We start from the raw sequence: 69,657 nt of genomic DNA on the forward strand, positions 1-69,657 counted from the left end.
AGATGAGGACATTGCACCCCACCTCTGCCTGATACTTGAGCATCTGCTTCCCGCCGCCACCGGTTGTCTCCAGAAAGCTCAATCTATACGAGGCTTCTGTGTGAACTGGGTCAAACTGCTTCCTGTGCAGATGACTGGTTCATGCAAACGAAAGATATAAGTTCCAACAACATGCAGAGGAAATACTGCGGCGTAGGTTAAGGTGAATGCTGCTGAATAATCCTGGCCAGCACTGCATGTGTCCCTGAATCACACACTGAGGTTGCAGCAGTAAAGAACGTCCACCATTGTACAATTGAGCCATGTTTTACCAGTAATGTCTCTGACACCAAAGCCCTGCTGAGGTTAAACAGCCGGGTCGAAGCGCCAGCCAGTCGAAATTGAAGACGCCTCCCGGGTGAGAGGTGAAACATTTTTCGAGTATCTACAACCAAATTCCAGTCGCCCTCAATTCAACCCAACGCTCGATAAGGGATTGTATTAACTTTTCTACTTAAATATCCCGTTAATGCTTAATTGATCTTCTTGGAACCGCAGCTTTTAGACTTTGACCTCATGCTGTACTCACACGTATAATTATATCCAACCAGGGAGGTGGCAGTGAACCCGTGAATCATCTTTCTGTTGTCAAACTTAAACTTGTTTCCTCTATCTTAGTTATAAGCCCCTTTGTTTAACACTTGAGATTGATCCAGAATTGAAAATTACAATAATAAATGATAATTATGGTTCAGCAAGAGGAATAACAGTTCAAAATTATACCAAAAGCAATATCATGCTTCATATTATGTCACAATGGGAGGAGAGGGGTTTTCCTTTTCACGTTTCCAAAGCAGAGTCCCTTGAATTTACTGTTTTTCTTCTCTACTGTTATTTATTAGTATGCAATATATGCACTTTGTTTAAAATTGAATGAAGAGGTCCTTTCTGCTGTAGTCCTGTGCAATGCTCCTGTGAAAAAAGGTAATATATAAAAAGTCATCTTTTAGCCACAATCCAAAATCCCAGATGTATTAAACATCAGAGACCTGGTGCCTTGCCCAAGGGTTTTCAAGACGGCGTCAAATTGTTTCATCTACTTCCCATATTCCTGTTTCCTTTAAGGCAGCGTCGCTTGTGGAGAGCAAGTTAATTTAAAGTGATAAAAATACAAGGACAAGGCACAGCTGAGAAAAACAAGAAGACGCAGAGACTCTATGAAATCTCTGATTAATCAGAAATAACACAATGAAAATAAATAACAAAACAACAGAAGATGTAAAAACGTTCCCACCTCACTGAACTGAGCATTTCACTTCTCTCCAGAGATGCGTGATCATCTTCAAGAGCCGGCATCCGATCCAAAGCCGAGGCCTCCAGCAGGTTATCAGGGCCGGTTCAGTCACAGCTGTGTTTCCATCTCCATCTGCTTCACATTGTAAACCGATGATTTGCTCGAAGCACCAGAGGTTTAAACCCTCGTGACGTTTCGTGTGGTCTCTAAGAAAAACTGAAAAACAGCAAATTAGGAGGGTTTAATCTTTACAGCCCAAAAAGCTGCAGTAAAATGTTTTTGTGTTTGTGGAAGTTTAAGGTTTTAAAAAGTAGAAGAGCGAGAGCTGACACTGGAGCTAACCCCGGGGCCGGCCCTGCGCTGCAGCTCGACATGCTCGGGCTTGTACCTGCAGGGTTAGTCAAGGAGAGGGAAGCTCGAGAAAATAAAGGGTCGGCTGCGTGTTGTCGAGCAGAGATTCCCACAACAACTCTGGAGTTTCGAAACCTCCTCCAGTCTTTTTTGGCAGCGGGACACACATGTTGTAAGTATGAGCTCTTGAGAACATGTTGGATGGACTGGTGGCACTGAGCGTTTTGAATGTTTAACCCTCTGCTCTGCCTTGTTCCTCGGTAATGACTCTCTCTCTCTCTCTCTCTCTCTCTCTCTCCCTCTCTCTCTCTCTCTGATCTCGCCCACGCCACAAGGCATGTTGCTAGAATAAAGCTGGCGTATGTTCTGCGGCCGGTTTCCCTCTCATCTGCCGAGTTTGTGTGCAAGTGTTTCTGATGGGACTCCTGTGATCCGTGCACTTTGTGTTGAAAGTTTCTCCCCTACGTGTGTTTGTGTGTCGCTCTGTGAGCCGGCAGCTCGCTCTCTCTCTCTCTTCCATCCCTGAGAAAACATGAAAAAGGTCCAAAGAGGAGCGAGCATTATTTTCGGCTATGAATTATTTTTCTTCTTCTTCTCTGTGCTTCTATATGATGCAATCATAAAAGGACAAGCAAAGAGACAGCGGCTGCATTAGGTCTTTCTTCTGATGCCTTGTCCCGCACTTTTGAGGGACTCTGTGATAACACAAGGCTTAAAAGTAGAGTTGAAGGCTGCGCTGCCGAAGCCATCAGAAGTTTCTGTGGAAGAGGTTTCATCCAGCTTTGTTCAACTTTGGAACAATTGGATTCTGGTTTATGTTTTTTAAAGCAGATAATAAACTCTTTTGAGGAATCCTCATGGTTGGTTTTAATTCATCGAGGACAGTTGGCTCAGTCCTTGTTCAAAGGACTTCTACAAAATGAATGTCCTTAAACTCAAGTATCTAAAAACACACTTTCGGAATAGACTTCTCAAAATAGTATTGCTAGCAGCGTAGCGGTTGTTAGCATTAACGTTAAAAGCCACACCGACCATGTCACTACACTACATATAGCTTTTAGCAAGAGAACAAGACAAACATGAACACCAATCTATGACACTCAGTTCTCAAGAATTTGATAAGACACAGTTTCTCGCAGTTTGTGTTTGCCCTGAACTCACGTGTGTGTGTGTAAGCTCTGCTCAGATGTGTTCTATCCCTGAGACGTGTGTGTGTGTGTGTGTCCTCACACCCTCAGACCCTGCTGCTCTCAGTCAGGGCTGTCACACTCGCCTCTCACAGCTGATCTTGATGGACGGTTCTGCCCGGAGCCGTCTGTCGTTCTGATGACGGGTCGGGGGGGCGGGGGGGGTCAGTCCAGATCTGGCTCCGTGACAAGCCTTTAAAAAACGAGCCTGTTGAAACCTGGTTGAGCTAATGGAAGCACAAAGTACATTATGTGGCTTTATACCACCAACAACTTATAAATGTGTGTAATTGTCTGATTGTGGTGAAGAAATAAACAAGGAGACACAACGGTAGTGTTACTTCCTTACAGGTAAGTGGTGCTCGGCTGCACCCACATCGCTCCTCACTGCTGAGTTGGGACAAGCAGCGGGAAGAGCAGCTGTGGTTTTGTGATATTTCTTGTGACAACACCTCCACACAACCAGCGGTGCTCGGTGCTGGTTTACTGAACGTTCCAAAAATCAAACCTGAAGAAGATGAGGAGGCAGCTTTTCTATAGTTTAGCACCAAAGATTCAGAACAAGCTTCCACGAAGTGTTAGAAATAACTTTTTAACTTTTTAAAGATTCCAGCACTTCAAACCCAGAGAAATCCCCAGTTTAATTAGTTCAATTTCATTTAATCGCCCTTTTTTATTGAGACACATCCGCTTCACCCGTGGATTTCCACTTCTCTGCTGTGACTTCTGGGGCAAAACGACGTATTACGAAAGTGAAAAACACGCTGGTAACCAGTGGGCTGTTTCCTCCCTGCTCTGTTTGTACTGGTCTCTCATTCCGGAACCTGATTATTCATTGCGTAACATGAATAATGATTGTGTCTCATCATGTCGATTTTTATCAGCACTGCTTGCAAATCCCATGATTGCTTTCTCTCTCTCCTGCTCTCTATCTATAGATCTCTATCTTACTGAAGTCTAAGATAGACTTCAGTAAAGTCCATCCATCCACCCCATGCTGCTTCACATCATGAAAATACTTGCTCTGTTAATGTTTTTCAATTGTAAAGCAGCATCAGCAGCTGTTTATGCTCTAAAAGTGCATTATAACAATGTAATTAATATTTTTTGTGTTCGTTAGATGATTGCTGCCAAACACAATGCTGTAAAAAGTTAATTCCTTAAACTTTCCTTCTTATGAAATCCATCTATATGCAGCCGACTCAAAACTATAAAGAATGTGCATTCAACAGATTTCTTGGGATGAGTCACAACTTTAGAGATGACAACAACAAACGTCTCTATCTACACAGAAGCTGCAGCACCTGCATGTTTACAATGCATGTTGATATAAATGCCGTAGACATAACCTGCTCAGTATCTCTCATCCATTGCTCACATCTCTCCATCCTGAGAGCCTGTCGCTGCAGATGCCGGTTCCCTATTTATTATTTGCGTCCACGTTTAATCTCGTTCACCTGTAATTCCTCGTTTTACATTCACGTCTCAGACTTATTCTTATCTTGGTTTTTTATCTCTGCTGCTGCTACAACGACCCACTTTTACCCACTGGGACCATTAAAGTTCCATCTACTTAAGGATTCTCCAACGAGTGAAGTAATGGGAGGACGAGGCAGCCAGTTCGCTGCCATGTTGACATAAATCTAACTCGTCGGTACAATTAGATTTACAGAAATAGGACTTTCAGCTTAGTTTAGTGAAGCCAATCCCCACAGCGGCTTCAGTGAGTCCCACAGAATATGAATCGTCTCAGAGAGAAGAACAGGCGAACGTTTAAGTACATGTGACTTTGAGAAGTAACCAAAGACCTTGATAAAAAGTGATTTATTTGTCTTTAACTTTATACTTTTAACGCTAAAAGGACAAGATTTCACTATATTTTTAACTTTCCACCAACTTTTCACTTCAAATGAATAAAAATGCTAAAATGCTTTGTGGAGAAAAGAGGAGCAGGAGCATTGTGATGATCTGTTAAATGCAGACATTTTTATTTGGGAAAATAAAAGATATTGATTTGATTTACTTTACAAACAATATCTTGAAACTTAAAAAATTGAATACAATAACCAAGGAATACAAAAACAAAAATAAAGAAGTTAAATACAAATGTGCAGGTGAGCTCTCAGCTCAGTAAGCACCACACACAAATACAGAAATCATGCAGTAGAAGTATTTGTCTGTGATTGTGTGTGTGTTGTGACTGAGTGTGTATGCACGTGTCTGTACGTGTGTGCACGTGTATGTGCACGTGTACAGAAGAACCCGTCTGAAAAAAATTTGTTTTGTTGTAGGTGTCGTCGGGGGGGGAACTCACTGACGGCTGATACCTTGTGTTCCAGTTCGAGCCGATATGTGAGTTTTCATTAATTCCAATCCTCTAGATGTCACTTGTAGAAGCTGTCATGTCGTCCATCTTTATTTACAAGCGATGGATCTGATGTGATTTACAGATTAACATTTAAAAATAAGCAACAATATACTTTTTTATAATATTACACTTTTCTGACACTTGCAGGGCTCCAGTCAATGATGTCACGGTGTGGGCGGAGTCGCTGGACCAGCTTCTGGAGTGTAAAAGTAAGACTCTCTCTCTCTCTCTCTCTCTCTCTCTCTCTCTCTCTCTCTCTCTCTCTCTCTCTCTCTCTTTCTCTCTCTCTCACCCCCCCCCTCTCTCTCTATCTTGAATCACCCTCAGGATTCTTTAGGAGGACAGAGTTTAATTCTTCCTTCAGCTTCATCCAATCCGTTCTGAGATATATTTAAAGGAGAGTTGACTCTGCTCCTTTTCATTTATATCTCCAGCATCCACCTGACCACGTCCCCTGCCTCTATTTGAAAAAGACTAACGGGACAGATGGGTCCTCTTCCTCTCCTCCCGCCGCCTCTCTTCTCTCATTACTTTGCTCAAACGAATTCAGCTGATCTGTAATATTTCAGTCCCGCTGTCTCCAGCATCAAGATTAACTGTCCTCCGCGGAAGATAAATTCTCCCCTGCTCCCCCACTCGCTCCATTTCCCCCTTTGTTAGAAATGCGCCGTCACAAATGACAAATTGGTAAACAGTTGATGTGTGTGTGTGTGTGTGTGTGTGTGTGTGTGGGGGATAAATAGTCGTGCATGTGGCAGATGCAATCTGACGGCATTTAGCTTTACATCTTGTGTGATTTTTAAAGAGTCTGTGATGATTGAGGGCTCAGGTGCGCAGCCGGAGTGATTCGCCGCGCTCTCTGGACATATTTTGTTTCCTGTCAATTACTGTCAGAGCGCCGGCTGTGATTTATGTAAAACACTTTGTGTGAATAACACAGTTAGCTGTTTGGATTGTGCTCCCAGAAGACGTGCTAAGTATTTTACACCTGCCGCTGCAATCACAGCGCCGTGAACAGGCCTGTGACAAAGGTGAGGGGTGCGAGGAGGAGATAAGGAGGTGCGTGAGGAGGCGGTGCACGTCGGGACAGCCGGGGGGGGGCGGCGTGGAGGGTGGTGAAGTTAACAGGCCTCCAGACACGCGTCACAACAACCTGGTGGTTTGCTGCGTGGTCGCTTTGTTCGAGGACTTCTTTGAGCTAACGAGGGCGAGGAGGAGAGAGAATGTGAGCGGGAGAGATAACTGAATCCCATTTAACTCAGGCTCGTGGCTCTGGCGATTTAAAATACCCAGAGTAAGTATTAAGAAAAAAATAAGTCTGCAAAAGAGGTTCTGGGTTCAGCTTCTCCAGAAATAGATCTGATGGAAACTCTTAATTGCTTGACCCCGCCTCCTATCGCCACAGGTCAACTGACACTGCCAGCACATGCGCCCTGTACTTATTGGGCACAACCAGCTGTCAATCACAGGAGAGTGCACACCCAAATGGACCCGGTGCTTTATGGTCCATTCGACTCTAGATGGGACCATAATTTACAAAATAAGAATTATGCCGTGTCTAGGAAGTAAAAAGGTTTACTGACGTTATAAATCAAGTGAGAAATAGAGTGTCTGTATTTATATACACTCTTTGGATTTGCTCCAGCCCCCCCACCCCCCCCCCCCCCCCCCCCCCTCAACAGCCCCTAGAAATTAAGAGGTGAAGATGAATGGTTGATGTTTACAGTGAAGTATATATATTTTTTTATTCTCCAACCTCTTGTCTCTCTTTTTTTCTATTGTCTCATTTTGCTTTCACAGTTTGTCACGATGACTTTGACACTTTATGTGAAGCCCTTTGAATTTCCTGTGAAATGTGCATACATACAAATAAACAAATGTACTTAGAGTGGTTGGGATGACACTAAGAGTTGTTTGTAGTGTCATTACAAATCTGTCTTCTTCCCTTTCTGTCCTCGTTGTTTGTTTTGTTGCTTGCTAGACAAAAAGCGAGGATTATGTGAAAGGAACCAGGTCAATTAATCCAGAATAATTTAACCTCTGCTGAATGTTTGAAATGAAACTGCCCCGGTTTCAAGGTGTGTGTGTGTGTGTGTGTGTGTGTGTGTGTGTGTGTGTGTGTGTGTCTGTGCAGCGGGCCAGCTTGTATTTGAAGACTTCCTGCGGACAGAGTACAGCGAGGAGAACCTTTTATTTTGGCGGGCCTGTGAGCGCTACAAGAAAATAACCAGCGAGGCCGAAACGACAGAAGCTGCCAAGAGGATCTACACCGAGTTCGTGCAGGTGGACGCTCTGAGACAGGTGAGGCTCTGGAACACCCAGGGATATGAAAGAAGTCAGACCTGTGTCATTTTAAATCAACTCTCTCCCTCTATGAGCTACATCCGTGTTTACGAGCCACCTTTTGCTTTCTCTGCTCAGGCGTACACAGGTTTTCACTTTCCCTTGTTTCCGCATGCAGCACTTTCTCATATTGTTAGAAAACACATCTCCAGACAGAAACAACTCATGGGTGAAATAAAAAGTTGCTGTTTTCTGAACACAGATAAACATTGACTGTGCCACGCGAGAGGAAATCAGCGAGAACCTCTCCCTGCCGGGGCCGGCTTGCTTCGACAGGGCGCAGAGGATGATATACAGGCTGATGGAAAACGACTGTTATCCACGGTTTCTCAAATCAGACATCTACCAAGCTCTCCTGGAGCAGCAGTGAAAGCAGCTGGAGGGAATGAAGCGCTCGGATGATTGACTCTGCACTGCGCTCCTTAGAATTCAGGTTTAAACAAAGAGGCTCGTCTGTGACGGGAGGAAGAAGAGAACACAGAGACGCGGCAGCCGGCACGAGGGCCGACGGCATCTTGCAGCCAAACGTTATCGAAATGATGTATTAAGCAGCTTCTTCAAGTTCTGGCTCTGGCTCTGACTGCTTTGTGTAGCATAAGGAAAGTTCTGTAATTCAGCCAAAAGACGACATGAAGTTCTGAAAAGATGTGTTTGTTTGGAAAGACGAGTATCGGGGGTGAAAAGTGTGTAATTGATACCGTTGAATTAGTCAGACTGTGGAGTGTGGAATTTCTGAGGAGCCTGTTTTCAAAATATCGTGTCCTGGTTTTCAAGCACAAAAACGAATGAATATGAAATATTGTCGTTTGCCTAATATAAAGTATTCCTAAAAGATATGGTATTAATTTTTTTTGTAATTCACTATCATTTAACCTTTTAAATAAGATGTTCTGTTTTGATAAAGACCAAAAACTGTTATTATCTGTTACCAGCAGTGTATTAAGTCTAATTTTGTTGGATTCATATTACACAACAGAACGATAACGGCAACTGTACAGAATTTCTCGCTGCCTGCTGTTTAGCTTTTTTGTTCCAGTTTAATACTTCAATTAAAACTGTGGTGTTTTGTGGTTGTTGGACCGGAACTACAGCGGCTGTGGTTGGTTATTATGATCATTTTATGAGTATGTGTGTGTGTGTGTGTCAGTGTTGTGTCTCAATTTATGAGCAACTGATAGAAACCTCAGGAAAAATCCCACCGAAATTTCTCAACGATCAGGAATTAGATCTTCGTCTGTATTTACTAATGATCCTAATAATCACAATCCTTAATCACACATTAAAAGTAGTTCTGATGTTTTGAGTAATGATTTGTAATATTTTGAATGTTTTAGGTTCACAGCCAGGAGGGTTCGGGTTAGGATAAAGCATAGGGTAAGTTAGGGTGGGATATAATAGGTTATGACATTCGGTAGGAGGGTATGACATAGGATAGGACATACATGTTGGATAAAGTAGGATAGGACATAGGTTATAGGACATGGATAGCTTAGGATGTGATACAATAGGTAGGATAGGGTACGACATAGGGATAATAGGACATAGGGTCAGGTAAGGTAGGATAGGACATAGGGTTGGGTAAGGTAGGATAGGACATAGGGTAGGGGAAGGGATAATAGGACATAGGGTCAGGTAAGGTAGGATAGGACATAGGGTAGGATAGGACATAGGGTCAGGTAAGGTAGGATAGGACATAGGGTAGGGGAAGGGTTAATAGGACATAGGGTCAGGTAAGGTAGGATAGGACATAGGGTAGGGGAAGGGATAATAGGACATAGGGTTGGGTAAGGTAGGATACGATAGGATAAAATCGGACAGAGAAGGTCAAGAAGTTGGGAGATAAGTATAAAAGTCTGTGATTTGAAAAATGGCTGCAGACGTTGGATGAAAATAACCAGAGAGAGGGAAAGAGAGGACAAATAATAATCCAGGCAGGGAAGCAGGAGTGTTAAGAGTGGAAAGATGAGGGAAAGGAGGGAGTCAGTAATGAGAAAAGGAAGGATTTGTAGAGAGGGACAATGAGATGGAACGAGACGGGAGGTGTGTGAGGTGAGGGTATTAGCAGAGGCAGAAGGAGACGGAGAGGGAAGGAAGGAGTAACGAAGGGAATTAGGTCTGAGCACAAACATTGGAGGGAAAGGTTGAAGAGGACGGGGGGGGTTGCGAGGCAGGGAAGTGGGAGAAGATTGAAGGGAGGAAACTCAGCAGGACAGAGAGGAGGGAGGAAGGATGAACTGGGGGGGGGGGGGGGGGCAGCATGGTCCATGTAACCTGAGCAGGAGAGGCACAGATAACTCCCCACGACTTTTGGGGGGGGGGGGGGGGGAGCTGCAACCAAGTTAAATAAACCTGTTATAAATATATATCTTTGTTTCCATCAACATGTTATACTATCACGTAAAATACAGCAGCCTCAAGTAACTGTGGGTAGTTTCTGACCACTAGAGGTGCTATAGAGTGATGTTGTGGAAATCGATGAAGAAAATAAAGATGGACGACATGACAGCAAATGAAGAGTGGAGCCAAATCACCTGGATCATCCTCCTCCATGTTAGCAGATGGGACATCGACCAAACTTAAAGGTCAAAGTAACTGAGGAAAGTTATTTTTTGGTCATTTTAAGGAGTTGTTATCAGAGTTTAATTGTTTGTAAATTTGCTTTTAATGAGTTATTATGCTATAAAGATTGAACATATATAAAAAGAAATTAAAGACTAATTGGAAGCAGAACTAATTAGTTGTAGATAACAACGTTTGTAATAATTTGTGTGAATTTCATATTAATTTAAATTGTGTGCTTTAATAACCATTTTCAAGATGCTTTTGTCCAAGATTTAGTTTTTCAGGACTTGATGAAAAATGTAAATGTGATATTTTGAACGATATTTAATAAAAGACGAGATTTGACAGCGACACAGGGGAAAAAATGTGTGTTACATTTTACCAGATCAGTGAATCAGTCTTGAACCTGAACCTGCAGTCAACTTTTCTATCATTTACTGTGGATCCTCTCTGTGAAATCACTGTGTAGGTTTCACCACTAGATGGAGACGAACGCCTGGTGTTACCACCTAAAATAACATCCTCATTTAAAAAAAAGCAGAATGAATGTAAAGGACTTTTAACGACAGGTGTTCTTATTATATTACATTATAATAGGCTCGCCCAGTAAGCCATGTTCTACAGGTTTAACAGGTGTTTTAACAACTGTGACTCTAATCCCTGTAATTTAACCATTAGTCAGATAATTATCTTTAGTGGGAACACTTCAAGAATGAAATGAACACCACAGGATCTCCATATTTCTCTCCATGTTCATTCAGTCTTATTACTGGTGGAAGATTTTAAATAATCTATGACTCTATAAAAGCAGGAACCTGTGGTCAGGGCTCTGTGTGAAAGGTTCCTGCTGACGGACGTGGACCAGTGGAGGGACTGAAGTGTTGCTCATGAATCAGGGGATTCTGTCGACAGCGTAATAGGAACCTGTCAGTCCGACTTCCCCCCTGAATATCTGCCTCGGCCTCGAGGACCGAAGTCTGTTTCACTTCCACACACACACACACACACACACACACACACACACACACACACACACACACACACACTCATGGTGAAACACTGATTCTCGGCTGTTGGGGATGGTATTCTGTCAATTATTGAAATGCTTTTGATTTCTTTTTATATACCTCACATGATTTAATCTTGATCTTAGACTCCAGTGGCTTAAATGGTTAATGGACAGTATTAATACACCAGAAGTACAAGTTGCTTTAACCCATTCACACACACGTGCACACATCAGGGACACTTTGGAATCCAGGCTAGAGAAGCCAGGGATCAAACCACGCCCTGTGGCTCAGGTGGTAGAGTGGGTCAAACCGACCTGAACCTGGACTCTACCGCCCCATCTCGCCATGTTAAAGGAATCAGAATACAAAGATCCTGGATCCGCCCCCTTTCTTGTATCAGCTCCAGAGGATAAAAGGTTCCTGGCGGGCTCCGACCCCGCCCTGGCAACGGGAGCAGTCCTGCTCTAATCCTGCAAACCGCCACACAAACAGAACCGACAACATTCTCCTGAGCTGAGATGATCAAACCCCGGCCACCGTCATCAGATCTAATCTGTGAGAAACAAACAAAAGGACGACGAATCAGCAGCATGAGAAGTGAGCGAGGAGGCGAGACCTGGATGTCCTCACCTCCTCCCTCTCTCTCATCTGGTCGCTCTCTCCCACGTGTCACTCATCCAGATTTTTTCCACTCTGAAAAAACTAATTTCTGACAAGGGAGGTGGCCACACACACACACACACACACACACACTTGTTACTCTCGCTGTGTGAACCCTCAGTTCACGCTGTTTTCTCTCCTCTCACTGTGACTGCAGCACTTTTCCGTGTGTACCCCCCCCCCAACAACAGCTCCACTAGTTTAAGGAACTCATTGGTTTTGTATTACCAGTATTAACTCGGCCTCTCGACACAAAGCACATGCTGCAGCTTGTTGTTGTGTGTCAGTCGGCAGAAAGGCCCGGCCTCCGCTCACCAGTCACATCCACACTGGTCCGTTTAGATTGGATTTGATGTCAATCAGATGCACAACTACAATGCCACGGTATGTAAACACTTAACTCTGACACACGTACAAATACTTAAAATACTTGTACGCTGTGTACAGTTACCCACGCCTCTACGAATGAGGACATATCAACTGTGTTTCATTCAATGAGCACAATGTGTTTCCCCAGAAAAGCTCAGCGGCCTCAGTTTACCTTGGCGTTGCCTCACGAAGTCGACTTCCTGTCGATCGGATGTGATGTTTCTTGACTTTCCTTTATTTCGTAACGTCCGTGTCACAACAGTCTGTGTGAAAACGTGTGAAAGTCAGAGTTGTACAGTGTTCTGACGAAAGAGGGACGCTGCTGACCAACAAGGGAAATTCTGAGCTTGTGAATAATCGATATAAAATCGTACGAGACTGATGACGGGTGAGAAAATGTGTCTCCGATGAAAGACTCATTGTTAAACTGAAGAAGGTGGATTGAAAATCTGCAGTAAAGTGATATGACACATAATCGTCATCAGCTCATGAAGACAAGTTTAGACCTTTACAGTTTCACGACAACTGGAAAAAGTTTATCTTTGTGTCTAAGGTTTAAGTTCAGTGTGTGTTTGCTCTAACAAACTCTGCATGAGCTCTTTAATAAAATATAATGAAAACCAAAATCAACAAAAGGAAATAGAAAGTGCAGTGGATGAGTTCATGTGAAGTTCATCTTCGCTGTGAGAAACGAACGTTAGTCTTTTTGTATTATTTAAGGTTATGCCCCATTATGCCTAAGGTCTCTAATTTGCCTCATACCTAAATTTATATCTATTGTATATGCTATATTGAAATTAACAATCTCCACTTAATTTAGCATCTGTATGACAGCCAAAAACACAAATAATATTTTTTTTATATAATTGGAAATTAATTCAGGCAGTAAGGGCCAAATAATTTATAAGTTATTTAACCAAATAAAATACGTATACAAATTCACCTAGGTTTTGAATTCTGAAGATTACAATAAGTATTTAATAATCAGACACTTATTCGGCCGATCACCAGGCATCAATAATAATTATTGAGTTATCGTGCTTCTGGCAGTGAACATGAAAAATCTTTTAATAGAAATGAAGTATGTGTGCTCCGTCATTGACGTGTCCACTTGAAATCAAAACTAAAGTGAAACAAAGGGAGAGGAACAGGGGAAGTTTTGGAAGGAATTTAATCAGTAAATGTCCGTCACATGATCAGTTACCTTGATAAACATGTTTTCTTTGAGACGTCTGTTGTTCGACCTGATTTTCATCCACGTGTCAACGCAATGTTTTGTTCATCTCACGTGTTGATCTAGTTTTGTCGTCTTCACTCTGTCGTTCACAACATATCTTTTTACTAAACGCATTTGACCAGAACAGAGCTGGTGGAAGAGATGAACTGGGAGTGGGAGGAAATATTTACATTTTGAACAAGTTGACGTAGAAAAACACACTTTAGTTTTACTCTAACTCAAAACATGTGTAGACACTCAACTTGTTCCAGTTTTCCTGACGTTACTTTGTCGTCTTGATAAAGCTACGATGTCCAAGACATTGAGTGAATTCAGTTCATCAGTTGATTTCAGTGAAGATGAACATAACTTCTTCAACAAGGTAAAAGCCTGAAGGCCCAGATACAGTATCTGAGACCATTAGTACAGAACTGGTACACTTCAAACTGGTTTTCCTATAAGTTGTCATGATGTTAGTTTCTCCCATCATGACAATGAGGGGGGGGGGGGGTCTTTTTTGATAATATAAATTTAAAATCTCAAAATAAATGATAAAACAGTTAAATAACTTGAAAATCTCAAATTAGTATGAAATGATAAATATTAAAATATGAAATTTAAGCTGTTGCCTCAGAAGAGGGTGTCCTGCCTTTACTGCCAATCACATTGTCAACGTCATATGATAAGATATAAATACTGCAGGCAAAGTATTCTGGTGAGTATAAGTACAAAAGGAATCCCTTGATTCAAGAGTTTAGTCAACGTGTCCTCACTGCCTGTAAAAGGAAAGAAAAGCTGATTGGGGAGTTTCACTTGAAAAAAGTAACAACACAAGTTTAGTCAGCAGGATTATGCAAAAACAATCAAATGATTTTCCACAAAACTTATTAAAACACATAAAACGTTAAGGCCGATCCACAAATGGGCAGATCCAAAAATGTATTTTGTCACTATCTTTGAGGTATGGTTTTTTTTTGGGGCATTTTCACTTTCCCCTGGAGATAATACATGTTTTATGTAAAACACACACACATATTTAGGGCACTGGTAAATATGAGTGTGTGTAAGTTTGGTGCAAACTGCTCTGTCAAATGAAACCTAGTTCTCATGCAGCCTCTGTATTAGTGGTTTAAGATGCTGCAAGACAGAGCTTCCTGTGTGTGTGTGTGTGTGTGTGCACTTTTTAACACAACACTGACATAAGATGCTGGTCCGTTGCAGTTTGTGTCTCTGTGTTCTCCTTTTTCCATTTCTGTTTTCATTTTCATTGAGAAACAAAATCGAGTCCATTTATGGTAACAAACAGGACACACAGGATTTCATAATGTGCTTCAGGGACAGTGTCACTGGTGTGAACATGAACACACACACATCTATAAATAGTTCAGGTAACAATTCTACGAATCTATGAATTGACGTATGACGTGAACTGTCCGTCAATCTTTCCACGAGGACAAATCAGGACATGGTGTTCAATACAAACCCACACATTCACACACACACACACACAAAGGTGTGTTCACATACCTGAATGCAGATCAGAACCACCCACACACTGGAAGCAACACCCACATACGCTATTTAGAAAATGAGATAATGACTAGCATTCTGATCTGTGAAGTTTAAAGCTCTATTGATTTTGAAAAAAATATTCTTTAAAAAAACTGCAGCCAGTTTTATGCAACGAGGATTATGGGAAATGTGATCCTGTAATCTCCACAAACACTGAGGTGAGACGACAAACCGCAGAATCAAGTCACAACTCAACATTCAGTCAAACCCAGTCTCTGTTTTTACTACACTCCCCCTTTCTGCTCGAGCGCTGGCAAAATCAACACAAACATATTATTTATTAAAAGTTACTGATCACGTCTCTGTGAAGGTTTTTTTCATTTCATTTTTGCATCCTCTGAACTTCCCATGTCCTTGATGCAAAGCACGGGCATGGGGGGGGGGGGGGGGGGGGCAGCCACCGGGAGGAAATCTGCACCGTGTGCGTCGACTGTGGTGGAAAGTTGGAAATTACCCACTTCAGCATTTACATACCCACAAGGTTCCCACCCCACAACAACAGTGAGACCCCTGAGGGACTCCTGTAAAGCCCCACTCACACCCATATCAACAAACACAAACACACACACACACTCAGTTACACACACAGTCACAACAGTATGTTGTAGAATTCCATTTCAATCTGGGTCACCATTTACGTGCAAAAATAAGGTTTAAAGTGCTGAGATAATGTTTCTCTATTCCACATTTCTCCATTTATAAGATATTGTATTACATATTAAAGAAGTATGTTATTCTTACTAATAGGACCTAACACCTAAATAAATACTCTGGTCTCAGCTCTGATATAAAACAAACCCTGACACACCCATCCTGTTAACAAGTGCGGTCTTGATGCAATAGTAAAGATCTGTCCTGACTAATGTGTGTGGCTCATGGCTCATATCCTCAAAGGCCCAACCCTGGCTCCTTTAATCAAGTCATTAATCAGTCATTAAAATGGAACTCATTAAAACTCGATCTAAAGGCGTGTGACAAAACGTACACACGCATGTACATGACATGTAGTAAAACGTATATCATCAAGACGAGGAATCCGATTTTCCGTGAATCAGAGGAATTCAGCAGCAGTGAGTCAGTGAGTGGTCTCAACAGCAGCTGCATGTTTATCCACCAGATTTCCAGATACCTGTAGCTGCAGGTCCTCAGCGTCACAGCCATTCCACCCTGTTTCTGTCTGGAGGCAACTCCTCTCACTGATCTGAGGACACTAACGGAGATGTTAAAATGCCCAAGCTTCTGTTTTCAAAGGCTCGCTTATATGAAATCCGGGATCTGATGCAAAACGTCAAGAGACCCAGAAGGTAAGCCTGGAGAGATGATGAGTGATGAGTGATTGGAAAAACGACAGAGAGGCTCAATGTTTGCGTGTTTAACTTCATGTTTAGTTTAAGTTCGACTTGTTAAACTAAGCGTGAACTTTTATTTTGCAGGATTGATATTGTGCTTAATAGAAGGAGGCGTAAGAAGGATGTCCAGGACCTGATGGTGCAAAAAATAAGCGATGAGCCATCTTCTTTGAAACTCAGGTAGTTAATGTTGCACTTGTTTAGATATTTAAATGTATTTATATATTATTGGGTGAAAGATAACATTCTTAATCTTATGATCTTTATCTATCTACAGTTGTCCGACAGAGAATAAACTCCACCTCACTCTGGAGAAACTGTTAAGGGATAAAAGTCAGTTATGTTTAACTCCTTTCTGATGATAAAATACATTAAACCAAATGAACTTGTTCTAAATTTGAATTTGAGCGTGAACTGACCTCTGACCATCTCTAAATAATGCATAATCAAATACTTTTGAAACATCTTTCTCTTAGAGTATTTAGCAGCGTTCCAAACTTTCCTGGAGTCGGAGTTCAGTGAGGAGAACATCAAGTTCTGGCTGGCGTGTGAGGACTTCAGGTCGACCGCCTCATTGGATGATCTCCGCTGGAAAGCAGAGGAGATCTACACAGAGTTCATCCAGCCGATGGCCTGCAGAGAGGTCAGTGTATCAGTCACACCAGGACGACATCTGGACTAACAGCCGGGAGATTATACTTTATCAGGCTGGATGGAAACTGCATTTATCCAAATTGATATTACAAAACAGCATCAGGTCTGTTTTTGCAACACAGAAAGGAAACTGCAACTCATATCGGAAGGAGGAGATTAGTAAAAGTAGATCACGCAATATGGAAGACGAGAGCAAATCCTCTTCAGATCCAAATTCAATTGATGTCTCAACAAATGGAAACACAACCGCTTCACTTTTCAATCTCTTTTCTTGTCCGTGCAAAGTGTCTAAGTTTCTAAACGTCAACCTGAACCTTTTGTGCATCTTTATCTTGAATTGATTCACCATCTGGATCCAAACCTAAACCTCAGTGTATCTGAGTCCAACCGGCTCTGAGCTGTCTGATCCTGAGCTCGCTGTCCAGCCAGCTGCACATATCTCATTCATTGAAGTGGATTAATGAAGCAGGACGGATACTGAATGTGCTGTGAGACCCCAGAGTCAATACACACGTGTTTTAAAATAAAATAAACCTGTTACAAATCTGCAAGTTTCCAACGAAATCTAAAACCAGATCAGAAAAACCCAATGAGATATAACATTGGTGACTCTATGATGCAGCAGGACTGCTTGACATATCGTATTGAAGTTATCCTTCAAATTGTCTACCCTCATCGATGCTGCTAAAACCTTTATCCTGATGATCTATTGCACTTCTGTCCGTCCTGGGAGAGGGATCCTCACATGTGTCTCTCTGAGGTTTCTACGTATTTTTACTTGTTAAAAGGGTTTTTAGTAGTTTGTCCTCACTCTTGTTGAGGGTTAAGGACAGAGGATGTCATGACATGTTAAAGCCCTATGAGACGAATAGTGATTTGTGGATACGTTGGCTACACATGTTTTCTGTGTTTTTCCAGATCAACGTTGACCACTACATTAGGGAGAATATCAAAACGTCCTTGGAGAACCCGAGCATCTCCTGCTTCGACGAGGCCCAGAAACACGTTTACCTGCTGATGGAGAGAGACTCCTGCCCCAGATTCCTGAACTCTGACGCCTACCTGAGCCTAACGCGCAAATCCAGAACTATGTGGTACATTTAGCTGAGAGAGAACGCTGTTGTTTTTTTAACTGAAAAGTTCTTTCACAATGTTTGAGACGATCATGAACGTTTTCTTTCAAAGGCAGAGCATTTCTAACAAGCTCTACAACCCGGGGTCATCGACGTCCATGTCCTTTTGCAGACGGCTAGATAATAATAAACGTTATGAATGCGGAACCTTTCAAAACCCAATAACAGACGTGTTTTACGAGACACAAATGATAAAAAGACAATTTGGAGAAACACAGACACAATTTGAAGATCGCCAAACTGCTACAGCTGAGAAAAGAGTAGAATTAAATTAGAAGCCACAGTCTCCACAGTCCCCAGGGAGGTCACGTCCAGGTGAAAAAGACATGTGAAGATTTTCATCATGGAAAAACAACGAGATACTAAAGCGTTTAGGGACACCGGTGTTGATTTGCTGTAAACAAAAACACAAGGCTCCACCCCTCACTCAAATCTTCTGTACATTTCCGTGTTGTTGTAACCGCGTCCGACCCGCATCATATCCCACTGGGACCTTGGTGGGTGGAAAACAAATTTCCTGGAAATTTACCAGAGTTCATGACGATGATGGAGCACTCCCCTAAATTTGCATTTCCCAAAAAATGACCCTTCTTACAGGAAAGTGACAAAAAGTTGGATCTGTGTCAAACGTTTGGCTTTAAATAAAATAGTCAGTTCAGAAGCAGGATAAATAAGTTACGATAAAACGTTTTAAGAAAGTGAATTTCAGCTCAAAGTCCTGAGGAAAGAGCATTTTATATGTTATTGATGATCAGTATTAATGAAATGTGGGCATTAATAAAGTAATGATATACAACTACGAGGAATAAAAAGCAATGTGAGCAGAAAGAAGTATTTGTACGTAGAGGAGAGAGAAAGATGTTGGTATGTGTGAGCAGATGATTTTGAAGGATTAATCGTTATTTGATAAAACTTGTTTGTTAACCGAAAGTCTGACTGAAAGAACCATAAATGATGAGGAATGGTAAATGAGTGGTTTCTGATCAATCAATCAATCACATTTTATTTGTATAGCCCATATTTACAAATCAATATTTCTGTCATAGGGCTCAACAGTGTGCAAAACTCTCTATAAAAAAAAATAAAACAACTTTTTTACCAAATTGTCCGGATCCTCATCAAGTCTCTTCATCTTTTGTATTCTATTTCCACATCATCAGAAGTCTGAGACCAAAGTTTATATTTCTCTGATTGACTGACTAACTGCAGGCGTGGACACGGGCATGACTACAAAAAAACTGGGATAAGCCGGAGAAGAGTTTCCACCGCTCACCCAGCAAGGAGATTCTGTTTTTGGTCACATGTCTGATATATCCTCTTAATTAGGTGCAGGGATGACGCCACACACCAGCAGTAGGGTTTTACCAAAGTGGAAAAGAGTAACCCCCGAGGTAACCCTTGATCCCGCACTGCTCTGTAAATGGCCTTATTCCTCAGAAATGTGCCTTAAAAAGGAGTAGTGAGGCAGCTAATAATAACCCGGCGGCTTAGACGACAACACAGGAGTCATCAGACAACCTGATGCGTAACAGATCAGCCTGAAATGTTCTGCCTTGTTAGGGGAATAATCTTGTTACACACACACACACACACCCACACACAGACACACACAGACACACACAGACAACGATGGCAGAGATCTACTGAGAGAAGTAAATTGAAGGAGCTGGACGATGAGATCAGTGTCTTCTGCTCAAATAAAAGAATGTGAACGTGGAGAATAAGTGTCTTTTATATTTCACTTTGATAAAGTTGTGTTGCTTGTTGTGTTACTTACTAGCAGCCAGACATTCCAGGCATTCTTCAAAGAGTAAAACTATATTTAAAAGAAAAAACCCAACAGCTGCAGGGATGAGACTTAAATCTCGTTACTAAATGTTGTTGTTGACCCGCGATGGAAAACGTTCTGTAGGCTGAAAATGTCGAAAAACTAGAATTACCATTTCAGGGGACATACGATTTTAATTGAGGTCCTTGTGACCTTTGACTTTTTGAATTCTCAGCTAATCAATTCATCTTTTAGTCCATGTGACAACTGGTCAGAGAGTAAAGTAACACGCTCCAGACCGACTTGAGATCTGCTCAAAAGGCCAAGAATACGCTTCGTGAGGCCACTGTTGCAGGACTTTTGACCATTAATTATAATCAGGTAATCAGTGAGTTTCTGCCACTTTTGAAATGATTTTCTCGAGGTGTTAACGCATTAACAAGGAAAATTAGTTTTTAAATTCTAATCATTGCGTCAAATTGATGAAAACAATCAATATTCCCGGATAAATCATCTTCACAAGAACAAGAAGTCACTTTGACATTTGACCATCAACCTTCAAATACCAAATTCTAATCAGTTTATCATTTAGTTCAAATGAAAATCTGTATAAAATGGAGGAATTCCCTTTTGGTGGTCGTGCGATACTTTGTTCACAAGAGCATGTTAGACGTGTGGAGAATGCAAATGAAACTTTTCTCTTTTCTGTTTGCTAACATAAAACATTTATCCGATATCTCAAAAAAGTCCCAGAGAATGTATTCAAATTGCTGATCAGTGATATATAAATGTGATTTTGGGGCCTTCTGGTGGAATCTGTTCTCAATCCACAGCTTCACTGGTCCCCCCCCAACCGAGCACCAATGTCAAACGTCAGTAAATCTGAGAAGACACGGGTGTGAGGGGTTGTTCCCGATAAGTGACCCAGGTTTCATCACACTCAGTCCTTCACACACAATCTGTGGCTGTTTAATCATAGCAGCGGAATGGAAGTGAGTACTGAGGAAGACTCCCTCACTTCCAGATCTGGATATTAGATTATTATTATTTAAACACACGTGTATCCTGCTCTGATGTGCCCGTGGACAGAATGAAATATGAAGGTGGGTGTCAGATTCACACTGACATCCTTCAGTTCTCTGTGTTTTGGTGACGCCTCAATACACCTCAGTGCTTCTAACCGTGTTTGGGCAAAAGAGGGAGAGGAGCAGCATCAGAGAAGCCGAAGGGCAGATTGCAACGGGGCGGCCTGTGGCACCAGGTGCCGGGAAGAAGAAGCTGAGGAAACGTATATTCAGTCAGGTGTCTGTTCGTACAGAGCTTCTATAGGATGTTTTAAATCACTTTATTTACTGTAATGCTCCTTCCAGAGTGTAAAATTATTTGATTTATCAGAGGTATTTGAACACAACAGAAATATAGTGGTGGTCAGTGAAATCAACCAAATTAGATTTAATTCTAATGAATTTTTCACTGCAGCTCAAATCTTTATCTCATCTGGGTCTTTTTTTTCCTTACATTAGTTTTTCTTATTTTTCCTCAGCTCTTATCCGTTGTGTTTTAGCTCTTATCCTTTGTGTTTTAGCTCTTATCCGTTGTGTTTAGCTCTTATCCGTTGTGTTTTAGCTCTTATCCGTTATGTTTTAGCTCTTATCCGTTGTGTTTAGCTCTTATCCGTTGTGTTTTAGCTCTTATCCATTATGTTTTAGCTCTTATCCGTTGTGTTTTAGCTCTTATCCGTTGTGTTTTAGCTATTATCCGCTATGCTTTAGCTCTTATCCTTTGTGTTTTAGCTCTTATCTGTTATGTTTTAGCTCTTATCTGTTGTGTTTAGCGCTTATCCATTATGTTTTAGCTCTTATCCGTTGTGTTTTAGCTCTTATCCGTTGTGTTTTAGCTCTTATCTGTTATGTTTTATCTCTTATCCTTTGTGTTTTAGCTCTTATCCTTTGTGTTTTAGCTCTTATCCGTTGTGTTTAGCTCTTATCCTTTGTGTTTTAGCTCTTATCTGTTATGTTTTAGCTCTTATCTGTTGTATTTAGCGTTTATCCATTATGTTTTATCTCTTATCCTTTGTGTTTTAGCTCTTATCCGTTGTGTTTAGCTCTTATCCGTTGTGTTTAGCTCTTATCCGTTATGTTTTAGCTCTTATCCGTTGTGTTTTAGCTATTATCCGTTATGCTTTAGCTCTTATCCTTTGTGTTTTAGCTCTTATCTGTTATGTTTTAGCTCTTATCTGTTGTATTTAGCGTTTATCCATTATGTTTTAGCTCTTATCCGTTGTGTTTTAGCTCTTATCCGTTATGTTTTAGCTCTTATCCGTTATGTTTTAGCTCTTATCCGTTGTGCTTAGCTCTTATCCGTTTTGTTTTAGCTCTTATCTGTTATGTTTTATCTCTTATCCGTTGTGCTTTAGCTCTTATCCGTTGTGTTTTAACTCTTATCCGTTATGTTTTAGCTCTTATCCGTTGTGCTTAGCTCTTATCCGTTTTGTTTTAGCTCTTATCCGTTGTGTTTTAGCTCTTATCCGTTGTGTTTTAGCTTTTATCCGTTTTGTTATAACTCTTATCAGCCGAGAGTCTTTTCCATGTTTTTAAGTCAGAGCTGTGTTGCAGGACAATAACACAACAGTCACAGGTTCATGTTATGTCCCCAACTGTTATTGACTGATTCGGTTTCTATAGACAAAACTTTCCTGCTGCCTATGGGACCAGAATGTTAAATGATCGTGTCTCTCATCTCTTCATTCGTTGTTGGTTTCATCTGAACAACTGAGTGCAGTTCTATGAACGTCGTACAGATGAGACCTTTAAAAACAAAAAGCCATTATCCCAGTTGTTAGACTCTCTCACAGATCACTTCTCCGTCATGGAACGTTACTCTCTGCCTCCCAGTATGGAACATCTATACCCGCTCTTCATTTCCCAATGCGATTGGACATGTCTCACAAATTAGCCCTTAAGGACCCAGCATGCTCCCCTCAAATTGGTCTGTGGATCGTCGAACAGTGTCACATCTCACATCTCTCTTTTCCCAGTGGACGTGTGCAGACAACTCTTAATACGAAACCATAGACTGTATCTAAAGATGGTTGACATGACAGCTTCCATAAAGTGCAGCTAACTGGGACTCGGGCCAAACTCAAATGTCAAAGTACCTACAATTACATTTTTTCTCAAAAGAGGGTTATTACATTGACGTATGTTCGAATAATCTTTTTTTCCGGTAAGTTTGGGATGAGTACATTTTTTGATGCTATAAAAATGAGGGGAAACTTTATGATTGACGGCTGAGACTGACGTGGCTAATCAGCGGGGCTTCCAGGTTAGGTCACGAGGGAGAATACAGCCCATCACCAAGTTCTTTACGTTAACTTTTAATATACTTACAGCCTTTAAAAACAGTTCTGTGTACCCAAATAAATACCAGTTTTAAACAGTATGAAGCCGTGCATCTTCCACTCCTGCAAATATTTCACAGTAAAACCTTTTAAAAACAAATGAATGGATTCCATTAAAAGAAACGCTAGAGTGCTTTTATTTTGAAACGGGTGGACTACAGGTAGTGTATATATTTACAGTATGTTCGGGACATATAAGCATGTGAATCATGTTGAACTGGGCTGAAAGAAAACCACAGCCGGAGTTCCACCAAGCTTGTAAATTCCCACATGACGTTGTTCAGATCCGATCTTCTGCAGAAACCGCTGCGTCAACGTCAGCAAAAAACACGTCTCTGTCGTCGGGCCGCAACGATTTGAGGAAACTAAACCTGAAAGGTAACGGGTCATCGCTAACTCACTTCAGCTCAGTCACACGTCAATACACAGATGGACTGGTTCACACGTCTGCTCTGAGTGTCTTCAGTGACTAACGGGCAGAAAGGCTGACTCCTGTGTACGTGAGTCAGTGTCGACATTGGCATCCGATTCCATGTTTGTTATTAAAGTCAATTCTCCCATAAGTGAGATAATGTGATGAATCTTCATTTCACGGTGAATTAGCCTCAAAGACGTTTAGAACACAACACGAATCCACATGTCAGCTTTTAATCTGTTACCTCATCGGAAGGTTTCAACAATAAAGTTGAAACCAGACTGTGGTGGTGACACGACGCCCTGACTTCCTGGCGCTTTGCTGAGTCTCTCTGTTGCAATCGATTCACTGTTTCCTCTTTCACGTATGTCCTTGCATGAATTTCTGCCGTATTCTGATTGGAAGGAGTCAGGTCTTCAGACAGAAGGCTTCCTGGTTGTTGCTGGATTAAGATCAGGTTGTTGGTGAATGTGTGTTTACCTGAGAAAGTTGTGACCTTTTTAAAGCCAAACTCGACAAACACCTTTGAGTGATGTCAGTGTGAGCCACGTTAGAAGGGCTGTTGAGGGTCAAGACTTGGTTTAAGGGTTAGAGTGAGGTTTAGGGTTAGGTATAACCAGTTAGCTGTGATGGTTAAGGTCAAGGTTAAGGCCGTTTTGAGCCTAGACCTTATGGAACAAAGGGCATTGTGGGAAAGTGAGGAGACTTTGCTCAGTCCTCACTTTCAAAGAGCAGAGTTGGAGTTCAGACGGGTTTTTAGGGTTAGAATTAGTTCAAGGTGAGGGTGAGGATTACAATTAGGCATTTATGTGTGATGGTGGAGGTTAGGGTAAGGGGGTGCATGATGCCAGTGAGTGTCCTCAGTAAGATGGAAGTGCGAGGATGTGTGTGTGTGGGTATGTTTCCATGATGCATGCTGCTTAGTCGTTATCTGTATCGCTGTGTCACTGTGGAGCGCATGCTAAATGTTTTGTTTATGTCGACTTTCTAGATGTAAAGCGTATTAAAATCTCTTTGTTAATGAACGTGCTCTACGAACGTGCTCTACGGTAAGGTCACGATTTGCTTATCACCATCACTGTCATTTGCATCTGTCCTGCCAGACTAAAAATAATGTGAACACAGCGCTCTTTCAGCCGCGGATCGCCTGGTCGGGCTCGTCCAGCCGGGGGGGGGGGGGGGGGGGGGGGGGGGGGCAAGATGGGGAGGAAGCAGGGAGACCGTACAGGGAGTCAGGCGACCAGACGAGGGGAATCGTACATTCAGTGTAGCGTGTGTTGTTTCCAATGCTGAGGCAGGAGGAGAGGGGAGGAACCGAGTTGGGGGGGGAGGAGGAAGGGGTGCTTCCTCTTCGACTCTGGGCTGAGTATCTGCTGATGCATCCCAGCAGCCCCAGTCCCATGGCAACAGGAAACCTGGGTATATAAAGGGCCATCGGGGGGGGAACCCTCCTAAGTGTCTCTCAGCCGCAGCATGACCAGGACCGAGAGCCTGAGAGCGTGGACTTAACAAAACAATGCCCAGCCTAACCGGCGAGCCACTCACCACGCAGCACTTCATCATGGACGCAGATGAGGGGAAGAGAAACAAGAACATGTGAGTGAAACTTTCTCCAGCCGCAGGTTTCCAGTGAACTCGCTGAAAAAGAAGCATTTTTCTTGAATTGTCTGTTTCATACGAGGCTTGAATTTCATCTTGAATTTTTTTTTTTCCCGGAATCTTTGCGTCAAAACCTTTAAGATGAAGAATCATAAATATTAGATTTAATGTTAAGTTGTCTGATTCCTAACAGAGACATGCTTTCACACTTTGAAACTAATTGAGCAGCAGAATCCATCAGGAGTTCATAGTATAACACTTTTCTTATCTCTACACAGTGGAAAGAACTTCATGTCCAGACTGCAGTGCATGTTCTCTCACTCGTCCGGCTCGGAGAGGTAAGGACGGCTCGTGGAGTGTTTTGCATACATTTTGCTTCTGAAATAGCCGGCCTGCTCCTATCACTTCCATCTATGGCATCATGGAAGGATTCAAATGAACTACAGACACCATGTTTGCTTTGGCAGCGCACACACACACACCCACACACACACTCACACTCACACACACACACACACACACACACACACACACACACACACCAATATATCTCTTCTTTTTTTGGGTACATATTTGATAAGCACATCCGCTTGGCTTCTCCCGATTAGGCAGCTCTCTGCGTTCCTCTGCAGCTCTCCCAGCTCACCCAGCTCTCCCAGCTCTCCCAGCTTTATTTCACCCAAATTTGATTCTGGATGAGTAATCCCATTTGCGTTCTCTCCCAGCAGGCTAAGTTTAGAAGATACCCAACAATGGTCACAGTCACTGGAAAGGCTTCTGGAGTCTAAATGTAGGTTGCATCCCCCCACCCCCCCCCCCCCCCCCCCCCCCCCCCCCCCCCTCCTCCGAGGATGAGAATACTGCAAAAACAGTGAATTACGTTTGTGAGGATATGAGTTTTAACGTTTCTTATTAAACCTCTCTTGCTTCAGATGGACTGGCCACCTTTCGTAACTTCCTCAAATCTGAGTACAGCGATGAGAATATCGAGTTCTGGCTCACCTGTGAGGACTACAAGAAGATCAAGTCCTCCTTCAGAATGTCCTCACGGGCCAAGAAGGTTTACGAGCAGTTCATCAAAGCAGAATCTCCAAAAGAGGTAAAGGCTCCTCATTCATGCACACACACACACACACACACACTCTCACACACACACTGCTCCAAACGTAAATCTTTGTGTGTGATTACATCAGACTGAACAATGAGGCGGAATGAAAGGGAATCACGGTGCCTGCTGCTCAAATCCTTGGCTCTCGGCTGAGTTGCCCTCATTCCTCTTCCTGTGCCTCATTCCAGATCAACATCGACTATCACACCCGGGAGCAGATCAAAAGGAACGTGAAGACTCCCAGCACGCACTGCTTCGACGACGCCCAGAAGATCGTCTTCGGTCTGATGGAGAGAGACTCGTACCCACGGTTCCTCCGCTCTGACATTTATAGAACTCTCCTGGAAAACCTCGCCGCCGACGCCACGAAGGGATGAAAGCACAGTCGGGAGAGAGAGAGAGAGAGAAAGAGGGAGAAAGAGAAAGAACGGACATGAAAACCCATAACTGGAATGTTTGAGCTCCTTCCAGAGGAAGAGCTGACAACACAGGAGGAAGGCGAGTGGACCTGGGCGCCACACGGACACGCACAGAGGCCTGGCACCTCGCCGCCGGCACTAGACCCAGACCCAGACCGTGTCCTGTAGTCACAGGGAGGATCCCCCCCCACTGAGCACCCCAGAAGAAACACAGCCGGCCTCACCACCCTGTAGCGTGCACCGTGCACCGGAGGATACGTGTGTGTGATCGTAGGCCAACTGAGCACTTTGTGAACGAGTCAGTGGCGAATCACTGACCGTGGAGCCGCCTGAGCTCCTTCTCTGCAGAGGTGCTTCCTGTGCAGATAAAAGATTGAGGATGTGAGACTGCGCAGCTGTCGCACTCGTTGCGTGTGTGCGTGTGCGTGTGTGTGTGTGTGTGTATCTAGTTGTTTGCATTTAACTGCCACTGACGCACGATGAGCTGTCACAGAAAGAGTCGGCCGAGGCTCCAGAGACAGAATCAAACCCACGGCGATGGGAGGAGACCGGAGTCACATGTCATCCTGAGAGAAGCAGGAGGCCACAGAGTTCTGCACAAGGCATTCTGGGAAACTTCAAGAGGATATATTTTTCTACATCGGACTGATGTGAGGTTTTAAAAACTGACGCTGAAGTTTTTCTTTTAGTCTTAAGCTTCCTGTGGGCGACATCTTTCGGCAAATAATGTAATATCTTTAAGGTGGCAGTATTCAAACAACAAACGTACATAAATAGTTAATTTAGAGCAAATTATATTTTTTAATGATAACAAAACATAATCGTGCACTTTTTTGTGTTGAATCTGAAGTTAATTGTGCGTCACAGCATCTTAACAGTGACGGCCGATGGTGTCTGATTTAATTCCTCAGCGCACGACTTCTGGCCCCAGTATAAACAAAACCCTCTTCCAGTTGTGATTTTAAAGAATAAACTACGAGTGGAGATGTAGTAGAACTAGTATCACAGATGCATGATGGGATGTTGAAGCTCCTCATATACCCGGAGAGGATGGGCTTTTATTCCCTGCTTTCCAAACCATGTTGTTCCAATGTGTTCTTATGGAGTTCTTAGTTAATTAACTTAAAAAGAGTTTGTGTCATTATTTATTGTTGCTTGTCACCATTTGAGTTCAAACTCCATTGCAGTGCTGACGTGCTTTTTTCAACTGTTAGAGATTTGAAGGACATTAAATTATTTAAATCGCTCACTTTGAAGTCTGTGACCTTTGATGTTTCACGCTGCCGCGGCTCTTTAGCGCTCGCTGCCGCGGCCTCAGTGTTGTGGTCTGTTTAAAGGACGTCAGTGAAATAGATCTTAAACACGGCGTCAGAAAGAAGCGATGGGATGTTTGCACAGTGATCGTCTGCTGCGTGTTTAGAAGCTTCACTCCACCGCGTCGGGATGGAAACACCGAGGCTCTGCCAAGTTCTCGTCGGAGGAGGAACAGTTATCTTCACTCGTTGTGGAGAAGCAGCCGACAGCCGGACCTCATCCTCCGTCCTATGAGTGACAGAATATAGATGTGTGTGTGTTTTAAATGTTGCTTGTGGTCTCTCATATTCAAACATTTCAAGCATTTGAATCAATAAAAATGAGAAAAAGCAGTAAATCAGATGAATATTAAGAAAACACCAGATAGGAGCAGTGACTCAATGGCTCTGAGTTGTAATCTGTGTTTTCAAATGTTACAGGAAATGACATCAAAGCAAAAGCGTATCCGAGTGACATGTGACTAAGGATATTGGTGCTCGCAGTTTCCTGTTTGTTCTGTGGACTTGGAAGTGAAGTGCTTCGAGTTATATGTGCTGCTTTAAAAACAGGAAGGCCCAGACTTCCAGTTTCTTTTGAAATCAGTCACTGAAGGGAGATGTGAGATTTTCTCTGGTATGAAACACTGTTTAACAGAATGTTGTGTTTTTCTCTACAGCCGTTCAAATATAAATAAATGGAATGGTTAGTTCATGAGTGAGAAAACTTGAGAAGATGTTGAAATTCTCACTTTTTTATCGGATTCAAAGAGAAAGTTCTGTCTCACAAATCCTCTTGTTGGCTTCACACGTGGCCTTTGTACCTTTAAGGGCTCAAGGAAGTGGATTATGGAATATGATGTAATTTGGAAACTCTGCTGACAGAGGAAAAATGAAAATCTGTATAAACCCCCAATCACGCAATGCTGACGTCTGTCTGTGAAACTTGTTAGGGAACTGAGACAGTTCAGGTTCCTGCATCATAACTTTGTCAGGAGCCCTGTTCATCTAAACCTTATTCATTCTACTGAGAAGGACCCCCCCTCCTCCACCAGGCAGGTTCTGACCCGGGTGCATGGTGTGAATTAGGAAGCTGAAGGCAGTTCGGACACGAGCATCCCTGAGAGGCAGTGCTGGAACATCATCTATTTTTGTTCCTGAAATAAATGATAATAGTAAGAAATACGTCAATGTGTGGTTTTCGCTCATTAAAATACCACTTTCTGAACATTAGCCTCCTCTAATTAACACAACACTGGGTCTATTCCTGCTGTGAGCGTCCACACTGCCCTCAAATCACATGTTTTAATGTTACGTTGCTTTTTCAACATCTGAGTTAGTGCAGCCTCTGTGTCAGTTGATTGTGTCTCAGTCACACAGACAGTTGCCCACTTTGCTTTGGTGGTTTTAAGACGGAACAGGCACGGAGGGAAAACGCACAAACAGAAGGTTTTGAAATGAAGAGCAGTAACTGTGTCATGAGCACAGAAACAAATATTTTCAAATGACCTTCAAAGATCAAGCTGTAGTGTTTAGACCGGTCCGACCCAGTGCCATGTGCTTCCATGTGTGCATGTATGTGACGTGTTGAGCTGGAGAAGCCATTGAGTGATTCCAACGCTGTGCATGTGAGATTCAAACTTCCCCAACAAACAGCAAAAGATGAAGTTAGTTCCTTCCCAACAATTCCGTACCAGACCACCAGCTGCCTTGCTGGTCACTTGCACATGGAACAAAACCCAAAGTGGACTCTGCACCTGTGCCCTTCAAATGCAGGTAGGACAGCACAGTGCATTGTGGGAAAGATCTGGGGTAGAATGTTTGCAATTCAAATTGTGGTCATAATGTGCAACAAGCTCGTAAAAGATTTACTGCAGCACAGATAACAGCTTGTCGGCAGATAAACACGACGACGTGCCGAGACGGATCGGAGACAACACCTCAAACTCTCCGTGGAGCCAAGTTGATCACAAAATGTTTGATCACATCTGCAGCTGCAGGTTTGTGAGTCTAGTTCATGTAGGGGGCGGAGCCTGCATCTGTTGACATGAACCGGTTCTGATGTGTTTTTGTTTTATCTCTGAATTACGCACACGAGCTGTGGATTGTTAAGTGTCAGCTTCCGTAAAGAGGGAGGTTCCCTCTGTAGTTTGTGTGCGTATGTGTGTGTTTGTGCCCTATGTGCATTCTTCACACAGCGTTCAGTCCAACACACACACAGGTATGGAATTTCAATGTTTGGGTAGTGATAGTCCCCCCCCCCCCCCCCCCTCCCCCCCATACATCCTATTCCTACACTGTAAGTGTTGACTGCAGTTTTCCAGGCTTTGGAAAGAAACAACACACATCTTTAACAGTGTAAAGTCATTAGTGTGTTTTTTTTTTGTGTTTGAGTTTTCAATGCGTTCACGTCTCCTTTCACTCACTTGCCCAATCAACTATTATAAAGTCATATTTGTTTACATTCACCTCTCCGGTCAGTATAGAGTCTCCAGGCGACTGAGCCCGAGTCTGCATGACTTTGGACTGGGAGAGAAAACACACAGAGACACAGGGAGAACACACAAACTGTGGCTGAACCTGGGATTTGAACCAAGGACCTCCATGCTGTCAGGTGACATCTGAAAATGCTACAACCACACAGGGTATGCTACTGATAGAAGAGAATAGGATATAAATCTTTGTACAAACAAAATGTTTGAGATGTTATGATGATGCAGAAGTGTTGGCGGGGGGGGGGGGGGGGGGTATTAGAGTTCAGTTCAATGATACCTCCGCTACATCAAAGTGAACAGGTATACACAGGTTTTTTAAAAGCAAGATCAAACCTGCTAAAGAAGGCGATGGAGGAGTTCACCTCTGTTCCTTTTCATCGGTGCGTCATGTTGCTCTGTTATTTCAGTTTGCTCAAGTGTATCTGTCACTGGTGTCAATGACAGAATCGCACCTACAGCGGCTGCAGAGACAACAGATCTTATGACTGAGTCGTAAAATGCACAAAGATCTAGGTCTCAGGTCAGGATTCTGGATTCAGGTCAGGATTCTGACCTGAGACCTGTGGGAGGGAGGGACAGAACTGTTTTCAGAACCTAACGAGTCCACCGGCCCTGATGAGCTTCTGAGGCAGGACACAGAAGAAGAGGATGAAGGTTTCGAGGTCCCTCCTTCATGGCACAAAGCCCAGAGGACAAGAATGATGATGACGCCACCAGGGACAGTGATTAGATTGTGATTTGTGTGTCTTCACACACCTGTGTCACCTTAATTGTCACTAGTCATTGTTGAGGCATTGATTTGCATTTGTGAATCACTGTATGAGTGACATAAGAGGAGCGTGACCTCTTCTGAAAGGTCATGGTGGCTGCATGATTCCATGGCAGCTCATTCCTTTAACTGCATCATAATCAACCAGATTTTAATGAGACGCTTCTGTGTTTGTTTTTATTGTATTTTATCGGCGTCTATAAATAAATGTTCCTGGTTTTTGCTGCAGCAAATTTAATGTGGTGCTTTACTCTAACTATTCCTCCCTGTGGTCCAGTGAAGTTTATCGTCTACTGCCACTGTGAGAATGACACAAATACATAAATATAGATGTGAATGTCTGTGTACTGGGTCGTAGAAGGTGAATAAAGATGGACGATGTGTCTCCATTTCCTCCTGTTGAGCAAAATTGACCTTTTACCTTTGCTGCAGCCAGCCACCAGGGGGCAATCAAGAAGTTTTGGCTTCACTTTTTGGGGGCTGTCATGTCGGCCATCTTTATAAACAGTCTATAGCTGTGTCCCATTTCCGGAGCGGCCTCCTTCAGGGGACGCATTTGAAGACCATCCTATTTTGAAGGTTCCTTCAAATGCATCCTTTCATTCCCGAGCAACAAAGGATCCCACGGGCGGGAAAATCCTATCCCAGGGTTCAATGCGGGCTGAAGACAAAGCTCACAAGTAGGAAATGCAGCCGCTCAAAAAAGCTAAACATGAATTAGTAGGAGCCGGACAAGATTTCCCCGGGAAACAGTTTTTTGGGCATTAAATAGGATTAACATTTGGGGTTCGAGGATTCTACTTCAAACTGGTTCTAAACAAGTTGTGGCAGCTCACCTGGGCCCCTGATGGAGTCACCATGCCCTGGAAACAAAAGGCAGATTTGTTCAGTACCTGCTGTGACACCAACAGAACAGAAACATGTCACCATGGAGAGGCTGTGGTGGCAACCTGGAGCATCGCCCCGGGGCAGGAAGCCTGAATCGACAGTTCTCGTCTCAGCCTGCCTGACAACTGAGAAATACAGGAAAGGCCGGTCACAGTCGAACCCCAACAACAACCACTGCTGGTGTCAGTGTATATGTACACAGGAGGGAGGCCAGAAATAACACCTCAGTCACTGAGGTAATAACCTTAACCTGACCACTAGAGGGACACGCCCACATCGGGCTATCAGCGGTTGACACACAACAGACGTTATGCTAATGAGGACGCAGGCGGCGGAGGTGGAATTCTACTCTGAATGATAAGAGATATCAGCTTCATCCCGATTCCACACGCGTGTTAGAAATAAATGCACTTTACTGTTCAGTTCCAACAGGAAAATATTCCTTCTCTGACGCTGTACCCACATCTTCCTTAATAAATAAATAATAAAACAATTATGAGGTCTGTCACGTCCTGTATGTCACGTTGATTCACCGTGAGAGGAGTGGTGTTGGTTACGTGCAGATATCCCACATGTACGTTTACACCTGAACTTTAATTACATGTTACAGACGTGTGGTGGAAAATCAGGTTCAGGTCCATTGTTCTTCTTTTAATTACTTTCCACTCAGCGATTGTCTCGGACTGAGTGCACGTGCAGACAGAAGGTGCTTCATGTTGATGGTGTCTACTCTGTGTAATATTTATATCTATTTATATAAACTGTATATATGTTTGTTTCCGCCGACTTTCCACATGCAGAATGTTCCCATTTGAAGTTATACTGGTCTCCATTAGCAGCTATAAACACGCTGCATAAGGGTGAAGCCAAGAGGTTCGTTATTTCAGAGGTTTGGTTGAAGAATAGAATATAAACGTGTGTGTCTGTGATCTGTCTGTGATTTGCACTTAAACCATCTCTTATGCAGTCTGCACTCCGATCATATTTTGATGTGGGTTGATGGTTCAAGTCCACTCGGGCCTGCGGCTCCCAAAATCCATTGAAACGCTCCGGTCAATTACAAGAACTACAATAACGTGGCTCCGGATATTTTCCAGAGTTTTTCTTTCACATCTGCAGAAAGCAGCCGGGGACACACACATTCACAACAACAGGAAAATGTCCACAACACTCTGAGGCGGCTGTGCAGAGCACCAGGAGGCGGGACATGGCGTGTTGGTGTTTAAAGCACATAAACACTGTCGTCAAACTTTATTATGATAAACTTTCCGAGCTGACATCTTCATCTCTATTTCATCCTGAGATAATCACATTTGCATTCCCCCCCAATATCTATAGCAAATGTCCTGTGCATGTCTGGAAGCAGCTTACGTCACGTGAAGCTTCATTTCTAAGTTTAGGCTCCTGGTTGTTTGGGCTGAGCAGAAGGTTCAGAGAGCAGCTGGACTTCTCGTGTACCAGAACACCAGAAGAGGACAAGCTCTCTGAGCCGGTGCTGGGAATCACCTCCTGCGAAAGGACAGACCTCGAGTCTTAGTGGAAACTTGGCTCTGCCCTGCGTCCACTTCCAAACGCGACAGCTGCTTACACACAGTCTGCACATCATAATAAACACACGAGGCCAACGCTGTGTGTTCACCCAACTGGTCTATCACGGGGGGGGGGGGGGTCATCACCACACAGCAGACGCATGAAAGCCTCGAAAGTACAGATTATTCTTTACATATGCGTCTAGCACAAGAGGGACGCTCTTTTAGGGCTTCTGGGAAGACAGGTGGATGTCCAGGCTTCGTTACTGGAACACACTCCACTGGGCTTGAGCAGTGACGTGGTCCAGCAGTGTTTTCAACGTTTTGTGGTTTCTTCCAAGAGCCACACAAAGCTTGCACTCACTCTGTTTTGCATGCACTTCTACATTTACTGTATAAGCGTAAGAAGTCAAATCTAATATTATACCAATTCGTTCTACCTCATCCAGGTATTTGCTCCTCTCGCGCTCCATCGACTCACAGCGGACAATTTGTACCTGTGACAACAGAATGTGAAACTATTTCAGGTCTGCAGCTTTGCATGCAAACGATGACCCAATGGAAACCGGGCGCTGCCGGTGCCAGCTCGTGGAGGCGGTGTGGGTTACACACGCTGCGCTGGATGAGCCCACACCCGCAGGTTGAGCTGGGTTACACATCTGAATCATCTGCCTCTGCACTGCAGCCGTGACAAAATGACACAATGGAGTGTGTTGTAGGAACAAGAACAAACAGATCTGTGCATGACATCCGGCACGTTTACCTAAACAGATCACCTGGAGCGGAATAAGGGTCAACTCACGTTCAAGCTGTTGAAGAATAAACCTTAGACCGATGGATCAGCTGTTGTTTAGTTCACATACGGTCAACAAAGATCATATCCTGTACATCAGGGTCCTGTTACCACTTGTATAGATTTAACTGATGCTAAAAACACAAGATAAATCTATATTATTGTAAAGAGTTTGGTTCATTAATCAATATTATGATCGTACAAATCGATCGTGGGTATCAAGCAGCAATGTGCTTAGAAAGACTTCACTCATTTTGCAGCTCGGAGAAACTGACTCTTTTTTTTGTTTGAGATTTTCTAGATCACAAATCTCTTTCTCGCTCGATCCTTCTCCTGCAGCAGAATATCTAAAGAAGAGTCAGGGGGTCTGTCGGCAAAAGGCAAAACCAAAAACATGACTCAGGTGGATTTTACAAACAGCTTTAATCCGTATCTTTAGCTGAACGAAAACGAAAAGCCTTGGTGATAATACGACTGAGCTATGCTAAGTGGAGCTCCTCATTCTCCAGATGTGCATCTTCAACTTTCACCAAACAAGATCAGACTGGACTTTTATTTGCATCAGCTATAGAAGCTCATAAGCTTTAATCAGCCGCGTCATTTTCCTCGACTCATTTATCCATCATCAGCTTCCTGGATTTCACGGCGGCCTTGAATTCCTGAAAACTTGAAAAACCACTCTGCTGCCGTAGCTTCCCCGGACCTCCTCCTACGGGGCTGCAGCTCCTGGTGATGTTGACTTTAATAACATCTCTTATCCTTGCATGTGTTTGCTGAAGGGGGGGGGGGGGGGGGCAGCATCTCCTTGCTGACCCTTCGAGGGTTTATCCACTAAATCCGACTGAGTTACCCTTTTTCGCTATAAATGGTCAATTTGCTCGCTGCAGACGCTCATCTGAGAGAAGCAGTGTCTGAAATCTGCTCCACTAAAACACAAATATCTAAAACCTTTCACGTCCACGCAGGTTGGATTCCGTCAGATTGTTTTTATTCTCTAAATATGAGCAGAGTTAACAAGCAGCATCCTGTTGAGGTGATAGAACAAAGCCTCTTCATCACCTTTGCTCCGACCTGTTGCGTCTTGACTGAACGCTTCACGCCCAGTTTGACTCACCCATGAAATATGCAGGGCTCAGTGTAGTGTTGCAAAGCGACAATGAATCAGTTGTGCATCAGAAGTGAGACACGGGGGCAGTTTAACAACTACACAACCTTTTATTCTTCTTGTTTAGATGCACCTTGTTTGTTTAGACGAGGTGCTGAAAGTCAAAGTGTGAATGTTGCAGGTGCTCGGTGAACGTGTCTGGACTCGAGTCCCAGAGCAGCTGCACTTTGGCAAAAACAATGTTCTCAAGAGAAAAAAGGAGAAAAGTTCCACTCGTCCCTGACGGAGCTTTTTGGAGGAGTCAGGACATCGAGTCTGAAACCCACGTCACATCTCGACCTGGAGCGGAAGCCTACGGGACAGTGAGGGGGGGGGGGGATGTTTATGCAGTCGTAGCCAATCACAGCCTGAGAGTCATACCAGGGAGAAGTCGTTTTGTTTACACAGGCCCCAGCCAATCGCGTTACAGACCTGTCATTCCAGTCCCCGCCCCCCCGGCCCTTCACACCCCTCAGAGAAACTATAAAGTGGCCTGACAAGTCAAGAGGGAGCATATTGAACCATGAGAGAGAACCTGGCAAACATGGCATTCACAGACTGTCTGACACCTGCTGACCTGTTCCCAGAGGGGATGGGGTTAAAGTAAGTCCATCTGGAGATTGAAGGGGGGGGGGGGTGGGGGGGTTACTGGTTGCGATGGGACATCACTGAGACTCATGCCGAGACAAACCACTAACAAGTTGTCTTCATTTTCTTTTCACAGGAGGAAAAACTGGGGAACCAGAATAAGATTTCTCCTGAAGACAAACTCTTCCCACTCGGTTTTACATCTCGTGAGAAACAGACGATACAGGTACAACACTGAACTCTTCATTCTGCATTCTGCATGATTTAAACCACAGGTTATAGTCTTTGATTTGGTTTATTTTGCATAAGTTTACATCTTTATTACCTTGGATTTATTTTAATTTTATATTGTTTTCGTGTTTATATATCCATAGTAATGTTGTTGTATTGTTGCATGTTTAATATGTAGAAATTGTGTTATGGATAAATGAAACCAAACCTTGCGATTTTATGCCTGTAAATAAGAAACTGAATTCTAAATATGATATTATAGCATGGGCATAAGATCAAATCCTAAAGTTTGAAAAGAGTGAATTGTAAAAATCTCAAATCTGTGGATTCTCCTCTGTTACTGGTTTCTTACACAACCTCTGCTCTCTCGCCTCAGGCCGAGTCCCGATGACGTGAGCCAATGGGCGCAGTCACTCGACAAACTACTCAGTCATAAATGTAAGTGTCGCTCCCTTCATCACTCAAAGGTCACAGCTGTCTGCCGAGTTCACCGGGGTTTAATGGCATCAATAGAACGCCGACTCCACCTTCCACCGTGTGGACGAGTTTCCAGGGTTTTAACACGTCTCTCTCTCTCTTTCCTCCGCAGACGGCAAAATGATCTTTTGCATCTTCCTGAAGTCGGAGTTCTGCGAGGAGAACATCGAGTTCTGGACGGCGTGTGAAGAGTTCCGCACGCTCACGTCTCACAAGGAGCTGGTGTCCAAAGCCAACAGCATCTACGAGGAGTTCATCACAAGCGAAGCTCCCAAGGAGGTAAACAGCAAACCGATGCCTTTCGTTTTATTCATTGCAATGTTCCTTTTTAAAAATGGACGTCCTGGACTCACTCTGGATGTTTCTCTCCTGCTCAGATTAACCTGGATTACCACACGAAGAACCACATCACAGAGAGCCTGGAGGACCCGACGGTCACCACCTTCCTGGCGGCTCAGAAGAAAGTCTACAGCCTGATGGAGAACAACTCGTACCCGAGGTTCATCCACTCGGACCTCTACAAAGAGCTGTGTTCCCGGGCCGAGGCCAAGCACCTGAGGCCCTGGTCCAACTGACCGCCGGCTCCTGCAGCCATTTGTTTACCAGTGTGACCGGGAGATGAGGCCACTGATGAGGGCACCGCCGCAGGATAAGAGACCCGAACGTGAATCCAGAGCAGAAACATTGAGGGCGAGTGTGGGAAATGCACAAAAAGCCATTCCCAGTCCGCCCTGCTGGGAGCGTTCAGCGGGGACGCTCTGTGACGCTCTGTGACGCTCTGTGACGCTGCGGGCACTAACACAGCATTTCAACCGGATGGGATTAAAGTTACATTTTTTCCTCACTGGGACATTACCTGCACTTTCCTGGCTGTGCTGTCAAGAGTTTGATGTTCTGAGCAGTGGAGCGGTTCAGGAAGAGGCCGTCACTAGCAGAGTGGGAGGAGTCGAAGCTGCAGGACGTCCTGTGGGACAGCCTCTCCTCGTCCTTCCGGTGGATCTACACCAGTTTACACATTTTTCTTTACATAACATTCGCAAACTTTTTACTGAGGACTTTGTTGAGCCTGATGTGACTGATGTTTCTGACAATGATGATGTATTTATTGTGAATATTGTAATGTTATATTTTGTGATACTGAAAGTTCAGAGCAGAGGGAGAAATAAACTTTGTTCTTCGGTGCTGACATTTATTCTTTGGTGCTTTTATTCCCTAACTGAATGAAAACATGTCACAGAGGTTCACTGGGAAACTTTGGAATAATGTGTTCAACAAATCTTCACCCAAATCTCAATTTATTCAGCCAATTATTCTCCTGATTACATCAAAGTAACATTATTTATATTAATTACACATTTATTATTAATGTTCTCAACTCGGCTCAAAGAGAAAAAAGTTGAGAACACAATATCTACACTTTTCCAGTCATGGTTTCATATCCACCTGTCAAATTTAAATCAAATATTAAGTCAAATTTTAACAGTTTTTTGTCTCTTCCAACTCCAGAGGGAAGTATATTTCTCTTTGGAAGCTAAATGTGTGTTAGCGACCACAGTAGCTTTGTGTTAACTGGTGTTACACAGGGTGTGTATTTGATTTGCGTTGCCTGCTCATCACGATGCAGATCAGAGACCAAACAGCTGCGTTGCATATTTGTGGGCACAAACCTTCTCACATTCAATTATTTATTTAATCCAATGTAAATTAAAATATTATAAATAGAATATTGCAGCAGCTTAACTAAATATAAGACAGTATAATGCCTGAATTCTTTTTTAAAGACAGTGTCAACATAGGTGAGTATTCCTCAGATAGTCAGAAATGAAAAATACCAGAGGGGCGTTTCTTATTGTAAAAATGCAATATTATAACGTCAGTGATACCACATGACAAGTGACTTATTAATTTAAATAAGCTGAAGATTGTGTTTCTAATCTTATTGTAACACTCGGCTGCAGAGAAAACTTAAAATAATGTATTTGGATTATAAGACATAACATTAAAAGCATTATATCGTCTCTGTAGCTATTTTATTTATGGAGATGTCTTTGAGAAAGAAGTTATTTTAGTTGAGCTCATCCTTTGACCCATAACATCCAAAAGGTCAAGTATGGGGAAAGTCCATCCAGCCCGCAGGATCAACGTATTTTAAGAAGATGTATTTTCCATTTGTTTCCCGACTGAGCCCGAACTGGAAGTGGTTTGGACACACGATGATCTCTGAGTGTTTGGTTTAAAAGAAGATCTCAGAATCACTAACAGCACAAACTGTCCAGAGACAATGTCCTGAAGGTTTCACAACAACATTCCTCATCGTCTGTGGAACAAGGCATTCCTCTCTGCACAGCTGACGGGCTCCACGTCACCACAGCTGGGTTCTCATACTGGAACAGGGGCCCCCCCCCAGCCTGAAGGTGTGAGTGACTGACAGCTGGGGGAGTCCCCTCCTCCGTCTACGAGGTGTGTGCTCTCTGAACTCATGGTGGAGGCTGACGGTGTCCAGACGTCTGCACCTCGTTCCTGAAAAGCTGACGCCCCCCCCCCCCCCCCCCCCACCCCCCACAGACCTGCAGCCTGCTGTCGAGCCATGATGAGGTCACGGTGGAAAGCTGCGGCTCCACAGCAGCCATGTGCTCTGCAGCTCTACAGCTGATCTGGGATCTGAACGTGAAAGGTTTGAAGCCCACTGGCTGGATTGTGTTCATACTGGTTTCTTTCTATTATAACTGGATTGTTTATAATCCAATGTTTATAAGCTAGCAGTTTTATCTCGAGGCTGGTTTAGCATGAACTTTGTTAGAGGCATTTGTGATCTGCAGAGGATGAAATCTATAGACTGTAGAGATGCTGAAACCGTAACTTTTCATAGCTCCATTATCACGTCTTTCACTTTGTCTAATATTCTGCAAAATTCAAAATATGTAGCAGAGTTTAGGGTTTAATGTCAATCATCCGAAACTTGGCTACCAAGTAGAACTAAGATACTGACCTTGGTAATCGACTGAGAGATGATTTGTCTTTGAGTTGCCTCGCCAAGGTTTTCTCTGTTCATCGCCTCCTCATTTTACTTAAAACAACCGACTAATCTTCTTTATCTACAAAACGTTTGCTGGCCACCAATTTTTTGACTTGAAAAATATATCAAAATGAAAAGTAGCTTAATTTAATACCTTCAAGTTTCACATCGCGAGTTCTTTTCCTGACATTTTCCAGTTAGCAATAAATCAGAAGTTTAATCAACGCTGATAACGTTTTGTTTGTTGATCCTCGGATGCTAATTTTATTTTTAAGGCCTGTTCCTCATCCGAGTTTGGAACAATCCATCAGAGCCTGTGTGTGAGGATACGCTGGACAAACTTTCCTTGACCTTGACGTCGGCCGACGAAGCAAACATTCCATTACACATCAGACTTCATCTATTTTTACTTCTTGATCATTTTTGGTTGCATCAGCTCCACCATCCAACCACCGCACCTTCTTCACTAAGTTGTGTGACATCAGTCAAACACAAAAGGAAACAACAGCGACAAAGAGACAAGGTGATGTGTGTAGTCAGGGAGTGAAGATATTTGTGAACGCTGGCACAGTCACCACCAAAGCTTTTTGTTTCCTCACTGGCGTGGCCCGGACATCAGAAAAGACAACACACACACACACTGTTCCCACTATGAACTGGTAGTAAAACCTGTGTGTTTTCATCTGTTGTCATGAAGCAGCTTGGAAACAGGCGACCGGGCTCGGATCCAACGAGTGCTTAAGGTGTGTATGTAAACACTGGAGGCCAGAAATAGAACCAGGGCCACGCTCTACTGAGGCTGAGGAGCCTGCAGAGACGTCAGAGTCCTCAGACCTCAGGACGGCGTGGCTCCGTAACTCAGACGAGTACGGCTTCATTACACAGAGCAAGCAAGAAGTGGATTTACAGGATAAATCACTGAGGCCACGTCAGACTCACATGTCCAAAGAATCAACGCACACACACACACACACACACACTGCTGCGGGAAACTCTCCAAAAACTACACAAGTCCTTAGGTTTGTTTCCTTTGTGAACGATGCACTTATAAGGACTTGGCCGAGTGTCAGCGGACCCTCCACAGGTCACATGGTCTCACACACGGATCTAAATGTTGGTCAAGTTTTTAGAAGATTCTGAGTTCATCTTGTCCAATCGTTTATTTAGCTTCACTATTTGATTTATAATTTTGAATTAAAGCTTATCAGATTTGTTTGTCTTGTTCTATAAACAGTCTTCAGTTCTCTACTGCACCAGCAGGTGGAGGCAAAGATCAACCGACATAAAAAAAAAAAAAAGGATTTGATCCATTATAGAAAAATAGATTTTGGAATTAAGTCGAATGGAAAAGCAAAAACCATTCTTAAACATCTACACATTTTATTATGAAAATAAGACAGGACATAATTCGAGCACATCTTTCCTTCTATCATGCAGTAGAGCGGATGAGACACACATGGAGAGAGGGTTGATGCCGAGAGTCTCTCTGCTACACCTGCAGTTCGGTTCCTCGTGCCCGTGCGGTTCACAGGACGCCACAGTGAGGAAGTGCCGCAGACCACCCACGGTCGCTAATATGAATATGACGCATGATTTACAGTATCAGTATGTGGCTCACTGATGAAAGAGTGACTGTGGGGGGGGGGTCTGGATGTGTCGGTGTGTGTAACCAGAGGCTTCTCTTGATGAAGTGTGTCCGTGCTCACTTGGCCTCCTGAGCTTTTTTGGCGCTCTGCTTCTCCTTCGCCTGGCGAGACACACAAAAGGTACTTTCATCAGTATTTACACAGAAATCCTACATTAATACAGAATCTATTACTGAGGCTCCTTCTCCTCCCTCTAGAGCCGGAAAAGACTGGTATGCATTCTCTATTAAGTCATAATTTTGTTAAGTAGAGTATAATTGATGAAAGCAACGAATATAAGGATTAAGAAGATTAAGACCCAGGTAATGATCCTGCTGAACCGCTGGCTAAGGCTCCTTCGATAAGAGATGTTTTTTAAAGTCTATGGAAGTTCACTGGTTTTATTAATTTGACTAGTTGTTCAAGAACTTTAAGGAAAAATCAATGATCATTAAATGTTGAAGGTATAAAATGTTTTCATGTCATGTTTCAATCTGCATCACAGGCTGAGAAATGTAAGCTTTTGTAAATTCTGTGAGCTCTTGAGGAATCCCTCAGGTTTTAGGTTTTTGGTGCCTTAGGTCTGACCTCTAGTGGACAATATAAACACTGCAGCTCTGGTTTTCTAAACATCTTAGATCAGTTTCATTAAGTTTGGAATTAATTTCAAGGTTCACAGGAAGGAAAGGTTATTTATTTAGTCTTTTATTAATTGTCCCTGAATGTCTTTAAAACAAAATACAGGATGGCAATATCTAAGATATTGTAAATTCTGTATGTTTCATAAAGATGAGGAGAAAAAACTGCGCTTCAAAATGTCAAGGTGCTTCCTTTAAACCTTCCCAGAGACTCAGTGCAGCAACACTACAGTAATAAATAAATAAAGAAACGTGTGAATGTGAATCTACCTTCTCCACCAGGGGTATTAGCTGCTGGTACTCTGCCAGTGTCTTCAGAAGCTCCATGATGAAAGGAAGGTAGTTGTGCTTTCGTCGAATGTTTTCAATCTGGAAACGACAAAGACAATACATGAGTTTATAATGTACTGGTTTATTAAGAGGGAAACTGTACTCTCTACTTCTAGTGTGAAATACAGAAAGTAATAATAGGGAGAGGGTTGCTGAGGAGAACCCCACCTTATATCTTTTAAGTTTCTGATTCTCCTCATCAATAAGGAGCTGGTACTTGGCGATCTCGGACTGGATGGAGCTGAGGAACGTGCTGCTCTGGTCTGTGTCCATCGGCTCGTCCTGGAAACAGAGGGGGACACAGGTTTCTATACATACAGGACATATCCTGACTAGTGGGAACGGGGGGGGGGGGGGGAATAGGAATAATCAGCACTCTCACGATGCTCATTTTGGTTAAACTCAAACCACTCACATAATCCCACTATCAACTTTGTCAAATGGACACTTCCCAGATGTAAAGGAATATTGGAGTCCCAGAATTTCCAAAGTTGAAGACATGGTGAAGTGACCAAAGACAGAATAACTTTTAATAACCCTATAAATGCCTTTTTGAAGACCCTGCAGAAACCCTGATGCACGTCCCAGACTTGAGTTAATCACATTTATTCCTCTTAAACACACAATCTGAGAAGTGTGTTGTTACTGACCTCCAGTGGTTGAAGGGTTAACCTGCAGGACTAATGTGGATGTGTATTTAAGGCGTGTATCAGGTCATCACTAAGGTGTGATGTGCTACAGGTGGAGCAGAACCTTGTGTCAACACCCAGTGATGACGAGGGTGTGGCATCAGCTGTTAATCTTTAATCTCCCTCTTGAACAATACACATGTCACACATTATCCTGAATATCAAAATTGTGCTTCTTTATTCCACACGTATTCTACTAGTTGAGTTGTCATATAGTGGACATCAGGACTGTTAGATAAGGTACAATATACTTGCTTGTACCAAATCTAAACTTGTCTTTGGCTCCAGGCCACAGCATCACATAACATATAGCACAAAAGTGCACATACACACAAATACATCAAACATGGCAGCTCCTACAAAGGTGCATCTCAGTCACCGTTCCTTCCATTCGTTTTCTAAATGTTGTATCTCAGGACAAGAAAGCATCATATCACATGTTTTTATCAAAACTAGAAAAGGCTGTGATGTGAGAAGCATGACAGGTGAGTGCACGCAGCCCCAACTCACCATTATCTCAAAGCAAACCACAGCTACCATCTCAAGCTTTCTGAAAGCTGACAAGTGGTGCATTTCAAATGTGGGCTCCCGCGGAGACAGCGCAAAACGTAATAAATGATTCTTTGTCATTTCTGCGCTGGATTCATCTCTTGTGCTGCCACTCACCTCGGTGAGCTGAGTCTGGAGCTCCGCGATTTTCCTCTCGTAGATCATCTTTCTGTCCGACACGATGGCCATTAGGTTGAATCGGATCTCTCCCTCGCTGTACCTGAGGAGGAAAACCAAGTTCAGTGAGAACAGTAGGATAAACAATGAGAAAACCAGGGAAGTATTGAGCTGGAAGAAATACAAGTATTTACAGACTGAATGTAAACTTTGGCTCAATATGAGCCCCAAGATATTTATATCTTTACATCAAAATGTATGAACTTATTTGTTCTACAACTGGATGGATGCAGATACTGCAGGTGCATCTCAGTCACCGTTCCTTCCATTCGTTTTCTAAATGTTGCATCTCAGGACAAGACATGTGGCTGCAGAGGGCGCTGTTGCGCACTACACGTTACACAGTGTTCCTTGAACCCTGTGCACTTTGTTAATCCAAACATTTTCTATTCACACAAAGATAATTACTTCTGTATTCTTTTCTCAATCACTGGGCGAACGGCGCTGATCCAGTCGTCCTGGGTGCAGGCACCTGGAGAAACACCGACGGGGATAGATGAGACTTCAGGAGTGGGTTTATACACAACCACCTCCGGCACACACTTTTCATCATCATCATAATAACAGACGGTTTCAGGGGAAATTGACCGTGGCAAACCAGCCCAGTATTCAGCACAGTGGGGGCCTCCCGCAGAGGGACTTTAAACATCAAACTGAAAACCTAATTCAGATAAAAGAAAAAACAGCAGACACCGTTGTTCTCCTGCTTACCCAGGTCAATCGGTCCCTCTCGAAGTCCGTCCAACTCGTATAGTCGGCCGTTCACAGGGACGTAGCTCACAAAGTGGAAGGCGTCTTCGTCCTTCGCTGACGGCTTCGCATCGAATTCAAACATTTGCTGTCTGCAAACATAGAAAATACAAAAGTACTGAAGTGGGAATAACATCTGGTCTCGCGTATCAAACAGTAAATTATCCTCAATTATAAATGCTATAATTAACTTAGATGCTTAAGTTGATTGATCAACTAGAACCCGATTGATGAATTGGATATAAATTGGCCGATATGACAAATAGTTGAAAACTAAAAAAAATTACAATTTAGAAAAAATGTGAATTTACATTTGAGATAAACACAATCATCTTTATTAATTCAAGTTCTGTATATTAGGTTGTTTTTATGTATTGTTTTTATATGCTTCAGAGTTTAACTACAAAATACATTTAAATATATATATACACAAACATAAATACATACAGGTAAGTATTACAATACTCCTAATAGCAACATCAGCCTTCTCAAAAATATGTATTTGGAATGACCAATAAATTAAATAGTCTCGTACGTGTATATTTTGCAAAGCGTAAACTGGTGGGTTAGCGGCAAATGGGCCAATCGTGTTTCTCCTAGTGGGAACGAGGAACTAAAAATAACGTGAGGCCAATCAAACCTCCTGTCTCCAGCTGGATGTGATATGAACGGGAGCTTACCTGGCAAAGCTGTTGTGAACTTGTCGGATCACTTCAGAGTTGCTGAGAGCCAAACCTTTCATCTGAGGAGAGCGGGAGATGCATGATTAGAACTTTGTACCCCCCTGGCTTAAAACATGCTGTGGGGGGGAATGAAAGCCGGTATCTGATTCTACATTCATCTGAATGCTAATTGAAATATAATCACAGTTACTAATTAAAATATATGTTGTATTTGGTGCTTCTATGCCTATATATGTATAAATTATATCATAAAACTATTTTAGCCTTTACTCATTGTCCCTTGTGAGATGTTAGCATCTATAATGTCATGTCTAGGTAGGAATACATTTTCCTACCTAGTTTCTCCAAACCAAGAAAGTCAAGCATCATAAGTCAGAATATTAGTGGATCACAGTTTTACAGGAAAGAGGATTAAAACCGTCTGCTATAGATAGAAAGGGGGGATGTTGTAGAGAGTTGTGTAATGAGTTTCTCCTCCGAGGGGGAAAAGCAGTACAAGTTACTTTCTTTTTTGAAAGAGCGATGAATAATGTATTCCTTATTATATACATTTTAATGCTCCCGACACTGAACATAAACTGGGAAGGTTCAAAGATAAGAAAACAACAACAAACAAGCAAAGTCCTGAAAACAAAACATCACACAATTCAAAACAAAGCCACAGTGTTTTTGGAATCAAGACAAAAATACCGTGAACATACAGCAGCGTCGAAACTCTGTGAGAACTCTCTGAACTCTGTCAGTGTGTCTCCGAGCAACATGTCAGAGTGGGAACAGTTGAGCAGAACGCTGACAATCGCCTGCGTCGCACAAGCGTTGTTGATGACCTGAAAACAGACACACACACACATTATATACGTTATTGATCCTCTCGAGACAGAGAGCACACTTTAATAATTTCTACCACTGCTCTATTTTTTGGCACATCTGCAAGAGTGAACTAAGTTTAAAATCTAACAATCGAAATTTTAATATTTATGTCCATATGAAGAAATATTTTTGTTTGTGTAAAACAGAGGCAACATCCACAGTGTTTTTTATTGTTTCATATCAACACTTAGTTTACTACAAAAACAATATGAAAGGTTTTGACACTTCTTTGCACATTATTCAGTTTCTATCAGTGAACTTCAGTGTCTTGTCTGTAATACAGTTACTCTTCATATATATATGTAATCTATTCATATATTTAAATTTGTTTAGATTGTATGTTTACTTAATCATTAACTTTTACTGATGTTTAAACTTCTACGATCCCCTTTTTCTGCCATTTCTTTGTATTCATGTGTTGCTTCTGCTTATTGGTTTTAATTCTATTACTGCTTAATGGGACCTTGGTGCCAAGTTTGTTTCCCTCTCACGTCCACCATTGTTTTGAATTGACTATAAATCTTCTGGGAATCTGCCTGAACACAGCAGATTTCCCCATAATGGAACAAATCTTATCTACTCTTGCCTGTTTTGCAAAGAAGATTTGGTCGAGTCTCGAGTCCTGGACGATGGATCCTGCAGGCTCTTCGCCCGGCTGCCACTTGAACAGGAAGATCAGGCCGTGAACCGGTCTGGGGAAGAGAGAACAGATACCATTACGTTAAGTCCTGTCATCACTGGGATTGTAACGGTGCACACGTGAACTTACTTCAGGTTGTCAAAGTTCTCCGGCTCCATGCTCCAGATCTCCTCCACCTGGGAGCCTTTGCAGCCTGACAGGGACAAATGAAGCACCGGACAGTCAGTCACACTTTGGACACGAAGGTGAACACAACCTGTGTGTTAGCGACAGTCTGGTCTTCGTCCTCCATGGAGATATAACACCTGTACTATGTTATTGTTTGTATTAATTGATCTTCACTGTGTTGTTCTGTTGTTGTGCTGCTCGTGTTAATTGTTGCTGATTGTGTTTCTTGTTCTCGGGCCTCAGTTGGACCATAGGTCCTGATTTCGATGCGACTGCCTGATTAAATAAAGATAAATAAATAAATACAATACAAGGTTTTCACCCGCCGTTGTTTTGAACGCTGAGTAATGCTAGCCAGCTAGCTAGCCTGAGTAAATAAGCTAAGCTAGCCCAAACATTAGGTGCAGCTTCCATGAGAAAACAGCGTTAAGTGCAGCTGTTAACAACACGTGTTCTGGACTACCTATCGTTTGTGCTGCGTAGATTTGTTGACCTCCATTACCACGCGTTAAGTCAACGCTAGCTATTTGTATGCTGTCGTTAGCTGTAGAGCAGCTAGCTAGCTAGCCCCGTCGCATTAGCCGCGCGATGCTACATTGAATGAGCGGCTAACCCTTTTAGCCCCGCGCCACTCACCGAAACCTTTGATGAGCTCGGTGAACACCCCGGGGTCGCTCTCCATCAGGCACCATTCTCCCGCGCTGCCGGCCATCGTTCACGGTGTAAAGTACGAAACAGAATACACGCAACTGCGCGCATAAAACCAGATGCTAACGTGCTAGCTTAGCGGCGGTCCCCGTTAGTCAGGCTAATTTCACCTAGGGTGCTGGGGTGACGTCAGACCTGCGACGCGGACAGCATGGGTGCGCTCGTTCTGTGATACAGCGCGCGCCGTTTTCTTTATAGAAAATTACTCCCGGACATCACCGATAAACGTATTTTTCTAAATACACTTAAAAATGTGTATTTAAAAAGTGTGTAATGTGTAGAGATTAAAACGTATTGAATTGCGTATTTATATTTATGAAATATGACTGATACCCGCCCTTCTGCACAGAAGGTGTGAGTAAATGAATCACTCCAGCAAAGACGCTCAGAAAAATACAAGTTTCATATTTATTAAATATCAGAATACATTCAGTTTATTAAAAAACATAATTTGTCATCATACACATGCCCATTTACCTAAATATGCATCACACCGAGCAGCATCATGATTCCTGACACACTAAATAACCACCTACCTAATTTGAAATGAAATCACACAGGGACTGAAATGGAAACTGTTTTTCGACAAGCAAGTAAAAAACACAAAACTACTATATGATTTTCCATTCAGTCTATGCAATTAACCAATATTTCATTTTTCAATTAGATATAACGTTTTTTTTTTACATGTTGCTCACATAAAAAACAAATCTGCAGTTATTTCAGTGTGACGAGACATGAACAAATTCCCTCAAAAATCCATAAACAGAACTCGAGTAAACACTTTGGTGTGTTCACTGCTTGATGACGCTTGATGCCGGAGGTCGTGCTTGTTCGTGAGTGTAATATGGTTAAAAAAATAAACCACCATACAACAGAGATTTGAAGTAGTTCTCCTTTTCACAGGCTGTGTTTAAAATATGGCAGCTTTAACAATAGTACTGTAACATCCCTACATGAAAACATATGTGTTTTAAACATGAAACATGCAATGCACTTTGATAAATACATAACAGGCGCACTCAAGCATTGCAAAACCTGTCTCAGCAGATCGAGCAAACAATGAATAAATAGAGGATTGAGAGATATGATAAGAACGGTTAGTCATTTAGCGAACTGTCCGCTGGCGGAGCCCTCGGAGCTGGAGCAGCAGGGAGCACACTGTTCGATCAGGGGCACCAGCCTCCCCTGCTGGTGGAGCTGTTTGGTGTCGGAGCACCCGCCGATGCAGTTTCCGTTGATGAAGACTCTCGGCACCTGAGCACACAAATCACGTCGTGATATAAACACAGTTTGAATGACTGGTTCGATGACTGCCTGTTACAAACAACAATCTGGACTAGATGTCATTTGTTCTGTTGTTTTTCACAGGAAGCTGTTCTGAGTCAAAATAAAAAGCAAATTCTTGGCTGCAGCCCCAATAAAAACCAGTGGATGACAAGGCAACCTTTATTTATTAGATGCTGAAAGCGCAGACTGTAAAGTTACTTGAAATTGACATGACACGAGATTCTTACCGTTCTGGCACCGGTCACCTGAGCTAAGGCCTCTTGCAGTCTCCTCCCGTCATTGTGTTCATCCAGTTCGACCACTTTGTAGTTGGCACCGATTTCATTGAACACGTTCTTGGCCATTTTGCAATAAGGACAGGTGGTCTTGGAGAATATCACGACACAGTTCTGTGACACCACTTCCTGAGAACGCGGACAAAAATAAGATTTCAGTAAGTATGAACAGATCACAGAAAAACCACACAATGGGCAAAGAGACGATAACAATTCTCTCAGTGGTTAACTTTTGGTAAGTGAGTATACTATGGTACAGGGTAAATCAAATAAATACATTTTCTAGATGTTACAATTTCATTTTACAGAAAATTTATGATTAATAAATCAACTACAAAGTTCTTGGACTCAGTATCATTTTGTGTTATATACAGTTTATTTGTTTTTCATAGTTTTGGGGTTGACGTCATTGAGGATCTTTGACTCAGAATTGCAGAAAAACTTGAGAACAGGATGGATAGACTGGAACAAACTGACAAGAGCCATCAAGCTATACCAACTGAATAAGACGCCAAGGAGAGGGGGTGAACTGTGGGAAATCAAAATATGGAATGACAAGAGAATAACCGAATAACAGAAATGTCAACATTTATTTTTAAATGCCAAGTTTATCTGACACAGACATTTAAAACTAGGCTGTAATAAGACTCTGAACAGCCGGCTGTCCCCCAAGGTTTTATCAAGTTTCTAAATTTGTCAGATCTCCCAGCATCTTCTTACCTGAACATACTGTACGCAGGATGTGCTCGACAGACTCCCAGTCGTGGACGATGTAAAATTCCCCATTCTGAAAAAGACAAATCACAACATTGCAGTCCACAGCTTAAAGCATTAGGTCCTCTTTTTTTTTTACATTGCTCTACATTAAGACATATATACACATAATCCACTGAGCTAGATTACACACAACAAGCATTAACTGAAAAATACTGCAATAACCGTATGAGTGAAGAGATTTCAAAAGAAGAGACGAGCTGAAGACTAATAACTACCATTGAAATAATATCTAACTGGAGGATAACTACTGGTCTGAAAATACTCATGTCCATAGTTCTGGTATAATGAATACTACGTTGTAAGCAGCGTTTTTTTTACTCCGTATGATGCCTGGTCTGCGACTGTAGTGAGATTTATTTGCTGGTAATCCAGGATTAGGGGTAATCATGCTCCTCACTGTCACTGGTAATTGGGATTTGAGATTGAGATTTGACACCTTGGTGAAGCTAGTTTAAGGTTGGATGTATTTGTTCCCTCCAGTTCATGGAGTATTTACTAGGGACCGTATTTACAATACAGTTCAGCATTTGTTTGGAGTCAGTTGGTCACATGACATGGAAGGTATTAAAAATACAATTTGATAAATATTCATATAAATAGGGGATGGACTAATATCCACAAATCAAATGTCCGGTTTGTCTTGGGGGAGGTTAAAAGAGCGGATCCTTTTTCAACAACTTCAAACGCACTCCTTGCGGTGTGTAGTTTAGTTTAGTGTGTAGAATTTAGCGACATCTAGTGGTGAAAGGCTCATGCTGCAGCTGAATACCCTTCACCTCACCCTCCTCTTCCAAACATAAAAAAGAGAACCTGTTGTTGCTTCAGTCGTCATAAAAACTCAAAAGCGGTTTAGTATGTCCAGTTTGGGCTACTGTAAAAAAACATGGCGGCCTCCATCGGAATGACCCGCTCCTGATTTACATTTAAAATGTGAAGGGAGGATTCTTGAGTAAAGATCATTACTACAATTAAGATGAAACACACAGATTATTTTATATTCATTTCTGCCAATAGATCCCTTTCACCTAAATCTTACATACTGGACCTTTAACCTTGTTGCTGTAAAATTCACCTTTGAACTCTTTTTTCCTAATCTCTGAAAAATGTGGCATGTTAGAGAGAGAAATCAATGAGTGACTCGGATTGTGGGTTGTGAAGCACTTATCCTTAACATTCTAAATAAACAGGTATTTCTAAAAAAGCAGTCGATAGCAAAGCGACCTGTGGCTTACATAGGAGCACATGAAATTGTTTGACAATCTCGTATTGTTTAGTAAAACTATCTCGAACTAAAATATTAATCTTGATCATAAAAGTCTCAGAAGATTAGTCATTTTTTAACTTCAAGAAACTTTGTTGCTATTTGGAGTCACATGACATGAAAGCCATTTTCTGCTGAAACAATAATTTAACGCTGGTCCCTAAAAGTGAAACCCTGAACATCCAACTTAAAACTAACTTCTCTCGTGTTTGAGCGTCTGACCAAAGCTCGTGTAAAATACATTAAAATCAGGAAAACCGCCCCAGTTTAAAAATAACATCCTTCCTATCACGCCACTGCAGGTGTTAAAAGAAACCAAATCACTTTAGAGTTAATTCGGCTTCACTGTCATACACCTCACAGAACTGGTTTCAACAACAATCATAATATTTGTACTTTCTTCGCAGTAGTTGGAACGTGACCGTTATGTCTTAATGAACGATGACAGTGATCAGAGACTGCAGAGTCTAATATTAACATTTTGATGAAATAACAGCTCAGTGATGCATCATATTTACTCCAAACTCCTCTTAATAACCTATTGAATTTTGAAGCTGAAGAAAACAATGCGTTAGTTCACATAAAATACGATGGAAAGAGAATTAAACTTTAAGTTACGCTAGGTAAATATGTGAAATCGGAAACACGAGTAAACATTTGTGAGCCCAACACTGATCCTAGAGCAGTCGCATCATGCACTGACGTGAACAACGTTTAACTTCTCTTAAACTTTGTTCTAAAGATCTCTAGATGGCTTGTTTCCTAGCTAGCTATGTTTGTAGTGTAGCTAGCGGGTATGACCTTCGGCAGCCGGTCCACGCCAGCCTCGGGAGGCTTCCGGCCCGAGACCACATGGAGACAAAGTGACACACGGCCAGAAAGTAATCGAGCTGTTGACCTGGGTGGAACATGCGGCGACGGGACAGGAAGCTCTGCACTCACGCGCCAGCCTTTGTTGTTAGCAGTAGGTTGTGGCTAACGCTCAAAGCCAAAAGCCCTACCTGACGTCACCAAACGGAAGAGAAGCAGCGTCTGACGCAAGCACGTAACGTCGTCCTGAGTACAACACACGTGACCCTCGGAGGTATTCCAGGCGCGCGAGCCCTAGCGTGTTCGTTCATTGTGACGTCACATGTAAACAAAAGACACGTGATAGAGCTAGAGCGAGAAAGCTCGATATAGAGCTAGAGCGAGAGCGAGATGTATATACAGATAGATAGATAGATAGATAGCTAGATAGATAGAGAGATACACACACAGATAGATAGATAGATAGATAGATAGTTAGATAGATAGATAGATAGATAGATAGATAGATAGATAGATAGATAGATAGATAGATAGATAGATAGATAGATAGATAGATAGACAGAGAGAAAGAAAGATAGATAGATAGATAGATAGATAGATAGATAGATAGATAGAGAGAGATAGATAGATAGATAGATTGATAGATGATAGATAGATAGATAGATAGATAGATAGACAGAGAGAGAGAAAGATCGATAGATAGATAGATAGATAGATAGATAGATAGATAGATAGATAGATAGATAGATAGATAGATAGATAGATAGACAGAAAGAGAGAGAGAGTTAGATAGATAGATAGATAGATAGATAGATAGATAGATAGATAGATAGATAGATAGATAGATAGATAGATAGATAGATAGATAGAGAGACACACACACAGATAGATAGATAAATAGATAGTTAGATAGAGAGAGAGAGAGATCGATAGATAGATAGATAGATAGATAGATAGATAGATAGATAGACAGATAGATAGATAGATAGATAGATAGATCAGCGGAGGCCTCGCTGCTACAGTTTATTTCTTCCTTCATCCTCATAGATTTCTGTTTCTCCTCCCTCATCAGATGCAGGTGGACATGCTTTGGTTCAGAATTAACCATTTCCCATTCGCCGCGTTAACCCAGAACAGGCTCAAAGGCTCCGGCAATCAATCACAAATCTAAAGATCCCTGATGAGGCAGAACAGAAGTGCTTCACTTCAAATGCCCCTTCTTTCTTTTTTCTTCTTCCATCTTCTTAAAGCCGAGGGAGAAATCCATCACTTCAGACTGGATTTACACCATCAAAGACATCTACAGCTTTGCCCTTCAGGGGTAATATCCTGACACAAAGCCAGCGATGTTAGGAGAGACGCCGCAGAATAGCATTAGGGTTCAAATACCTGCTCACAGCATTAATACATATGATAACAGACAAGAGGGAGCGGGTGAAGCAGCTTGAATGACCGACTGATCTCTACAACCCCTGGTCATTTGACTCAGGATGGATTGAACTTAAACTCTAAAGCTGCAGTCTGTGCCCTCCTGCCTGGATTTGAAGGTGTAGAACCCTTAAAAAAGGTAAAAAGCTTATTTCTGTAAGAAGGCTTCATCCATCACAAAGTCCCCTGTGCGAGAGAGGAAGTATCAAACCTGCTCCGGGGTTATCGTAACTTTACCAAAGGTTGTTCACGGGGCATGAGGAAATCTGATTCCCACTGTCTAGCTGAAGATGAAAGGGATGTAACCCCAACTTCCTGGGTCTCAAACAAATCACGCTATCAGGTACAACTGGACAAAGACGGACTTAGTGGCATGAAGAGCTTTCCAACATTTTTACCCAAAGGATATGATAATCCACTCAAACTCTTAAAAGTGACTATAATTCCAAAATGTCCCATTTCAGACACCATCAGGGGAATGTGTGCCCCCCCCCACCCGTCATGTGAAACAGGTTGGTAATGAGGCATAAAAACATTTCAAGCTGCAATGAACTTCTGACACATGGAACTGGGATTTGTTGACGAATTGCTGGTGGATGTATTCGCTCTATTTGGTGCCACAGGGCTCATTCATAACACACGTGACTGGAAAGTCACCACAACATTTACACACTCTCCTGGGACATGTGCTTTGATGTATACACGTATATTCAAAGTATGCATATATCCTTATGATTTCTAATGGTGCAACAAAACATTGGAATCTAGATTATAATCATCGAGCAGAAAAGAACAGACATGGACAATCGTCGGGATAAAGTGGGTCGTCCGCTAATCGGAGGATCAAAGGTACAATTCCCACATGAATTGAATGACATGCATGAAGACCAAGAGCCAGATATAGAAACAATACATCATCACATCCATCCATCCATCCATCCATCCATCCATCCATCCATCCATCCATCCATCCATCCATCCATCCACCCACCCATCTATAAAACCTCAACTATAATTAAATCATTACTACATATCTGGATTTGTAAACTTTAAAGAGACATTTTTAAATCGGGACATTACTCAGAAAATAGATGAATTGCGTTTTGTTGTGTTATTTGTCTTTCGGAGAAGAATGAGCAGCCATTAGTGTGATCTATATATCACACATCTCCGTGGCATGAGGCGACTGATGCTTCACTTTGACAAATGAGAGCCATCACGGGGTAAGTTGTTGACACCAGCTCTTCTGATTAAACATTCGTTTGCGATTCGAGTCCGTGTGAGACATCCACAACGTGTTCATGGGTTCATTTATTTATGTCGTGTTTTTTTACTGAGGTCATGTGAGATTAGAGCCATTCCCCGGCAACACTGTCAGCTTTTATTGTGCCACGAGCAGACGCCCATGAAAACCTGTTCATGGACTGGAAAGCTGTCCATCACGGCACTGGTACAAATGGAGCCCTACCTTCATGCGTATCAGAAATGCAGCGCCTCGAGGCTGCTTCGTATTTATCTCTGTGGGTTGGTGGAGGAAACCCACACGAACACCAGGCACAGGTTCTCCACAGGGAGGCCATGTGAACCCCACACACGCTTTTGAGGTCGGGTGTAGCTCGATAAGAATTGGTTCGTTCCACAAGCTGCTCATGATGGTTACGAAACAACACACTCGAGTGAATCACACACAAACAGAGGGGGGGCATGTATGATCCGACAGTTGCTTCTTGAAGGTTTTCACAGAGTTGCACTTGGGTTTTCACATGAAATTTGTCAAAAAATACTTGTATAAACAGTGAAAAAGAAGCAATGTAAAGCATTTTTATTTCCTTGTCATTATAGTTTTAACTTGCATGATTTAATTGTTGTCTTCATGTCGTTTGAGGAAAAGAAAGAAGTGATTTTCCAGCTGTTTGCTTCCTCAGGATTTTGCAGCCTTGTAGTTTCTCAACAGTTCTCAGTCGCTTGAGGCCGAGTGACCGGATGCTGTAGAAAAATCTCAATTGTATAGTCTCCATTGATCAAAGCATTGCTCTTGGCCGTGGCCTGATTGAGTGCTGTGGATTTTCTGCTTAACAGGCAATTGGCAAAGTGCATAATAACTCATTTTTAGTCAGTTCATCAATAAGCTAACACTAAAATCCATAACACTTATCAGGAGGGTAAGTAAAGCGTGTGTCACTGTGATTATTCACCGAGCAGCCGCCAGACTCTGCTTTTCTGTGAGTTGAGGAAACTGTCAGTCAGAACCGGGCGGGGGGGGGGGGGGGGGGGGTGCTAGATCCAGGTCTGTAACAGCAGGTCCAACGGGTTCGAGATGGAGCCAAAACCTCCACCACAGAACATCAGGACACATTCAGGGCCAAGTTATAAAAACAACTTTTTGTCGTGAACTTTTTGTGAATGTAACTGTCAAACTTATTTAAAAATATTCAAACTTACACTGATTAACATTGATTAACTATAAAACATATCCTGCATGTGATCATGTGGAATCTGTAGATGAGCAAATTTGAGGATTTCTGACCCGAGAGCTTTCTGGTTTGTGTTTCTGTATCTGTTATCAGCTTTTTGATTCATCTGAAGTCATGAGATAGATGTTTGTAGAGATTAGATCAAAATGACAGGAGCTAAAACCAAGAGATTCGGACAGAGGCTGAAAAGAGGAGCAGCAGCAAAGGACAGCCTGAGAAAAGTGATGTGTTTTCATCTAATGAAACAAATGACAAATCCCAAAACTAAGTTTACCAAGGCCACTGCAAATAGACAGGGATATCATATATTCTATCAATATTCCACTGACATATTCAGTGACTTGCTAAATCAGTAAATTCACGGCATCATTACATTAACAGGAAACATTATATCACCTCAAATTATGTTTTTCCAACTTCACAACTTATATTTGTTGAATATAAAACAGAATTTTCTGGGAGACAAAGCCGAGTAAACACAATCATGTTTTTGAAAATTGAGAGTTGTCAAAAACAAAAACGTTCCGGGGATCGTATTCGAGTGCGACTGTTGCCTCGCAGTCATCTAAAAATAGACTCCTCCTTTGTTCAGGAGCAGCAGGGGTTTTGGGTGGGGGGGATGGGGGGGGGGGGGGGGGGGGTACAGGTGAGATTCCTGCCTGATGCAGATGCTTAATTTCACGTGAGGACTTTAACCTGTGTATATGATTGGTTGTGATTGGGCCCGGCTGCAGGGTGAAGGGATTTCTCTTGCTTATGCCTTCAGAAGCAGAAGGGGGGGGGGGCCTCCCGGTGCAAAACAACAGATACTATGGCGGCAATATATTTCTCCGACAGAGCAATTTATGGGAGCATCACTATTAATCATCGCGGTGGAAAGGGAGATTGCCTAACTCATCCGGAGCCCCCCATGGAAAGGTAATTCTGCCATCACCTCCAGTGCTCATGGGCCTGAGCAGCTGATGCATGTTGCCCACGCTCGGACTCGGCCCTGCTCTGGCATGGCAATAAGCTGCCGTGATTTAATATCCGTTTGCCGCATGCATTTCTTTTCTCAGACGTGTAATCAGTCCACAAGGTTCTGCAGGAGGCCGCTATTGAATCTGTAGGCTGCAGCCCCCCCCCCCCCCCCCCCCCCCTCCTGACACCTCCCTTCGACCCCACCTCCTCCGGTGGACAATCACCGGCTCGCCAGCAGGACACGACGGATCCTGCCGCCACTCCTGATTACACCCATGACTCAGGTAGCCGATTGGCTGTCAGGGGGCGCTCACGCATACAGTTTGTTTTCTTTGTTTTTTCTTTGCTCTCCTTTGGTGCAGCGTCGTCTCTGGGAATTTTTTTTTGTCAAAATGATTGATTGTGATGGTTTGAAATGCAAATGTGTGTTCCTTGCAGAGGAAGTGAGAGAAGAAAGAAAAGAAGAAATCTGTTTTTATGCGCTGAGAGGGGGAGAAACACTTGGAGAGAGTCAGCAGTTTAAAAAACTGTCGTGACAAAGATGATGCGCTCCATTAGGGATTTAAAGAGACTGGATCTGTCTCACAAGCCTGAAGTTTGCATATATTGATGCAGTAGCTGGCTGTTATTTTTCTCACATTGTCTCTGTGCTGGTGCATAATACAACGTCTGATTAAATCAATGAAAGAGACCAATTCAAATGGGTTCTCATGCATATTGAATCCAAGGCCAGGAGAGCAGCCATGTTGAGTACACAAAGTAAAAAGCAAGTCGATTTCTTTCATGGCTCGAATGATAAAATAAATCTTATCAGAAACATGAACATGTGAACATACGTCAGCTAACTTCAACTTCAACTAACATGGAAGAGGAGGGGTTGTATGACCCACACTGCAGCCCCCCCACACGAAGGTGGCCATGATGATTTGGTGGTTAGGACTTCCTCTCAGGGAATCCACTGTCTTATAATTTATATTAAGAATCTCCATATAGTCAGTTCCAGACCAACATGGATGAGGAAGGTTTCTCAATTCTAAGCACACTGTCGTCTCATTAATTATGAATAACAGTTCATAACCTAAACAGATGCTCCATCCTTGTGCGTCTTTAAACTAGTGTTTGTGTTTGTGTTGAAAGTGTTTTTGTTTATTTATGAGAAAACATTTCTCGGCTGCTTCTGTTTTTCAACCATGACCTATCAGACAACCAGAATGAGTAAATCAAATAAAATAAGTCTTTGCAGATAAAAATGTCACCGTTAAAAATGAAATATTTTCTCATTTTAAAGTGATCCACCTGGATTTACTCCAGATGAAGGATCACGCTGAAGAAAAACCACAAACACACGTCCTATTCGTGGGCTTTAAATGGATTCTGTCCTCGTCTCCTGCTCATGTGTCATCTTTAAAATGTCTCAGCTGAAACGCCGGACACGGCTCGCGTCAGCCGAGTCGGGGCTGTGCTGTGATGACATTTGTTTTGGGGGAATGTTACGACAACGTGTCAAGTAAGTATTCTCCCGTCTACTGTCAACACGAAACACTGTTTTTGTTGTTGCTGTGTTTGTGGTGCAGGGGACGGGTGGACGGACGGAGGTTGACACAAATTGGATTGGTGGCGTGTCAGGTTGGTGTCTGGAAGTCTGACAAAGAGAGGTCCCAATCCTTCTGACTCTGTGTGTGTGTGTGTGTGGGAGTGTGGGTCCTCCTTGTTATTCAAGATGGACCCCGGCCAGTGTGTGTTTCTCTAATAGAAAAGGCCGACACCAGTTGTTCCACTGGCTTTAGGTGCTGTGAGAGATCTCACAGTAATCCTGGAGCTCTTGATGCAAGATGGCAAATGAAACGCTCCCGTGGAAAGATGCTGAAACACCAAGTGAGGCCGACTCCCTCCGATTGGCGTCTCTCCACAACGTCACGTCCTCTCGTCCCCGGAAAACAAGATCAACAGCGTCTGGCTTTCTCCCAGTTCATTTAAATACACTTATTTTGGTCCTAAAAAACACCTTATAATGTCTCCTTCCATGTAGTGATCTTTACATTTATGTTTTTACAAATTATTAAAATGTTTGTTATAATATCAGTAAACTAAAGTACAAACACTAATCTAAATTAACTAAAATTTGCTGATATTTCATTATACATTGTTATTTGATAGCATTCATGTGTACTATTGTGAATTTATACATATATGATATTTATTGAGATATATTTATTCTATACCATACCTTCTTGTATATCCTTAAGTCTGTATATGCATATTTATATTTCAATATCTCCTTATACAGTACAATATACATACTCTTGTTGCATTCCACTCAGGTACCTTTTCTCTGCATATAATATTTCCCTCTGTAGTATAGGTGAAGACTGTGTTGTGTACATATTCTTTTGAACTTCTTTTAATTTCTTTATTCTGTGTTGTTCTCTCACGTGTTCTCGTGTCTGGCTCATGTTGATGATCTGCTGCTGTAACAAGGACAGCGTGGGATCAATAATGTTTCAACTTATCTTCATATTTGTGAATGTTTAGAATCATTTTGATGCACTCAATAGTTATAAATGATCAATTTTAGTTTAGTTTTAATTGAGGATTACAAAGACTAGTTCTGTTAATGTTTCATTCTCAAAACCTGAGGTAGATCATATTTAAAATGTGAGTCAAACTGTTTAAATGCATTAAAACATGTGGAAATATATGAGGTTTTCCTCCCTGAAGCCAAACAAGGTGAGTTAAGTGTAATTTCAGTTTCGACCTGCGGAGGGCAGAGTTGCTTTGTTTTGTTGCTCAACAGCCAAACTGCAGAGACAAAACCTGACAGTGAATAAAACATAAATGAAAAACACAGTTTGAAAATGGTACAATAAACTGAGAAGTGACAGAAAAACTTAATTTACAGCAGGACAATAAAAATAACTTTTGTCACAATTTGAATTCGCTCAGTTTAAACTGACAATAATCTACGTTGGTTTAATGTCACATGTCATAAGCACTTTTTAAAAGCCATTTCAGATTTTTTTGTACAAAGTGCTTCTGCATCAGGCCCATGGGGGGGGGAGGGGGGAGGGGGGGGCATTTATCTCTACTAATACTCGCCCCTTGAGGCTCAGTGGGCCGAGGCAGATAAGTGAGCGGCCTGTCGCTGCTGCTGCTCTTCCTGTGTGGGAGGCCTGCAGCAATCACAGATGACGTCCCATTGGCTGTGGAACCTGGCTATCCATTACCGCCCCAAACTCTCCCTTCACCGTCTTCTCCCTTTCTCTCTCTCTCTCTCTCTCTCTCCCTCTTTCTTATCTTTTCCAAGAATCCTTCCCCCCCTCAGTGCAGTTTTATCCGATGGCTCCCGAGTGCCAGGTCTCTCTGTGTTGCTTTATCAGGAGCAGGAATTACGTTGACCTTGCGGCAACTTAAACACTTTATCAGAGGCACAATAATCTTCTTTTCTCGGGGAAAAGCGATTCAGCAGAACTAAGAAAGGGGTGGGGGGGGGGGGATAAACGAGTTGTGGGGCCAGCAGGTCTCCAGGTTGAGGCAGTGGGGTGACAGAGCCACTGGCCTTGAGTCAGAGATGCAGAGGATTCACCACGCTGAGCCTGGACGGCCTCAAACAGAGAAAATGAGGAAACATGTTTTCTGTTGCAGCAGCTCTGTGGATCCCGTGATTCCCCACAGTGGAAGAAACACATTAATAATGAATGTGGGAGAAATCAGGTTCTGGGAAATAAGTTTGTCTGCATAATATTTATTCATTTGGAATAAAAAAAAAGAAAAGAAAATGACTGACAGAGGATTCTTTCATGTTGGCACAGAGGAGCACCTGAGTTATTTTTACATGTGGCGTTGAGAGTAGAAGCGTTTGATCGGAGCGAGTAGTCGCCAGCATCTGCTCCTCCACGGATTGACAGATTTATGTTTTCACTATTCCACCAAACAGAAGAAGAAGAAGAAGAAGAAGAAGAAGCCCTCTCTGAAAATGAGACGTTCCCCGATGCTTCTGCGAGAATCGTTTTGTCAAGGCGTCAGCAAATCCACTCATCACTTTCTTCTCCATGGCTCATACTTCTCTTATCTGCTCGGCTCTGTTTCTTGTTGTCTAATCCACCCCCCCCCCCCCCCCTCATTCGTACACAGTGTTCACGCTGCATATGAAAATGTCTCAGCTCTGCCATCTACCTTCCACACGTCAGGGCCGTGAAGACACAGAATGTTCTGCAAATATGAATCTGGAATAAATTAGAAGTGTTTTCTGGAGATTTTTTTTTGCTCGGTGCAGGGTAATTGTAGCCAGACGCTTAATGCAACAGAAACATCAAACCATGTGCACCTGAAGTGAAGCTAGTAAAAGTATTTGTCGCACTGCTAGTTTAAGTAACTCTTCGAGCAGTGGTGTAGCTGCTTATATGATGAATACAGGTATTGATGTCGGATCCTGTATCATGCAAATCGATGTATAAACAGTGCATGTTTGAATATTAAGAGGAAACATGGATTGTTCAACCACATCCTGGAGACTCATCCTCATCCCGACCTCTGATGCTGCAGGGATCAAGACCTTGACCGTGCATGAGACAGCGTTAACATCCAGACTCCATGTGAGAACTCCAAGTCTGCAAAGGAATGCCAATGCAAAAGTGCCTGAGCCCTGTCTTCTGTCAAATGACCAGCAGGGGGCTACTCCATTGCTTTAAAAAGAGGTGCTGTTTTGTTTCCCTCCCGTGTTTCCGTGGATTACAACCAACATTTCATGCACAACAAACACTCATGCTCACAATAGGCACGAAAGTGTGACAGTGTCGCCTCCCAGTCACGGTGCAACACAAACCACTGTACACGCTGGTTCCTCTGGTCCGTCCCTCGGTAGCCACAGCGTGTACATTAGCTGTTTCCCCTCCCACCATCCCTCCATGTTGCATTGTCCGCTGCTCCTTCTTCACCTTCATTAATATTCCTTCTCTCTCTCTCTCTCTCTCTCTCTCTCTCTCTCTCTCTCTCTCTCTCTCTCTCTCTCTCTCTCTCTCTCTCACCGCATAACTCTGGGGATCAATCAGCGGTTGCCATGGCGACCCTACCACCCCTGCAGGTGCGTGCGGTGCCCCCCCCCCCCGCGTGCACGCTCGTGTGTGTTTGCTGTACAGTGACTGTACCTGCGTCTGAGCTGTCAGGGGGCCGGGGCCCCGGCTGCTGATGCTGCCCCTGCACTCGGCAGCGGCTCTGACAGCTGTCGAGTCGAGACGCTCTCACCTGCCAACACTCGGCCTCCTCTCCGCTCGCTGCAGAATAATGACCAGATTCAAAGGGAGGAGGAAAAGAGGAAAGATACTCAAAGCGCTGTCAGGCTTGTTTTTGTTTCTTTGTAGTTACAGAGAGTCTGTGTGAAGGATATTTACTGAAATATCTTTAAAAATGTTTGGAAAGAAGCTGCACACACGAGGAGGCTGTCAGCACAAGGTTTCTACCTTCTGACGACTCCTCTCTCTAAAAGAGGATCAGGGCCAGAGGGACGAGATTCTGAGAATAACAATCGTGATTGGAAATAAAATCAAGTCGTAAATGAGAATAAAATCATAATATTACAAGAAAAACAAAGTTATTCAAGAAAAAATTCAAATCTATGAGAAAAAAGTTGTAATTTGTTGATTAAAAAAAAAAATAATATGATGATAATAAAGTTAAAAGTACAACTTTATTCTGTTACGACCACATGTTTGTAATATTGTGACTTAATCCTCGTAATCTCAGATCGTTTTTCCCTTTAAGTAGCATCTGTCGTATCTTTCACGATGTAGTTTACTCTGTCCATAAAACAACAACAACAATATTGACGTAATAGATCTTCCTCAACAATTTAAATTCTTAAATTTGTATCTGTATTCGTCATCCTCTCTCTCCACTCTTTGCCAAGTCTTCCTTCAGATTTCAAACCTTAACTTCTCTCACGTTCTTTTTTTTCTGCTTACTTTGTCAAGCCCTGAAACCCCCCCCCATCTTCCATCCTCCACCACATCTCCTCCTGTCCTTCCCCGTTCCTTCGTTTCATTTCTCCCTCTTCCTCCCTCTGTTTTCATCTCTCCCCAGCGACGGCCGACCCGGCGTATTTAAATTAAGACAGTGCGGATAATTAGAATAAACCAAGAATGACGGTGCTCCTTTTTTTCCATACAGTTAACTTTACTGTCTGCGCAGAGCGGGGACATTGAACTGTAGCTACTGCTGTACATCACGTGCACGGAGCTGACCTTGTGAAAGAAAGGTTACTGTGCATGAGAATGAGTGTACGACAAGAGAGAGAGAAAGAGAGAGAGAGAGACAGACTGCATAATATCCACCAGGCCTCGAGATGCACAACATCAACTGGGCAAGAAGTCAATTAATTATGTTTTTGTAATTGCTGGGAGCGTGGAAGGAAGGTGGTCGCCGAGCGGTCGGAGGGGAAAAGAGTCTGAGAAACATGAACCGGACTCAGACTCACACCAGGAAGAGATAAGGCCGAGAACAAAGCGGGAACCGGGAGTGAAATTAAACTGAAAAATTGGCTGCGTGCCACAACCTAATCTTTTAGAAATCTCCGGGTCAAGTAACTTAATTTGAGGAAAATGAACCAAGTGAAGCATCTTGTTGGCAGATAAGTCAGAGATTAAAATCACATTATTTCCCCCTCTTTGATGCCCGTGGTTCTGAGAACAGTTATTCATCATTTTCCAAAAATCCTCGTTTGCATGTTTTGCATTTTGAGTGCGAGAGAATTCAAATAGGAGTCGACGTCCTGGAGCCTCCCGGAAAAAACCCAGAAGAACAGAACAATGCGCACTCACAGTGTTTTTCCTTCAGAGGGAGTGCTTTAATTTTATTTCACATTTTTGTTTGAAGATTTGTTTTATTGTTATTCTGTTTTTAATGTTTTTTTGATGCAATTTCAAGAGCCCCGTCTAATGAAAGTCTGAGGAGGAGGTTTTTTTTTGGGGGGGAAAGGAAGGAGGAAATATAATAAATAACTAAAAACAAAAAAACCTCCCCGGCTGTAGAGTCGAGCTTTTGTTCTTCCAGACAAGCGAGATTGATGCACCCTCCCTCCAGAGGGTAATATCGCCCGGACCAGGAACCAACCAACCTTGAATTCCTGCATCACTTTTGAAAGTTGTGCCTTCGGTGCAGCAGCAGCCGCGGCAGCAGCTGCAGTCGCACTTCATGAAACGTTACAGTGGCTGGACAGCCAGTGAAGGATGCACTGAATAAAGAGTCTTTAGAGGCTGAACAGGCTGTCGTGCGGCGGCACATCAAAAAAAACTCTCGGCCAATGTTCACAAAGCCTCTTGAACAGAACCCTGGAAGTTTGTACCTGGAACCAGAATATGATTAATTGATGCAGATGATTAACCTTTTGGAGCCGATAGGTCAAAGTGCAAAGGTCAAGATCAGACGTACGGTTCGAAAATTCTAAAGCTGATCAGAAATGTATTTATGATGCCATGAGATCAGTGAAGAAGTCAGAAATTGAGATCATGCAAAGTTCATAAAGGACTTTTTATATATAGGATTATATACAAAACAAAAGGCTTTTAGAGATCATTATGATAAGAATGATGTCATTGTGATGTCACTCTGAGGTTAGAAAATTACGCCACGTGAGGAAGTGATGTCATCTGGAACCAATACGTGTATTAAGATTAACCACTCATTTGTTATAAGATATGCTGAACTGGTTTAAATGCATTAGAAAAGTTATCCATGATCAAATAAGTGGAAAACTATTGTCAGAAGGCCCCAAAGTTTCATTTGTCAACATCTGTGAAGGGTTTAATGAAATCTTCACTGACACTGAACTATAAATAAACATTAATCCCTTCGGTCAACTCTATAAACCAAGATTAAAATCCAGGAAACTGTTTTGGACTCGAGCTGCGTCGCTGCTTTCCACGAGTCGGACGCTTATCGCATCCGGCAATTTGCTTTGCTAAATGGCATCAGAGGAAGCCTTTGAGATTCTTTCACCCTCATTACCTAGAAATGATGTGAAGTGATATCAGTAAACTGCACAGAGCAGCACACAGATAATTACCAACACAGCTGGTCTGTGATACTCTGCGACAGAGGAGGACAAACTGGAGGTAGAGTCGACTTCTCAGGCCCGGTTCTGTCTGTGTAGAGCGTCCACCGGCCTCACTGCTCTGTCTCAGTGGGTCATCGAGTGGCAGCCGAGACGTCTTCAAGCTCAGAGTTCACTTCTGTACTGACGTGAATCCTCACTCAAAGTTTACAGGTGAACGAGTCGTCACCTCTCATCGACCAAGAGCAAAAATAATTTCATGAAACATACAACATAGAACTGTGGCATGTGAGTTAGAAACAGAACAGGACTATGAAGGTTACATACGACCACTTGTGATGAAGGTGCTGAGTAAACACACATAGGTAAACACAGTATAGAATATATAAGCTGAATAAATAATAAATAAACTATTAATGTATACATTTTAGTATGGTGTTTATGAATAAAACATAGAATATTAACAGTGCAATTGTCCTGTTGCCACTCCTCCTACAAGTAAACAAAATTTAAAACGAAAAGTCTGGAAAAGTAAACATTTCTGGATCCACCCTTTGACTGGATTCGCACCAACATCTATTTTAGTGCAATTCAGCAAATGACATCTGACCCAAACGTGAATTCACATCATTTGGATTGCCCCCTGGTGGCGCGCTCCAGTATAGGTCATAAACCCTGTCTTATCCATGTTATTAGATGGGACATGGAACCAACTAAAATTCAACATTCACATCACATGAATTTCTCTTATAGATGGTTTCTGTCATTTCAGGAAGCTGTTATCACACAATGTGATTCTCAATGTTTTCGGATCTAAATGCTTATCTCATAATATAATCACCTAAAACCAGGACTGACAGCTGAGACTCACTCGTGATTGGTCGAGAGCCTGCGGTCGCTTCCACTCTACAATCCACGCTGCTCAGACTCAAAATGGCAGCACCTGTACAAACAAACAAACAAACAAACAGATTAAATGAAACGAGTATTAACCAGAGTCCTGTTTGAACAGTAATCTTTGCACTTCTGCACGTTTGTGGACCAGCTCTCAGCTGATTGTCTGTGGAGCGTTTTGTGTTTGTTTGTTTATTTACAGCTTCTGAAGGCACAAGCACCACTTCCTTCCCTCAACAGGTCCCGTGGGGGGGGACTAATCTAACAGCTTGTCCAAATGTGTGTTTACTTACTTAACACACAGCGGTCCGGCGGCTCGCTCAGGTTTTTTCATTCACAGCATTTGAATGCAGGACTCCCCCGACATCCTCACTGTTTGTGTGAGTGTTTCAACCTCAGAATGCCACGACTTCTCCTTTAGACTCGTTCAGATGAGGAGAAACCTTTTCTCTTTTTAACGCTGCCGAACAAATGTGCAGGAAAACAACATCAACAACGGTGCCGCTCCAACCGGTCGGCCTGGTGGGACAGCCTCATTCCAAACTACGTGTAAATCTTTACAAATTTTTGGGGGAAATCTGAAAAATGGAATGTAGATGAAGTCTTTCATTGCTGTGGAAATAGAGAGAGCTGGGTGCATTGAGATAAACAACTGATTCTGCAGAACACGAGGAAAAGAGCTTCAGTCAAAGGTTGAATGGTAGAAGTTCGGCTGGAGCTTCATTCACAGCTACCACCAGCCAGTTGGAATCAGGATTGAATCATAAACACTGAGGCTTGTTTCATTCAGAAGAGCCAATGAAAACAAACTGTGCAAGTCGAAGATGAGAGACTCTCCAGTGTTTCTTCTCTCTTGCGTTCTAGGTTTTGCTTGTTTGTGAAAGTTCTGCAAAGTTCTTCTCCTGAAACCCCTCGTGATTGGTCCGTCACGTGACATCACAACTACACAACATTTGCATAATACACAGAGAACGGCTAGTTTGCAAACATGAGCAAGAATCTGTTTACATAAACTGAACATTTACATTTTCTTCCTAAATAAACAATTTATTTTAACCAATTTTAAACAACATCAATGAAGATTTGCTTTTTGAAAACATCTGCTCGTGTTTGCAGGTCGTGCTCGGATTCACATATTCCAGTGATCCAATGCAAGCGAGTGCATTTTCATTCTGATTAAATAGAACTTAAAGAGCTAATTCCAATCATCACATACTGAAGTAGTGGTTAATCAGTAAAAGCTGCTGCTACTGTGTGTGTTTTTGTATGTGTGTGTGTGTGTGTGTGTGTGTATGTGTTTGTTACCAGTTGTGCTTCTTGACTTTTCTTACATAATAATTATGAGATATAAATATCAGACGTCCACTCACATCTCTGTTCATTATTATTTCCGAGCCCCCTTCCCAGTAGCTTCCTTTCCGGTGCAGCACGTTCCTTCACATGCTCGTCTTTGCATCGTTGGTGGGGGGGTTATTATTGAGCATCAGCTCGGGGGCCAATTATTTCCTTCGTCCAGACACCTACCGAGCGCACAGCCGGGCGCCTTTCAGAAAGGAAGGAGCCCGCCTCCTGGAGCTCTTTAGAAAACACTGACTTCCCCTCCAGCGTGAAAAGAGTTGGCTCTGTCGACAGGTTCTGTAAGTAAGAGGCTCCAAGGTCAGAGGCTGAGACGCCTGTCCGTAACTCACAGGACAGCAGCAGCAGCCTGATTTATTCAGTGTTGAACTCAAACGCGTGGTCCGTGGTTTATGTTTTAAACTGTGTTAGGTAATAAAAAACAGTGGAGGAGAAGATGATGGATGTCCCTGGATGTGCTGAGACCAGGTTCAATATTCTAAATGTGAATTCAGTTGTGGTTGAATGTGGTAAACTGAGAAATTTTAATGTTTCGCTGAACTTATATCTCTCCCCCTCCCCCCCTCCCCTTTACCTTTCCCTGAATTCTGTCATTCTGATTTGACTTAATGTGTTTTTTAATTTTTGTTTCTATATAAAAATTGTGACTCTGTCTTTTATTTCCACTTTAGGTGCAAATATTGAATTTAAAAGACATTGGAACCTTATATTGGACGTTTCTGCAAACCACGAACATTTAAAATCTAAATGGTTGTTTCCATTAAATGCACAAGCACCAGAGTTAATGTGAGTCTATTTTTATCAGAAACTCAGCAGCTGGAACGTAAAAAATCTATTTCAATACGAGGAACAATTTGTCTGCAGCTGCCATCGTTTGCAAAACGGTGATAGACGGTTGATACGAGAGCAGAGTTGCTCTGTTCGTCAGCACTGAGCTTCATTTGGACAAACATCGTTAAATCCACAACAAATCATCTCACACTGACGCCTGTGGAAAACCACGCAGCCGCGATTACAGCTGTGACCTCAACTCTGCCGCTGACGCCACTCGACTAATTACAAACTGAAAGTGAGACCAGCCTTGAATGTTATTTGTCTTAAATAGTCAGTTTTAGGAATTAAGTGATAACTGGGACACACTTCTGCTCCAATTTCAAGGCTGCCACTTTTATTTAGGCCCCCTGTGCCGTTATCTTGATTCCTGCATTTTGTTCTAATGAAACTCTGGATGCTACAAGTTAATGCACAGCATCAATCACCTCAATTAGGCAAAAGGGAGCTCGGGTTATGGTCTGTGCATCCTTCATTCCCCCGTGTGTGTGCACAGAAGTGGCAAAGAGATCCTTTTCAAATAAAGTGAACTTCAAAATGCTCCACATCTCCGTGTCCCACTTCCACCGGCTCTGTAAACACGGTCTGTTTGCTGCTTTATGGTTTACACACCTTTGCAAACGTTGGAGCTGATGAATCCGTCTGTCGAGACGCTGACACTGTTATTTTTCCTCCTTACCTTTCCTCTCAGCTCCTCGCGCTCGTCCTCCTTTTCTCCTCCCTCTCTCTTTTGCTACTCTTGAACGAGACCGTTCATCAGATAGCGGCACAATGTGAGATTGTCAGGCCTGTCTGTCGTCTGCAAAGAGCCTTGTCACAATCCCTTCACTCAGCCATATATCTGACGCTGGTGCAAATGGCTGCATCCTCCTCGGGCGTTAGAGCCGCTCGCCTGGATCCACCAGCAGAGTCTCCTGAAGGCCCCGGGAAGAGGAGCACTCCTTCACTGGATCATTCCACACTGATAGGATGAATCATATTTTAAATGTCCAAGGTTAATTATATCCACATGTTGAAACCTCATTAAAACAATTGTTTGACATTTAGGGAAAATAACGTCCATTTACCTGCATCATCAATTTTCCTCAAAGTTTTTGTTTTTTGCAACAACAACAAAACAGATTTCAGTGTGAAATACAGAATGAAATACAATACAACACTGGTTTCACAGCAGGGTTGTATACAGGGCATCATCTACTGGTCTAAAGTATTGATTTCCTTCAGTTTTATGATCACCTGGGGGGGGATGAGATAAAGTAGAACAAATGTTGAACGTGGATCTTTTCGTGATTATTGTTCTGTGATTTTTTGTTACTTTCTGCCATCATCCTGTTTTTTTCACCATACAAGCATGACCCTCTGGACCTGGAGAGACGACTCATACTCATTGGTATTAATGGTGATTTTTTAAAACAGATTTTATCTTGAGCTACACAAGTTGCACAGAATTTCAGA

The 69,657-nt window shown here is 42.6% G+C and overlaps 6 protein-coding genes across 10 annotated transcripts; 4 read left to right on the top strand and 2 right to left on the bottom strand.

Moving 5' to 3' along the window:
- The first annotated feature begins 1,697 nt into the window (after positions 1-1,697).
- Positions 1,698-8,612, top strand: LOC133960972 (regulator of G-protein signaling 1-like). The gene is made up of 5 exons (XM_062395867.1): positions 1,698-1,796; positions 5,103-5,163; positions 5,327-5,388; positions 7,314-7,480; positions 7,725-8,612. Coding segments are annotated over exons 2-5 (399 nt in total). The 5' UTR covers positions 1,698-1,796; positions 5,103-5,161; the 3' UTR covers positions 7,893-8,612.
- Positions 8,613-15,914: 7,302 nt separating this feature from the next.
- si:ch211-117l17.6 (regulator of G-protein signaling 21) lies at positions 15,915-19,165 on the top strand. The gene is made up of 5 exons (XM_062394777.1): positions 15,915-16,215; positions 16,345-16,440; positions 16,538-16,593; positions 16,737-16,903; positions 17,833-19,165. The coding sequence occupies exons 1-5, from the start codon at positions 16,139-16,141 to the stop codon at positions 18,016-18,018; spliced, it is 582 nt and encodes a 193-aa protein (XP_062250761.1). The 5' UTR covers positions 15,915-16,138; the 3' UTR covers positions 18,019-19,165.
- A 5,861-nt stretch (positions 19,166-25,026) lies between these two features.
- Positions 25,027-29,230, top strand: LOC133960971 (regulator of G-protein signaling 13-like). 2 transcript variants are annotated; one of them, XM_062395866.1, is made up of 5 exons: positions 25,027-25,226; positions 25,508-25,567; positions 25,958-26,019; positions 26,162-26,328; positions 26,526-29,230. In XM_062395866.1, the coding sequence occupies exons 1-5, from the start codon at positions 25,147-25,149 to the stop codon at positions 26,712-26,714; spliced, it is 558 nt and encodes a 185-aa protein (XP_062251850.1). In that variant the 5' UTR covers positions 25,027-25,146; the 3' UTR covers positions 26,715-29,230. The 2 variants fall into 2 exon arrangements, with proteins under 2 accessions (XP_062251850.1, XP_062251849.1); XM_062395865.1 differs by having other exon boundaries at positions 25,030-25,226; positions 25,955-26,019.
- Positions 29,231-36,173: 6,943 nt separating this feature from the next.
- Positions 36,174-38,147, top strand: LOC133960218 (regulator of G-protein signaling 2-like). The gene is made up of 5 exons (XM_062394676.1): positions 36,174-36,266; positions 36,388-36,477; positions 36,859-36,920; positions 37,072-37,238; positions 37,337-38,147. Exons 1-5 carry the CDS (start codon positions 36,187-36,189, stop codon positions 37,532-37,534), a joined length of 597 nt encoding a protein of 198 aa, XP_062250660.1. The 5' UTR covers positions 36,174-36,186; the 3' UTR covers positions 37,535-38,147.
- Positions 38,148-41,335: 3,188 nt separating this feature from the next.
- On the bottom strand, positions 41,336-47,942 carry uchl5 (ubiquitin carboxyl-terminal hydrolase L5). Its single transcript, XM_062396028.1, has 11 exons — positions 47,731-47,942; positions 47,056-47,119; positions 46,873-46,978; positions 46,118-46,243; positions 45,414-45,475; positions 44,695-44,825; positions 44,392-44,455; positions 43,924-44,026; positions 42,737-42,850; positions 42,509-42,607; positions 41,336-41,722 (listed from the first exon to the last, which is right to left on the bottom strand). The coding sequence occupies exons 1-11, from the start codon at positions 47,804-47,806 to the stop codon at positions 41,678-41,680; spliced, it is 990 nt and encodes a 329-aa protein (XP_062252012.1). The 5' UTR covers positions 47,807-47,942; the 3' UTR covers positions 41,336-41,677.
- A 244-nt stretch (positions 47,943-48,186) lies between these two features.
- glrx2 (glutaredoxin 2) lies at positions 48,187-52,428 on the bottom strand. Of its 4 annotated transcripts, none has more exons than XM_062396179.1 (4): positions 52,407-52,428; positions 50,088-50,154; positions 49,320-49,496; positions 48,187-49,059 (listed from the first exon to the last, which is right to left on the bottom strand). In XM_062396179.1, exons 2-4 carry the CDS (start codon positions 50,151-50,153, stop codon positions 48,907-48,909), a joined length of 396 nt encoding a protein of 131 aa, XP_062252163.1. In that variant the 5' UTR covers position 50,154; positions 52,407-52,428; the 3' UTR covers positions 48,187-48,906. The 4 variants fall into 4 exon arrangements, with proteins under 4 accessions (XP_062252163.1, XP_062252162.1, XP_062252160.1 ...); XM_062396178.1 differs by having other exon boundaries at positions 52,304-52,428; XM_062396176.1 differs by lacking the exon at positions 52,407-52,428 and adding an exon at positions 52,207-52,400.
- Between the last annotated feature and the right edge of the window lie 17,229 nt (positions 52,429-69,657).

This window comes from Platichthys flesus, chromosome 9 (genome assembly GCF_949316205.1).
Source record: "Platichthys flesus chromosome 9, fPlaFle2.1, whole genome shotgun sequence".
Classification (NCBI taxonomy): Eukaryota; Metazoa; Chordata; class Actinopteri; order Pleuronectiformes; family Pleuronectidae; genus Platichthys; species Platichthys flesus.

What these genes read in the sequence shown, in the direction of transcription:
- LOC133960218 (XM_062394676.1), top strand. Translation starts at nt 36,187, where the DNA reads ATGAGAGAGAACCTGGCAAACATGGCATTCACAGACTGTCTGACACCT. An exon ending in GTGAGAAACAGACGATACAG is followed by an intron (nt 36,478 to 36,858) that starts GTACAACACTGA and finishes CTCTCGCCTCAG; the next exon opens with GCCGAGTCCCGATGACGTGA. An exon ending in CAAACTACTCAGTCATAAAT is followed by an intron (nt 36,921 to 37,071) that starts GTAAGTGTCGCT and finishes TTTCCTCCGCAG; the next exon opens with ACGGCAAAATGATCTTTTGC.
- si:ch211-117l17.6 (XM_062394777.1), top strand. Translation starts at nt 16,139, where the DNA reads ATGCCCAAGCTTCTGTTTTCAAAGGCTCGCTTATATGAAATCCGGGAT. An exon ending in GAAACTGTTAAGGGATAAAA is followed by an intron (nt 16,594 to 16,736) that starts GTCAGTTATGTT and finishes TCTTTCTCTTAG; the next exon opens with AGTATTTAGCAGCGTTCCAA. An exon ending in AGCCGATGGCCTGCAGAGAG is followed by an intron (nt 16,904 to 17,832) that starts GTCAGTGTATCA and finishes GTGTTTTTCCAG; the next exon opens with ATCAACGTTGACCACTACAT.
- LOC133960971 (XM_062395865.1), top strand. Translation starts at nt 25,147, where the DNA reads ATGCCCAGCCTAACCGGCGAGCCACTCACCACGCAGCACTTCATCATG. An exon ending in CACTCGTCCGGCTCGGAGAG is followed by an intron (nt 25,568 to 25,954) that starts GTAAGGACGGCT and finishes GTTCTCTCCCAG; the next exon opens with CAGGCTAAGTTTAGAAGATA. An exon ending in AAGGCTTCTGGAGTCTAAAT is followed by an intron (nt 26,020 to 26,161) that starts GTAGGTTGCATC and finishes CTCTTGCTTCAG; the next exon opens with ATGGACTGGCCACCTTTCGT.
- uchl5 (XM_062396028.1), bottom strand. Translation starts at nt 47,806, where the DNA reads ATGGCCGGCAGCGCGGGAGAATGGTGCCTGATGGAGAGCGACCCCGGG. An exon ending in CACAGAGTTTCGACGCTGCT is followed by an intron (nt 45,476 to 46,117) that starts GTATGTTCACGG and finishes CGCTCTCCTCAG; the next exon opens with ATGAAAGGTTTGGCTCTCAG. An exon ending in GTTCACAACAGCTTTGCCAG is followed by an intron (nt 44,826 to 45,413) that starts GTAAGCTCCCGT and finishes CTATGTTTGCAG; the next exon opens with ACAGCAAATGTTTGAATTCG.
- glrx2 (XM_062396176.1), bottom strand. Translation starts at nt 52,316, where the DNA reads ATGTTCCACCCAGGTCAACAGCTCGATTACTTTCTGGCCGTGTGTCAC. An exon ending in CCTGCGTACAGTATGTTCAG is followed by an intron (nt 49,497 to 50,087) that starts GTAAGAAGATGC and finishes CCGCGTTCTCAG; the next exon opens with GAAGTGGTGTCACAGAACTG. An exon ending in AGGTGACCGGTGCCAGAACG is followed by an intron (nt 49,060 to 49,319) that starts GTAAGAATCTCG and finishes TTGTGTGCTCAG; the next exon opens with GTGCCGAGAGTCTTCATCAA.
- LOC133960972 (XM_062395867.1), top strand. An exon ending in CCAGCTTCTGGAGTGTAAAA is followed by an intron (nt 5,389 to 7,313) that starts GTAAGACTCTCT and finishes GTGTCTGTGCAG; the next exon opens with CGGGCCAGCTTGTATTTGAA. An exon ending in AGGTGGACGCTCTGAGACAG is followed by an intron (nt 7,481 to 7,724) that starts GTGAGGCTCTGG and finishes TTCTGAACACAG; the next exon opens with ATAAACATTGACTGTGCCAC.